Below are 63,026 nucleotides of genomic sequence, written 5' to 3' on the forward strand. Positions count from 1 at the left end.
CCAGAAGACGCCGCGTCTCCTTGCCTCAGTACCAGGGGGTGCTTGAGTCCTGCCTCTGCATAACCAGGGCATCCTACCCACTGGTTAAATAAAAACGATGGACCGCCGCCCCGGGGCAGTGCAGAGCTCGGCCCCCTACAGGTGGGCCCTGCTTGCAGCTTGTAGATGGCAGGGAACTTTCTAGTTCACACGTGGTGGGCTTGAAACTCTGAGGTTTGGGGCTCAGCCTGGGTACCTGGGCAGTGCCCGGTGGGCCCTCACAGTCCATAGCATCCAAGGGCACATGAGCCACGTGAGGGGTAGAGCCCCTGGGGCCTCCCCTGACCAGCACCTCTCAGCCTGCAGACTCCAGGCGCCCGGATCTTACCTGCGACGCTCCACCCTCAAGAGCCTGAGCCTAGTGGGAGATGGCCACACCCGCTGAGATGGGCACTTCCCCACAGCCGTGCCCAGGGACTATGGGCCCCTGCAGGTGAATGAGACCCAGGGAGTTTGGTTTTCCTGGAGGGCAGGGACCAGATTCCGGGGGGCTGTGCAGGTGTTTCCCGGCCGGGCAGGCTCTGGGGGAGGCATCGGACCATGAGGCACGCACTCCCAGCTTCTTCCCTCCTGCCGGGGAGGCTACGCTGTGGTCTGCTCTTGCCATGCCCATCAGATGACTTCCACCCAAAATCGCCACACCTGTTACCGGCCGCCACAACTTTCAAGAACAGAAAGGGAAATCTACACGTGTCAGTTGTGCTCAGTCTGACACCAGCAGGTGAAGTGCGCGCCCCAAGACGGGGCCCGCGCAGCCCCCGAGCCCGGGATTCGGCATTTCTGCAGCCGCCGCTGGGCCCGGCACCCTCGTCTAGAGACCACAGCGCTATGCTCGGACCTTCGTTCCAGACACACTGTTATCCTGCGGCATTTTTGCGTGAAGCAGAGGCCGCAAAGCCTCACAGACAGGAAATCGTCTTGACGCGGCCGCGGCGTGGCCAGTCACACCCCACACTGACGGAGATGAAGCGGTGACTCGGAGGGTCACGTCCTGTCACACCTGCGTGATGCGTCCGTCAGCCCAGAGGCGGGGATGCAAATTCGAGGCGGCCACCGTCCGCTCCCCTCGGAGGCGCTCCCTGGGCCCCCCGGGGCAGACTGATCACTCAGCCTGACGCGAGTAAGTCGTAGGTTAGATTCCACACATACTCCCAGGAAACCCGACTGCGCCTACTTCGGTTTCCGGGCGGCATCCATCACCTGTGACGGGACACGGGATGTGCGCAAGCTGTTTGCGCACGAGCCGGTGAGATCCCGGCGGACGCGGGCGGGAGGAGGCTGCCCTGGGGACCGGGCAGGGGGGCGGCCCAGGGAGGGTGCGCGGAGATCCCGTCCGGGCTGGCCGGCCTATCCCCTCCACCTGGTGCCCACCCCCCGGCCAGGACCCGCTCCGGGAGTGCCTGCCCGCGGTCCACGCGCGGGAAGGCGGGCGTTTGGTGGCTCTCGTCACAATTCGTTTTAATTATGTGCGTCATAAAAGGCCACCTGTGGATGAGGCAACGCTGCTGTAAGAGGCTCAAGGTTGCAGCAGGGAATGCTTCATCACCGAAGTGTGTTTTCCCCGAGGAGTTCTGCGACCATTTGATTTAATTTTTAATTTTTACACTTTAATCAAAAATAGATCAAATGGTGGTGGTCTCTCCGGGGAAACATACTTCAGATAGGAAGCCGGCCACGCTCCTCTTAAATATGTAAAGCTGCCATCTCTGCGTGAGTCACGGGTGGCCCCCGCTGCCAGCCGCCCCTGCTGGGGGCCCGGCGCGTTTCTGGAGGCGCGAGGCCGGCAGGCAGCTCCACGGGCTCCAGCCCCTCGTGAGCTCTGAACGACGGACCCCGCGTGCATTTCACACAGGTGACCGCACCGCACGGGGCCCAGGTCTCCCCACATGGCAGGCCCATCCCCCGGGGGGTCCCCTTACCTCTGCAGGGTGGGGAGGGGGGCAGTGTGGGGTGCGGCTCAGGTGTGTGCATCTGTACGTCCGTGCACAGTTGCTTCTAACGCTCTGCTCCGTAACAGCCAGCAGGGTAACCGCTGGGTCACAAGGAAAGGCACATGCATCCTCATCCAGGTGCCTGCGCAGAAGACGGCCCCCCGGCTCGTCACCGCGGGACTCGGAGTCCGCCCCGGCTCCTGCTGAGGTCCAGGTGGGCTCTGAAAGGTGGGCTCCTTTGTGACCCCAGGTGGCGTGCCTTGTGCCTTCTGCAGCAGCTTCTCTGGCTTGGTGTTCCCATCTGTGAAGTGGGGACGAGGCCGGGCTGTGCCCCTGGTGCAGTCGTGGGGACCGGGAGTCCGTCGAAAAAACATGTCGGAAAAATCCTGGCTGCACAGAAGTGCCCGCTGTTATTTTGTCCACGTCATACTGTTGCACGGGGACGAGAGGCAATCTGCTGTCTCATCATCCAGAGAGGTCTGAGGGTCTGAAGCATGAGGCTCTGGGCGCGTGGTGGGGAAGTAGCCAGGGATGGAGACCCGGGGCCTCCAGGAGCCCTGCCCCTGCAGAGACAGCACCCGCAGCTCTGCCAGCTGCCCTCTATGCCCAGGACTCTGATCTCCCCTCAACGAGCAACCCAGGCATCCAGGCGCCCCCATTACAAAGCCAGCAGATCCCACAAAGTTGGGGGAGGGGCTAGGGGAGGAGAGGGAGAGCCATCCACTTTCTCTGACTCCTGTCCCTACCTCGGCTGAGATGGCTGACACCTCGGCCACATCCATGTGGCTCCTGGAGGCACGCCTTCACACATTTATAGTACAACCGTTGCCTTGGCCTCTGGTGCCCCGAGTGGGGGATGTTCCCCACCTCCCATCAATGACGTTTACATAAAGACCCACTGGAAGGATTCTTTCTGATCTGGCTCCAGGGAAATAATACAATTTCTCTCCAAGAAAAAGTGTGCTGCTTCCTTTCTCCAGGCCAAGGGGATATACATCAGTCTGTCCTCGTTGTTGCCTTAGAAGCTCAGAGAAGTGTGTGCTCAAATCTGGCGGCCGGCTTTTTGGTCTCGCCGCCTCTCCTCCAGCAGAACATAATTTGTTTCTCCTCCACTCCTGGCTCATCACTGACATGCTCTGCAGGGAGCTGCCCAGTTCCCTCTCCGTGCTGTGGGACAGTGGAGCTAGGGAAGGGCTGCAACGGCCATGTCCCCTCCCCGGAGCCACCCACTGAGGCCGAGGGTGGAGGATGAGCCCATGGGCGCCTTACCCACCAGCCAGGGGCCAGTGGGGCAGGTGGGCAGAGACCCAGCTGGCGGGGGCTCCCTTTCCTCCCCACTCTGTCTTTTCTTCGCTGCTTTCTTCCTTCCCATGTGCAGAGCACACCCTCCGGGGCAGGGCTGTGACTCCCTGAGCATGGTGTGCGACACTGTGGGCAGGTCCTGATCTCCCAAGTGGGGGCCAGGGGACCCTGCCCAGGGATCTGCTATTCCCCAGCTCCTGGGAGGTGCTCAGGCACCCTGTGGTCGAGGCAGGCGGCTCCCTGCAGAGGCAGCCAGGCTCACGCTGTCATCAAGGACGGTTTCTGACTCCGCAGTCATCCTTCGTGGCTTGGTGCTTGTGCTGCCAGAGTGACAAGTCTTTCTCAGGTAACACGCGGTAAGTGCCTCTTTCAGTTCTGGGAGGGAGGGCCTCCCCCTGGCTGGGCTGAGTCTGGGGTTTAGACCTTGAGGACTTCCCTAAAGTAACACAGAGAATCTGAAAGTCGTAAGAAACGTTTAAAATGTTAAATGAAAAATTCAAGATACTCAGTTGTGTGCTGCTCAGGACCAAAGCTGAGAAACAGAGAAACACATTAGAAACAGACTATCATCGGTGATAAAATCGGGGGCGGGAGGGGGAGGGGCTTCAAATGTCATGGGAGGTGTTCTGTGGTCTCTCAGCATGCACGTGTGTCTTTCACAGAGGAGAGGGGTCATCAGGACATGGGAGACACGGCTCAGGGCAGGTTCAGAAACAGGGAGCAGGTGGTGGACTCTGACCTGGGAGCGACACAAGCTGGGGGCATAGGTCCAAGGAGCCAGAAGGGTCCCTCAGACCCTCACACGCCTCGCAGAGCTGTCTTGGCCGAGCACACCGCAGGCCTCACGGTGTGGGGGCCTCACGGTGGCCAGAGCTCCTGAAGCTCTCAAGGGTTATTAAAATCAGTTCAAAGTGACCCTGTGGGTGCCAGGGTGCCCTGCGCAGCTCTGGGCACCACTGAGCAAAGCCCATCCCTGCCTCCTGCTCAAGTCCAGCACAGACCTCGCTTGGCTACACCATTCAGTTTTATGAGCCACACTTTCTCATCTCCAAAATGGATGGCGGCACCTTTCTCAGGGCCATGGTTGGGGGGGGGGGACAATCAACGGAGCTACGGGTGTGTGGGATGGAGTCCTGGCCCGCCAAGGCCGGCCTCCCCCAGGGTGTCCGGGAGAAAGACGTGCGTAGACAAGGGCCTGATTCCATGGGAGCTCGAGTGTGCTCTAGCACCTGCAGGTGAGGGAGAGGGGGTCTGTGGACCCCACACAGGTCAGTCGTTGGCTCGGAGCTGCCCATGGGAGGCAGGAGCACCAGCCAAAGCCCCCAACATTCGGTGCCTCCACAGGATAGTCAGTGGAAGGAGACAACGCCTTGGAGGAAGCGACCAGGACAAGTCGGATGGAGCCGGGGCTCCAGGCCTGGCCTGGCTGCAAGGAGGCCCCGAGCGAGTGGCCTCAGGTCTGCACTGTCTCATCACAGATACCTCTGCCTATTCCAATATGAGGAGCATTCTTACAAGGATACAGGATTACAGTAGGAGTTTAGACCAGGTCACCTGAGGATCAGAAGGGTCACCACAGCCTCATGGACAAATTAAGCACCGGCAGAGCATTTGAAAATTCCTGCACTAACTTGGAGAAAAAAATACACGTCCTAAGAATGTTTTCCAAACACACCTGTTCGTGCCAGTCCGGTATCGGTGGAGCTCGTTTGCGTCATAAACATTCGCCAGCAAATCCGAACACCGTGTCTGGGGGCAAATCGGATGATCTTACAATTTAAACGAGTTGTATCAATATGTCATTTTCCGTTAAGACCCAAAGGTTCCTGGACTGGTGCACAGCATGACACCAGGTAAATGCTGGTCCGCTGCTGTGGGACTTCTGAAGTCTGCGGAGGCCACAACTGCCGTTCTTGGGGGTTTTCGGGGACAGTGAGTCAGATTTTCTTGGTCTAGCCTCTCTGTCCAGGGTGGTGTTCTCCAGGATAAAAGCCAGGACATGCCGGGGCCTCCTGGGGGCACGTCCACCCTGTCAGGACTTTGCCGTGGGACAAATGGCTCGCTGCAGGAATCTGTGGTCTGGACGGGACAGCAGCCAGCATGGGCATCTCTGAAGCCTCAACTCTGGGCTCACAGGTCCTGAGCGCATCTATCAATTACCCGGATGCCAGCGAAACCACGCTGTAAGTGGAACCACGTGGGGAGACACAGGGTCCTTGCAAGGAGTCTCCCCCTCCTCTGTTGTCATGGTGTTTCCCTAACCTCCCTGGCTGTGGCGGGTAGCAGAACAGCCTCCAGTGGCGGCCATAGAACAGAGGACCCTCCCAGGGGAGCAGCAGCATCTGGACCCAAAGGGAGAGACCGAGAGTGAGCACAACCCTCTCTCCCAAGCGCTCCTGCTGCAACAGGTCAGTGTTTGTTTGTTAATTTTACTGTGGTTAGATACTTACCACGAGATCTAGCCTTTCGGATCTCCAGGTGTGCAATACGGTACAACATCTACAGCGTATTCATCTTGCATAGCTGGAGCTGTACCCCAAGGGCAACAACCCCTCACGTCCAACCACCATTTTATTCTTTGCTTCTATGAGTCTATTTTAGATACCTCACTTAAGCGGAACCGTGCACCATTTGTCCTTCTGTGACTGGCTTGTTCACTCAGCATAGTGTCTTCCAGATTTATCCATGTCGTTGGATAATGCAGGATTTCCTTCTTTTCTAAGGCTGAATAATATTCCACTGTATGTGTATACAGTATTTTCTTTGCCCGTTTATCTGCTGATGTACATTAGGACTGTTCACGTCTCGGCTCTTGCGAATAATATTGCTATGTATGTGGGTGTGCTAAAATCATTTCAAACTCCTGATTTCAACTCTTCTGGGTATATACCCAGAATCGGAGCTGCCAGATCACATAGTAGCTGTATTTTTAATTTTTTGAGAAACTTCCGTACTGTCTTCCACAGGAGCCGCGCCAGTTTGCGTTCCCGCCAACAGTATATAAGGGTTCCAATTTCTCCGCACCTCGCCATCCCTTGTTGTCTCTTGGTTTTTTAGTAACAGCCATCCCAGCAGGTATGAGGTGGTATCTCGCTGTTTTGGTTTCTATTTCCCTGATGACGAGCGATGTTGAGCATCTTTTCATGTACCTGCTGAAGCCATCATACTCCCTGACTTCGAAATATAGTACAAAGTGACAGAAACCAAAAAAGTATGCGCTGCTATAAAGACAGACATATGGACCAGTGGAACTTCAGAATTGAGAGCCAGAAACGAACACATATACAGTCAAGTGATGTTCAACGAGGTGCCAAGATCACACAATGGGGATAGGAGAGTCTCTTCAGCAAATGGTGCTGGGAAAACCGAAAGCCACATACCGAACAATGAAACTGCTTACACCGCACACAGAAATCAACTCCAAGTGGATTGAAAACCTCCCGATAAGACCTGAAGTTCAAACTCCCAGAAGAGAACACAGAGGAAAAGCATCACGACATCGATTCTGGCCGCGATGTGATGTGGTGTGGACCAGACACCGAAAGCAGGGGCAGTAGAAGCAAACATAAACGAGGAGCACCATGTGGAACCAAGAAGCTTCCACACGGCAAAGGATGCCGTCAGCAAGGTGGAAAGGCATCGTGCAGAATGGCAGAAAGTATTTGCAAACCGTCCGTCTCATAAGAGGTTGATTTCAAAAACTATATAAGGAACTCCTGTAACTCAACAGCACAAAAGCTAATAACTCCATTTAAAAACGGGCCAAGGACCAGAAGAGACACGTCTCCAAAGGAGACGCACAAATGGCCATAAGTCCTTTTTCATGATCGACAACTTTCAGGGACTAGAAAAGACACTGATGACCCCAGAGGTGAGTTTCTTGTGCTAATTCGAATTAATTATTAAGGGGCCTGTCAAGAATGTTTTTAAAAATTAAGAGATTTAGATTGTCACTGAACTGGGTTTCTTGAAACAGGAGTAATGGGCCTCACCATGAGAACGACCAAAAAGATCACTTTAGTTGATGTATACGTTTATGTTGATGGCTACATCTTTTCTTGTAATTTTATTCTTTTTCTTTTTAAGTTTATTCATTTTGAGAGAACGCGCACAAGCAGAGGGGAGGGGCAGAGAGAGAGTTGAGACACAGAATCTGAAGCAGGCTCCATGCTGTCAGCACAGAGTCCGGCACGGGGCTCGAACCCATGAACCCTGAGATCATGACCTGAGCCAAGGTCAAGGGTCATATGGTCAACTGACCGAGCCACCCAGGAGCCCCAATTTTATTCCTTTTCACAGAGGTCATAACTAAACCTGATTTAAGTTTTTATTTGTGTAATTATTTTCATGTAAGCAAATTTAGATGCCAGTAAACAACTTGTCTGTTGTTGTCTGCCCTGAACTTCAGCTAAAAAGTCACTGCATTTTATAAATGTACAATTACCCCTTACTGGCCTGAGCAAGACGTTCCGCGTGCTTGGGCTCCTGTCCCCGAACGAAGGCTGCTCCCCGCGCCCCCAAAGCTCCCCTCTCTCTCCTGTCTACCGGGATGAAGGAAGCGGGGGCGTGGAGAACCACACACATGCAGTTCGCACGCAGGAGCGTTTATCGCGGACACACTGGGCGCGGCACCTGAGCTGGCTCACACCTGTGGCACTGGCTCTGGGAGGAGATGTAGACCCTGGAGTGCAGGGCCCGGAAGGGATGGGCGGGCAGAACCCTTGGCCGAGTCCACGAGAGCGGGAAGCGCAAACCCACCCTCTGCATCCGGCCCCAGCAGTCACCACAGAGGGACCCAGTCACCTGTCCCCGGCCCCCCACCCGCCCTGGTCATGCGCACGCGGCCTCCACCAGCCCAGCTCAGCCGTCCAGCTGCTCAGAAACGGCCGGTACATCAAGCCGACCCGCCATCCGGTCCGGGCTCCACTGGACATCGAGCTGTTTGCCCACGGGGGACTGGGAACTAAGGAGCTCGGCCTCGGAACGGATCCCGGCGCTCACCTAGAGGGTGTCACTGCTGAGGTCTCGAGCCAGACGGTTACTTACATTCGACATCAGTGGCGGGGCCTGGTGGCAGGGGGCGGGTCTAAGACGAAACATTAGGCGTCCGAGAAGACGCCTTCCTAGCAGAAATGTACACGGAGCTCAGCGCTCCGAGTGGACTTTCCATTTTGTCTTCATTTGACCGGCTGTGCCCCGTGCCGTTCCCGCGTGTCACGGAGGGAAGGGCCAACCTGACCCACGCCGCTGCTGCCTGTGACCCTCCCCTGCGGCACGATACAGCACACCCCTGTGTGACGGGCGTCACTGGGTCACTGCCACTGCCCCTGCCATCCAGCCAGCCTCCCCCAGTAACCCCTGCAGGACGTCGCAGTACGGCCAGGAGGAGTGGTGCCCGTCCAAACCCCCGTCAGGGCTGTGTGCCCCCAAATGTGGGGATCAAAGAGTCATCCCCAGTTCTCTCTACCGATAGGACTGAGGATGAGGGCTTGTCCAGTCCCCAGGTCACCCCAGGGTCCTCAGCGGCTGGAGGAGGAAAAGGAAGTAGGAAGTGAGTGACTGGGGTTTGGAGCACCACAGCTGATGACTCATGGGAGAGAAGAAATGCCTCCATTTGTCACAGAGAAGGAAAAGACTGAGTCATCCTAAGTCTTGACTGGATTTGTTTTATTGTGGTGAAATACACAACACATAAATTGGACTGTTTTAAGTGTGCATTTCAGCCACACGAAGCATGTTCACCCTGCTGGGCATGCATCACCTCCATCCATCTCCAGGACCGTTTTCTCTTCTCCAGCAGAAATTGTGTCCCCGCTAAGCAACTCCCCGCCTGTCCCTCCGCACCCTACGAGGTTTGCGCCAGACGGCCCTGTCTTCCTGCCAGGCTGCTGAAGTGATCATGTAAGGTGGCTGGCTGGCAATCCTCCCCACGTATGCATACGTACTGGTAAGGAACCGACGGGCCAGGCGTTTCCCAAGGTGCTAAAGTGCACGCAGAAATCACGAGTCCTGGTCATGAGCTGGCAGCAGGTCCCGGGATGAGGTCTGGAATCGCGTTCTCCACGCGGCCTGCCACCGGGGGGGGAGCGGCCTTCACCACGGTTTCGAAGTCAAAGGCAGAGAGAGTGAGGCTTTTCAGCTCTGTCGCTGACATCCTGGGACCCGGGGCATTGGGCTCCAAGGCCCCATGCGTGTGTACGCAATCACGGTCACAAGTGCCAGGCCCCGTGCAAAGCACCTAATAGGTCATGCCATCGCTCACTGCCCACCGCGAGTTAGGAGGTGGGCGCTGTTGTTGTCCCCATTTTCCAGATGAGGAGGCTGAGGCACAGGGTCAGAGTCGGAAGCAGCAGGGGAACCCCAGGCAGGTGCCTACCCCAGGCCCTGAGACGCACCAGACCCCACTACTTCCGGTAGTGGGCTTGCGGGCTGCGTAGTCCGGCGAAGTATACTATTCAACTTATTCCAGAACACTGGAGAGACTTTCCACATAGCACAGAGGAGCCGTCTGCCTCAAAGTTCCCATGTCACAACCTAAATGACTCAGGTATGCCCAGATTCCCGAACGTGGTGGGCGGCATTTCCTGGGAGCTACGGAAATGCAGAACGCAGGGACCCTCCCCAGACCTGGTGTCTGCATCTGGACCAGACCGCCCCACCCCTGGGATCCACGTGCAGCCTGAGGAGCTGGGGTCTGGAGGGGCCCGGTTTGGACCGCAGTCTGGCCGTGGGTGACTGACTGGGCCTTGCTCAGCCGCTGTCCTTATTAGTACAGTGAGGGTACTCGTTTCCCCAAAGGGTTTTGGATTATTAAAAATGATCACTCAGTACACTGTTTCTTTCCCATTGCACTTGGGGAAAAAAAACGGCACTATTCAGTTTTAAACAGCCAGTTTCCAGGAAACGATCTGGTAAGACAGTTATAATGAGAAAACTTAATGGGAAAAAAAAAAGATACCCAGGGTTGAGTTTAAAGTACAAGACCTGTGCTAACAAAACAAAAACCAAGAACAGGGAGAAAAGGAAGCACGTACACACACACGAGTGTTGATCGTGGCACAATGCCGTGTCTCTGAGCGGAAGTCTCAATACTGGAAAGTGGCTGCTTATCCCGCAATTAATAGCAAATTCAGCGGAAATCCAACTGATGTCTCATGTGGCTTTTATTTGTGAAGTCTGACCAAATGATTCTGAAGTCGATCTAGACGAATAAGCACACAAGAACAGTCAGCAGCATTCCGACAAATGACAGGCGATGACGGAGAAGTAGCCCGTGCCCAGGAGAACGGGACCCAGGCCTGGGCCCTGGCTTTGTCACCTTTCTGCACGTGTTATGTCTCAGTAACAAAAGTCACACGCACACACGCACCCCCCCCCCCCCCGAAGCACACGATGCCACAGCCAGCAGATGAGAAAGATCAAAGAACAAGAGAAAGCACACAAGCAACCCCACACATAGTAGAAATGGAATTTATAGTCAGTGGAGGCAAATGTGGTTAGAATAAATGGTTAATGTCAGGGAAGAAATCAAGGTAGACATATCACCCTTTGCGCAACCCCCCCCCCCCAATTTTTAGCTACAGCAAAGTTTTAAATGTTACAATGACAGGAGAGTTACGCAAAGCTGTAGACGCATGATTTGCATATCAATTCAGATAATGTACAGAATTTGGGAGAAATGAAGGCCTCACTTGAATGACTCTCAGGCTAGAAACCAGAGAAAAAGAGGCTGACAGATATGACCATTAAGTCTTCCATGTAGCAAATGGTACCATAAGCATCAGTGAAAAGAAACTGAAAAATTATAAAGTGGGAAAAGTATTTGTAATATATGAGAGAAAAACAGGCCTACTAGCCTTAGCATATGAAGAATTCTTAAAAATAAATAAGACACGGGTCCCAGTAGAAATATGGGCAAAGATGGAAAGTTCACAGTAAGCGGCACATGGCCACTAAATGGAAAGCAGGACAAAGACCAGAAAGGCAAGGATCAAAAAAGAAATTCTGGGGGGTGCCTGAGTGGCTCAGTCGGTTAAGCGTCTGACTTTGGCTCAGGTCATGATCTTGCAGTTTGTGGGTTTGAGCCCTGAGTCGGGCTCTGTGCTGACAGCTCAGAGCCTGGATTAAGCTTCAGATTCTGTGTCTCCTTCTCTCTCTCTCGCTCTCTATCCCTCCCCCACTCATATCTGATCAAGCCTGGGGATCATCTACCAACTTGCAGGAGATACAGAGGTCAGAGGAGCAAGTAAAAACATGATTCACAATTAGCAAAATCTCAACACAAGCCCTACAAACAAACCAGCTTCTTGAAAATACAGTCCAAGGGGGAACAAAGGAAGGGAGACCCTCGATCAGAAAAGACAGAACTCATCAACCGGCCGGACATGTGGACCTTATTTGGATCCCAACTCAGACAAGCTGTAAAAAAAACAGACAAAATAAAAACAAACGTTTATGAAATTGATAAAGCATGCAGAAATGTAACCAGAGACTAGAGATTTCATAATCTGTTTGAGGAGGAACCATCATAGTGTGGCTCTGCTTTTTAAACATCCCTGGGAAGGCTGTACGGAAACTATTACAGGTGAATGGATACCTGGGACCTGCTTCCAGTCAGTGCGTGGGGAAGGGGCGGGCAGGCAGAGCAGGCTGGGGGCTGACCTCTGCTGGGCATGGAGGGCTGAGGATGTCCCTTGTACTGTTTCTTCTGCCGACTTCTGGGTGTGTGCATAATGTCCTGAGTTCAAAAACAGAGTAGGCTCTGCCCAGTATCGGTCAAAGAGAAGGAAGTAGGCTCTTGGGACGAACCTGCTAGAGGGCAGAAAACCAGAATGTACCCTCTGACTCACCGATTCAACTTATAGAATGTTCTCTTATGAACATAAATGGGAAACCTTATAAAAATGTGTGAGAATGGTTATCTGGCAATTTTCGTAATAGCAAGTAGATAAATGAGTAAATGAATAAATGAATGAACTTACACAGGCAGTACAGAGGGACCGGACAAAGGCACTGTGGCATTATCCACCCAATGGGACATTGTGCAGACATTTAAGGACATGACCCAGTACACATTTATTGACATGAAAAGACGGACGTGACGTTAACATCAAAGGACGCGTCTGTGGGAGTGTATGCTTATGGAGCAAAGGTTTTACAAGGATGGTCATAGAAATGCTAACATCAGTCATGGTATGGGAATGATGGGATTCTGGGAGACTTTTATATTTGTATTTCATTTTATCTATAACATTGGTTTTCTTCTGTAGTAAGTATGGAATTGATGTATAATTTTAAATGTTTTAGAAAGAAATTTATAATTAAACCATATTTTAAAAGGAGGCAAGACATTTCAAATGATGCTACTCTCTTTGTTAACCATTTCCCTTGCTTTTGAATTTTCTGAAAGTTGTATAATCTGTTGGTTTAGAAGCCACTATAAACTTATTTTGTGAGACGATAAGAGGTATTTTTGTCCCCACACAAAATATAAACAATGACAGTGATTAAGGGATACACTGACAATGTATCTAATGGGAATGCACATACATACAGGCCCAGCCTGCTTCCTCGGGATGTAAGGGAACCTCCGCCCGCCCCCACCGCCACCCCGACAGGAAAACAAAGACGAAGCAGTCTACAGGGATAGCCACGTTTCATGCTCGTCACGGGGTGTCAAAACCAGCTTTAGTGGGATCTGTGCGGGTTTTGCCTATTAGCTAATGTGCTTCAGTACCTGCAGTGCTGACTTGACGGGGGGGCAGCCAGCGGGGGCTGGCCAGGGGGTGGTGACCAGGCAGGGAGCCACCAGCGGGGGCTGGCCGGGGGGGGGGGGGTGGCCAGCCTGGCTGGCCAGGCCGCCAGAGGGGGCTGGCGGGGGGGGGGTTGGCCGCGGTGGGGTGCAGGCGGCACCGGGAGCTCTTCCAGCAGGCCGAGCGGCCGTGCCCCGGGCTCGTCAAGCCACACATCCTGGCCCAGACTTCATTTTGCAAACATTAAAAAGACCTCCCCACACTTACCTACAGGCTTTAAAAACAACCTGTCCCAACAAAACGGGCACATCGTGCCCGAGCTGTCCCGACGACGGCCTGTGCCTTCCAGGATGGAGTACCCTGTTACCTTCATGAGGACGTGTTCCTGCAGGGACGGGGACGCGGCCCCCACGCAGCACACGGTTAGCCGTGAAGGGAAGCCCGCGTCCGGCAGGCCGACAGCGGCCACCTGGGTGAGTGGTTTCTGGGCTCCTGTCTTCGCTGCCCACCTTGTACGATGAACACGCATTACTTCTGTAGTCATGCAGCGGCCAATAAGAAGCAAAGCCTTACTTGGACACTTCACAAGCTGCAGGGCCCCAAACGAGGGGACTGGGCAGGGGCAGGGGCCCGCTCAGAGCCGAGGGAGAGGACAGAGGCCAGGTTGGAGTGTGGTGGCCGGTCGGGGGAGGCTGGGCTAGGGCGGGTCCGGGGATGGGGACCAAGATGGCTCTGGAAGCCTGGGACCCCACAGCGTTCTACTCTGGAACGTGAATGGGGAGGATGCACTGAAACCACCCCTCCCAAGCACCCTGCCGACAGGCTTTTCCGCGGTGAGCACTCCCTCCGCCGTCTCAGATCTACAGGGACTCGTGACAAAACTGCCGGTCGGCATCACCCCGGCCTCTGTCATTCGCACTGCCACTCTGCGCTCTTGTGCCCTTCTGCTTTTCCAGAGGAGAGGGCCTCTCTGGGGTTGGAGGGCTGTGCAGTGGGGCACAAGGAAGGACACCGTGAGGTCACCACGGCCGTCTGTGCACGCCCGTGCTTCATGTTCCCGCCACCCCCCACAGAGGGACGGGGAGGACGAGGCTCCAGGACGCTGCTGACTGGCTCATGAGGCCAGACGCCATGGGGGACGGGGAACCTGCACCCAGTGTGTCTGGCTCTGAACGGAGCTGCTTTCCACCAGGCAGGAGGATGCCCAGGGCTTAGCGTCCACAGAAAAAGCTTTCGGTTCACGTCAAGAGCTGGGGTGATGTGTGGGTGACGGGTAATTACCAAAACAACGAGTAACTAAGTGGCCACCTCCTGTCCCTGTGAATCTGGGGGAAGGTCAAGCTCACCCACCAGAAATGTGAACCAAAGGACTCCAGAACTCCCACTGTTTCCCTGGGAGCTCAGATGCGTCTCACTCTGAAGAGAGGAGTGTGAGGAAGGTCCTCAGAAGCATGTATTCTAAGGCCACAAATCTCAGCCTCACGGCTCTCAGCCCTGGCTGTCTGGTGAGGACGGCGGTCTCGTCTCAGGCCAGGTATGTGCCCTGACCCAGGGCTGAATGACTGGTGACCTCCAAGCCGCCGGGGGCAGAACAGTCCGATCTCTTCCCCGTGACACAGCGGTGTGCCTGAGATTCTGGGTAAGCCACGTCACCACGGGTACTGGCCTCGTCTCCTCCCAACGCCCAGTCTTCTGCCCTTCTGTGCAACACCAAGTCCCTCCACAACCACACACGGGACTGCGGACCGGCTCTTTCGAATGTCAGTGCTGGGGCGGGCACCGGCACAGAACACGGCCGGGGGGTGACCGATGAAAACGGAGGGTGCAGGGACGCCGTGCTGCTCGGGCTTTGGGAGGGCAAAGAGCCAGAGTCGCCCTATAACCCAGTAGTTTCGAGAGGACCTTGCCTACTAAGTACGAGGACGTGTCAGGAAGCCCTCAGACCCAGGGAAAATGACGCCAGTCTGCACACCCTGACGATGCATAGAAAACCCGAGAGAAGTAAGAAATTTCACTTTAATATAAAGGAAGCCCTGTGCCTGACAACTTCGGTTGGGGAATTACATGGAACAGATTGGATACCAGCATTTAGTAAAATCCAGGTTAAGATTATAGAGTATTTTAAATATAAAAATAAGTCTTTTAGTTAAAAAAGAGCACAAGCAGCCCTGGACACACCCACAAAACAACTGGAAAGCCTGACGGAAGAGCCCGGATGAAGCTCCATGAGCCACTGGGCCCTCAAACCTCATAGGGAATCTGACACTGGATCTTTTTTTAACTTTGACATGATGCAAACGATGCATCTGAAAGGAGGCTGTGGCAGGTAACAACGGTCGGAAGGCTCCTCTGAGGGGACGGGGTCCTCCTGGCTCTGGCGTGGTGGACACGGGGGTCACCCGAGCGAGAGGACACGGGCGGCAGCGTGAACAGGTGGGCGCCCACGTCCGTCCAGGACACGACCCTCGCCGGCACGTGGATGGCTGGAACCCAGACCGGAGCCTTCCTGCTTGCACCTTCTAATAGTTCTCCGTGTGGCTAAGATGTCCCTACGATGACACAAAAGTACACCGTGGGAAGTAATTTGCTGCGGTTGTCTGTCCACTGACACAAAGCACTGCGTTTAGAACGACAGGGCGCACACTTGTACGAATGTTTTATCTCTGAGGTGAATCTACATTTACAGAGTATCCAGAACATATGATAAAACATATTTAGAGCACTTCCTACGGTGCCTGTTACATAGAATGTTCTCAAATAAACATTTTTCTTCTTTCCTACATGCTATGAAGGAAAACAAAGAGACTGAAAATATAACTTACATATTCATAAAATAGAATTATTTTTTTATGTTTATTTATTTGAGAGAGAGCAATAGAGTGCGAGCAGGGGAGGGGCAGAGAGAGAGGGAGACAGAGGATTCACAGCAGGCTCCACACTGTCAGCAGCACAGAGCCCGACGCGGGGCTCGAGCTCCTATACTGTGAGATCATGACCTGAGCCGAAGTCAAGAGTTGGACGCTCAACTGACTGAGCCAACCAGGCATCCCGTGAAATAGAATTTTTTCAAACAACGTTGACTAAATACTGAATAGGAACCCAACACAGAGAAGCTGTAGTGGTTCCCGTCAGGGGACGTAACCCCAGTTGGTAACAGTCCAGGGCTTCTGCCCATCCCACCTGAGGCTTCCTCGCCTTTGCCCACAGAGATAACTGGGAAGGACCAGATGGCTAGGGGCAGACAGGTGGCCCGACACTGTGCCACCGTGAAGTGAGAGGTCTTGTCCAGAGTCTAGAAACCTTCGTCCCAGTTGGTCACTGTCCCAGCAGAGAGCAGTGTGGATCCGTGGCCCAATGACAGCAGCTGGCAGGGGAGCCCTGCTCTCCAAGACCACATCACGATGCCAGTGGCTCCCTGGGCTTGTGGAGGCTGGGAAGGGTGGGCTGGGCCGGGCAGTGGAGGGGACAAAGCGGTCTGGTCCACGATGGTGTCCATCTCCTCGAAGGTAGGTATTGCCCTGAGCCACAGGGACCCAACACGAAAGACCTGGGACTGGCCCACGGCGGGGGAAGCAGCGCCCAGGCTTGTGAGCATGTTTCACAAGGATGGATCATGCCGGCAGATTGGAATAAGATGCTCTGGAGATCTCAGACTCTACCCAAGGAGCAGTCAGCAAAGGCTTTACACAGGACAGGTATTTTAGTGGACCAAGAAGGCAGAATGCAATCTTACAAGGTGAGAGGGCTCACTGGCAATGAGAACAGATCAGAATGTTCCAGAATCAGGAGTGCCTGGGTGGCACAGCTGGTTAAGCATCTGACTTCAGCTCAGATCATGATCTCGCAGTCCATGAGTTCAAGCCCTCGTCAGGCTCTGTGCTGACGGCTCAGAGCCTGGAGCCTGCTTCGGATTCTGTGTCTCCCTCTTTCTCTGCCCCTCCCCTGCTCGTGCTCGCGCTCTCTCTCTCTCTCTCAAAACTAAACATTAAAAAAAAAAAATTAAAAATAAAAAAAATAAAAAAGAATGTCCCAGAACCAGGGAAGTCATCTGTGATGACTGAAGCCAGGGTTCACAGCACACACAGGCAGGGACAGGGGATCTATCTGGAATGCCATGCTGTGCCCAGATTATGAAATTTATAGGTGTTGAATTTATTCAACAGGCCTCTGTTTCCCAAAATAGCCTCTGCCTGCATGTGTAACAAGCATCCCTTTATAAAAAGACTTTAAACAAGAGTCTTTACTGTGGTTCTTGGGCTCTTTAATCACCTACTACCCATCAACTCTCCAAAAGGTGGGGAAAGGACATAGCACTTCCCCAACTTCTCTGGCCAGGAAGCTCTTGTCCTGAGCCCCTCAGCAGCAGGAGCCTGGGCGAGGAAGCACTGCCCCAGGCACAGGAAGTGGCAGAGATGGGATCACACAGAGCTTGGGAAGCTCACTCTGAGATGCTCTGGGAGAGGGAGTGCAGTGGACAGGGCCAGGAGGCAAGACTCCAGGCAAGATGGGGCCTCTCTTGAGGGAGGGACATCCCGGGGGGAGGGGACTAGATCAGGCTCTTTAATTCTTCTTCTTCATCATCATCATCATCATCATCATCATCATCATATCATCATTACTGCTGCCAATAGCACCACCACCATGTGGCCCAAATACCAAAATTTTTTTAAAAAAATGTTTTGCTGAGAGGTCTCCCTTCAGCCCCCAGCTGCCCCCTTTCCACTGGATGGGGTTATCTGAAGATGTGTTGGAGGCAGAATGGACAAGACTCAGGACAATGAGACAGACGGAGCCACGTCAATATGAAGGCCGAGTCCAGAATCTTAAATTTTTTTTTAACGTTTATTTATTTTTGAGACAGAGAGAGACAGAGCATGAACGGGGGAGGGGCAGAGAGAGAGGGAGACACAGAATCGGAAGCACGCTCCAGGCTCTGAGCCATCAGCCCAGAGCCCGACGCGGGGCTCGAACTCATGGACTGCGACATCGTGACTTGAGCTGAAGTCGGATGCCCAACCTGACTGAGCCACCCAGGCGCCCAACCGAGTCCAGAATCTTAAACACAGAAACTGCTCCTTTAAGCCTTTCGCCAATGCTCGGAGTTCCTGCCTCGTTCCATTCCCTCTCCTCAATTCGTTCCACTTGGTCAATGTCCCTCTTGGAGCATTGAGCCACAGGTACACCCAAAAAGGAGCCTGTCCTATCACCAATCTAGAAGCAAGGTCCTAGTCCTCTGACTCTGCAACACCCTGTGGCTGACAGGGGAGATCTGGGCACTGAGTCTCCAACATGACAGGCAGGAAGAGGGTGTTGTGCCTTACCTGTGAGTCTCATGCTGACTGACCACACCTTATGGCCTGACTGGGCTTAAAAAGTAATAAGAAACAGGGGGAATATACCACTTTTGATAAAATACAACTCCAATGTATTTCCACCAAAAGAGAGATGTTTTAGAAGAGAGCTTTTATTCATTTCTAATATTGGGAGGGCCTCAGACCCAAAGATGTCCAGACTTGAACACAGCAGAATAACACTGTCAAAACTCAAATCCTCCTGAAGGCAGAGAGGGAGAGGGACCCTCCAGAAAGTTAACAGCTGACTTCTCATCAGAAATACAGAAGTCAGAAGGCAGTGACAGTGTGTATTCAAAGTGCTAAAAGACCGTCAATCAAGAATTCTATATCCAGCCAAACTATCCTCCAGAAATGAATGGGCTATGTAAATATCTCTGGATAAACAGAGAAAGTCTGTTGCAGCTAGACCTACCCTACAAGAAATACTGAAGGGCATCCTTCAGGCTGAATTTAAAGGATATTGGACAGTAAGTCAAATCCAGACTTTAGGAAGCCTAAATCGTTTCTTAAAGCGCTAACTTGCCTTTTAATGCACTTCACCGTCTCCTCAGAGTGGAACAGATTTTACTCTTTAAAAAGTTCTTGTTCTGTCCTTCTAGTCGTCCAAGGGCTTGCTGATTCTCACATCCAGAAGAAATAATACGAGTGTGATTTGTTTCCTAATTATTACTGCTAAGAGTTTCTCTCTCTCTCCCTCCATCCAAGCTCCTTAACAGTGTACCCACCACCTTGGGCCTCATGTTCCAGAGGAACCCCCCCAGCCCATCCTGGCTGTACCTCTCCATGGGGTAAGGAATCCACGGGGCCAACGGGATGTTCCCACCCCTGCTGCTCTGCTTCCAGAGCCTATTTCCTGGGCCTGGGTCTGCCTTTTCTGCAGGTACATTCTGCTGAGGACAGACCACAGCACTATCACACTACAGCACCCTTGTTTGCTGGAGAGGGGTATGGTGAGGTGGGAGGGGATGAGGGTGGACCCTGGACGTGCCCTTCCAGTGTGCCCCGGGCCCTGTGTCGTGCAGGACAGAGCCTGCACTGAGCAGCAGGGAGGGGCACGCCCAGGAGTGAGCTCTCCCTCATCCCACCAGGTCCCAGCACGAACTGCTGAGAAATTCAGGAATGCTGTATTTGAACTTTCCACCTCCTTACGAAATTAAAGTGTCAGTATGAGTCTGAGTCGTTGAGGACAGCGAGGCCAACGTCAAGTCAAAGAAGCCCCAATTCCTGAAATCACGTTCTGCCTCTGCTCCAGCTTTTCCAGAGCTCTCAGGCACTGGAACGCGCCCCGGCCTACCCAGTGAAGACCCTTGCAGGGGGCGGGAGTGGGCAATAGGAACAGAGCTCAGCACTCAGCAGTACTCAGTAGTACTCAGCAGTACTCAGCAACAGCTTCTAATGATCAACTCAGAACAGTAATGAGCAAACGGTTTATAATCCTCCCCACCGATTGTCTGTGACAGGATCAAGTTTGGGAAGCAGTGCACTTAGACCAGGGGGAAAGGACATGTGGGCAGAACTGAAGTCGGGGTGGCATCCCACAACCTCCTCCCCCTTCCGAGGCTGAGTCAGGGGCTCCTGCTGGGGAAAAGAAGATGGAGACTGAACAGGCAGAGGCTGCTCCACCTGCCAGAGCGAGGAGACTCATGGTACTCACGTCCATGGGGAACGGGGCTGAGGGGAACACAGAGGAACATTGCTGAGCTCGAAACAGACTGTATTTTACAAATAGGGAATATGGAGGGGGGCGCCTGGGTGGCTTGGGTGGCTAGGTGTCCGACTTCAGCTCAGGTCATGATCTCACTGTTTCTGAGTTCAAGCCCCTGTCGGGCTCTGTGCTGACAGCTCGGAGCCTGGAGCTGCTTTTGATTCTGTGTCTCCCTCTCTCTCTGCCCCTCCTCTGCTCACACTCTGTCTCTCTCGCTCTCAAAAATAATAAAATAAACATTAAAAAAAATAGGGAATGTGGAGGAAGGTACATTCTAGGAAAAGCCTTGAGTTTAAAGCTAAAAACAAAACTGTACACACAGCTTTCGTGGACTTCAAAAGCAGGCACCAAGGACAGACTCTCCAAAATCGGGCTATCATCATAAAATTGTTTTCTCTCAAGCTCACGGGCATGGGCTCTAGGGAAGGGGCATCTGGCACCTCGAGGTGATGCTGCGATCTCAAGCAGGCTGCCTTGTGAGGAGTCTGAGGACTTTAAAGAATCCACTTACCCGCTGCTGCTGCTGCTGCTGTTGCTGTCTTTTGAAATTTTTGTTTCCATTTCACCTTTTGATCCCTTTCACCCATTTCTCCAACTCCCTACCCTGGGCATCCACCAGCCTGTTCTCAGTATCTATTAGCCGCTTTTGTTTTTAAATAAAAGATCCGACGCGGTAGTGGGACTACACGGTATGTCTCTTTCTGACTTACCCCACTCAGCGTAACACCCCCGAGGTTTATCCTCGTTGTTGCAAATGGCAGAAGTTCATTCTTTTTTATGGCTGGGTAACATTCCATGGAGTGTGTCTATAGTTTCTCTATCCATTCATCTATCCTGTTTGAGTGTTCATCTTCTATCCAACAAGCGCGATGAATATCAGTTTTAGCACTTTATCTGTGACTTCTCTTGGATCTCCTATGTGGGTAATTGTATCATCTGAAATAAAAACTTATCTTTTCCTTTCCAATTGTTACACCATTGCTTCTTTTCTCCCATCTCACGTTGTCCAAAATGGAAGCATTACCCCTCCCTGGGTAGTCAGGGAGCGAGCGACAGCAGCAAACTTGTGTTTCCCTCTTCGTCAACGGAAATGCTTCCACCCAGTGTGACGAACCCTAAACCTTCCCAGGATAAACACTTCTAGTTCTGGTTTGCTGAGTTCTTCCCATCAGTGGGATCTGGAGCCTGCTTTTATTTAGATTTGGATGATCGTTGGTTTCTCTCCTCTGATCAATGCAGGTTTTCTAATGTTAACTCATGCTTCTGTTACTTCAAGTAGGACTTTTTTAACCTAAGAAGCCATCTGCGATGGTAGCTTTTTGCTAACTTTCCCAATTTGTTTCACTGTTACTGGTCTGTTTACATTGTCTCTTCTGCCATCCCCGCTGCGCTGGCCATCCTAGCCTCGTGCTTAGTACAGCCAGCCCACATGTCCACAAAGGACCTGTCCTCTGAGCATGTCAAAGACACTATTCCAAAGTCTCCCGGTGTCTGTTTTCACCAACGAGAGGTCTGTGGCCAAAGCATGACCCCTCCCTGCCTCCTAAGCAGCTCCATGAGAGATGTGCTGACAGGTCATGCGCAAGGCCTACCCACCATGATTTCAGGAACACAAGAAAGGTATAGACACAAACAAACCCACCCTCACGAAGCACCACATGGCTTGGGAGACAGGGCATGACAGACACAACTTGAACACCCTGTACATCCTGAGCCCTCACTCCCTAAGGAGAAACGAACTCGTCATCCTGAACCTGAAGTTTCTCATTCTCAGGAATGTCTTCTTTCAGTTAATACCAATGTTTTACAAGTTTAAAATTGTATCTAAATGGCATCATTCTATACACATCCTTCTGTAGTTTCCTTAAGTTCATCCATTTTTACTGTGATACTTTGTCAAATTCATACACCCAAACTCACCTACCCACTGTCCCACAGGACAGTTGGGTTTCTGGCTGTTTGCTCAGCAAACAATGCAACTACAATTACCTTGTGTGCATTCCTCCCAGGGAAGAATCTTCTGGGTCACAGGGAATGCCCACCACCCTCCCTAGCAGGGATCTGCTCTCCCTTTCACTGTGTCAATGTGCAAGGCCTCGAATGAGGTGGGCAGAGCCTTTCACCCCACACCCCGCCCTCACTTGTCGTCGGCTTCTAATGAGTGACTCGGAACAACTTTCCTGATCAGTCTCCTACCCATCATCTCGACAGGGATCAAGTTTGGGAAACCTTCCCATCTAAGCCAGGGGAAAGGGTAAGGAGGTAGGACCGAAGTCAGGTGAGGAGGACTAGCGGAATGGACGTCCCATTCCCTTCACACTTCTGAGGTTTGCTATTATTGTTGTTATTATCTGCCAATTTGATGCTTAAATTTGATACCCTTAATTACTAGCAAGGCTTAACATCTGTTTATGTTTTACTGGCTAATTGGGTTTCCACTTCTCTCAATTACCAATTCATACACTTTGTCCATTTATCTGCGACTCTCTGTTTGGTATGTCACAAATGTCTTCCCTGCTTTATGGGATCTTCTTCAACAGTGTGGAGGGATTTTGGCATGCGACGTAGCTTATGTTCATAGCCAAATATGCCAATCCTTCCCCAGTGAGTTTGTTAGATTGTACAATTCTGTGCGGACATTTAGGGTCTTTAACCTTCCCCCCACCTCCCAGGATTGATTTCTGTGAGGCAGAGATCTGCTCTTACCTTTCCTCATGTAGATGGCCACGTATGTTAGCACACTTGAGAGACCTTGTCCTTCCCGCCTGACTTGCCGTTGAGTCTCTACACTGTTGTCAGTTGCCGTATATGCAAGTTTAACGCTCTCCCTTTTATCTCACTGGTCTATTTCTCTATCCCTGGGCCAGCACCGTCTTAACCCTTATCACTCTGTAATGGATCTTGACATCTGACAGGTGACCTTTGTCACCTTGTTCTTTTGCTTCAAGACTGTCTGGCTACACAGGTCTTTCCTTTAATTCTGGAAAATTCTCAGCTACTATCTTTCCAAAAGCCATGAATCTTTTCAAGTCGGGTCATTTCATTATTTTTTCCTCCTCTTCTCTAAACTCCTTCCTTCTGGATTTCCTGATGGGGTTTCCATTCTTTCCTCAGACTCTGCATCACACCTTCTATACTTTCTGTCTCTTTATAAGCTCGTGAGGTGCTTTGGATGACCTCTCCAGACAAAGCTAGTTCACGGATTCTGTCTTTAACGACATCTAACTTCAGTGGCCAAGTCACTCACTTTTAGGTTAGTTCTTTCAACCTTCCAATTCTCGTTTCACACTATACTCATCTTTGATTATGGCTCTATTTCCTCTTTAATCATTTTTAAATTTAAAACAATCAGCCTTACGGCAAATTTCAAGTTCTTTTCTATTTCAGAGTCTTGGGGGTTTGTATTCTCGTTATAATTCCTGATGTGTCCCCAACGCCCCCCTCACCCCAGCCATAGATCTACGGGCGTCATTTGTATTGTTCTGACAACTGCTCTGGCATCCTCAGTGCAGACTGTCTGACCTCTGCAGCCTGTGTGCTCTGGATGGTGGAGGTGTGCCCGCAGGACGATTCTGCATTTGCCACCATCCAGGGCCTTAATGGACTTCGAGAGTCTGTATCTATTTCTATGTTCATGCTTTGCTTTTGGTTCTTGTACCACTGAGAAAGAGAACCAGCCTGGGGCCCAGACACCCGTGTATGGCCTGGTGTTTTAATTTCTAGTCCCCTTAAGGGACAAGTAGATCTTCCAGGCTCGGAACTTTAGGCAAGGGTCCAGGTTCTAGCTCCCACACCTCCACTGGCCAAAGTCACATCTATCTGCCTCTGGACATCAGAATTCTGGTCCCCCAGCCTCCCCACCCCCCGGTCCCGCCGGCCTACTCTAGGACCAAACTCAACAAAGGTGGGGACTTAGTAACTGCCACCAGGGATGTGTCTGTATCTATTGTTCTGCTTTTGTTTTCTCTCTCTTCACTTATTACACATTAACTATGCATTTCATGCTTTTATCTGTACCAGAAGGTGGATACATTTGCATCAGCGCACCTAACATGCCCCTAGCAAGTCTAAATTACATCTTTCTTAAAGTGTTTTCAATCCATTCACCATCTCCTCACGGTTTAACTTATTTTATTTGCAAGAAAGAAATGTTTGTTTGGTTTTTCTAGTTATCTGAAGGCTCTGATCTCAATAACATAGTTAAAAAAAACAAAACAATTTTCCTGGTTGCTGTATTCTAGAGAAAACATTTACTGTCAGAAGCTAAATCTGAAGATTTGGTGAGAAGTCTATCCAAACTCATCTGTTCTGGGATTCACACTTGGCTGTGCTGACACAGCCAAACTCTCTTCTCAGCCAGCGTGTTCATCCAGTTTGAATAATTCAGCGCTGTGTCTGAGCCCAGACGCTCTCCTGGCATCTGGGAGTTATGTCCACAAGGACACCTCTCTGTGTCTCACTCACTCACTCACTGCAGCACCTCTCAGCAGGTGAGAGCTGATCTCTGCGGCCATGTGCGGGGTTGGGGGGCTGGTGAGGCTGGCACGCAGGCTGTAAACACAAAGACCAGCCAAGAGGAGCGGGTGGAGGGGCGGGCTGCGGTGACCGCCGGAGCCCGCCTGCCCGCCCACCGTGGTGGACCCCGTTCTCCTCAAGCATGAATGCACGAGGTTCAACAAACTCTGGCATCCTTGGCCAAGCTGGGGAAATGCACAAGCATGATTTGATTCTCACGGGATAATCGATGAAATTTCCCTTGAACCCACCTGATTGTGTTTTCCTCTCTCAGGACATAAGAATGAAGGAATGACCAGAAGCAGCTAGTGCTGAAATGGGGCACAAAGAGCAAACAGCTGCTCATCGATCTTCCTTCGGCTGCCTCAGAACACCACGTTTTCATCCTGGCCTCGTCCCCGCTAGACACCTGGACCGCTAAGCCCAGCCACAGCCATCCTCCTGCTGTGACGCAGGCCAGGAGAAAGGCAGGCTCTCTGCACCCTGGGCCCTGGGTTGGTTCCTGTCTCAGCCCAGTATTTAGAGATGCCACAGATGTAGGAAGCACTTACCAATCAGACAGGTGGGTAAATAACACAAAACAAATATTTTAAAGGTCACGCATTTGGAGATAAAAAGTACAAAGAAAACAAGAATATCCATTCAGAATCAGAGTAACCATACTTGGGCTGCTGCAGCCGGGGGGCTGGACAACAGGCTGGACCACACACCCCATGCCCCGCCCGCCTCTCCTTCTCCGCCCTTTCCCTGCACTGTCAGTCAAGGGACTTCAGTGTCAGCGTGGGAACAGCACAGAGGCTTATTAGGTCTACTTCCCTTAGTACCTGCCCTCATCACTAATGAACAGGCTGTTATCTAAAATCAACTTGTTGGGGTGTGTGTGTTGGGGGGCGGGATCCATAAAACCAAAACATCGTGGTTTGCACATCAGCTTTTATGTGGCAATTCAGCACCAGTTTAGGTAATAAAACCCAGCTCACCCCAGATAACAGAACAAACACCACCAGTGATGAGCAATATTAAAGGGCCTGACTCTTTTGATTTAATGCCCGGGCTCACCACATCGCCCAGGCAGCTCCGGGCTGGGGCAGGCTCTGCCCGTGCTACAAAACGCCACGCTTGCTGAACCACACCCTGAGGCCTGAGGGTGGGCAACAGAGACCCAGAGGCCTATGTTTAAAACTGCAATCTTTTTTTTTTTTTTTTTTTGTCGTCCAAGAGGACTGGTCTACTCTTCAGGCAATTAAGTAGGATACAGTTCGGAAACGAATGCAGGTATTTCACACAGGGAATTTAATATGGCTTCAACCGCTCACGGAAGAGCAGAGAGGCCCCGCAGGGGAGGTCAAGGCAAGCCCACGCCCCCACGCAGACAGCCGCAGGCCCCGGCACGGAACACAAGCGGAAGCAAAATGACCACAGAGCCCAGAAGCCCGTGCCGCCTGGCAGGAGCTGGGGGCAAGCGGGCTAACTCTGCAGGAGCTGGCATCTTAGAGGGAGGGGCTGAGAGGCTGCCTTGGGGGTGAGGTGGGGGGAGAGAGGTGCCCTGGCTTCCACCCCACCCTTCCTCACACTCCAGGGTCCAGGGTCAGAAACCAGAAGCCAAGGAGTCTGGAAGCACAGTCTCCACAACACAGAGCAGAGCAAAGGTGGGGCACAGAGCTGAGAAAAACCGGGCAGGCGACCATCATGCAGACCCAATACAATCTGAAGGTGGCCCTGCCCCTGCAGGGCTCATGCACTGGGGAGCTAGGGTGACGGGGACCAGATGCCACTTGGAAAACTGGTGCCAGGACACAGCACCTCAACGAACAAGGGAGATCTGCTTTTCCTACAATTTCCTGCCTTATGGTGCCCCCACCCCCCACACCACGTACCTTCATTTGACTGCCCTACAGACCTTTCACGGCCCTATTGGGTTTCATGGAACGGATTAGAATTTGCAAAGGATGGCACGGTTTCCATGGTCCACTCGGCCACCGTGGGCCCTGCACCCAGCGGGCTAAGCTGACCCGAGAAAGGAGGCGTCGTGGCCAGGCTGTGGCCCAGTCCTGGAACCGCCCACGAAGGAGAGGTCATCAGCGATGGTGGCCACTGGCACTGCCTCCAGGTTCGCAGCCCTGGACGGGGCTGCAGAGAGGGGGCACCCCGGCCTGGGGAAGGGTGGACTCCCCAAAGGACGGAACGCCACGCCACACCGCAAGGACAGGGGCCACTTTCACTGCAGCCGTCGGTCACCCGAGCAGGACAAAGCAGGGCTAAGAGAAGGTGCCTCCAAGGAACAGCACGCACGACAGCAGAGACCCCGCGGCAAGGCCCAAGTGGCGATCGCTGCAAGGGGAGCCAGAACAGACCGCACAGGGAGGAGACCACGCGCCAGCCTGAGTGACAAGGCGGATGGAGGAGGGCAACCGAGAAGTGCCCGCATACGCGAGAAGCCAAGACCCTGCATTCATGAGAAATGATTCGTGCTAAAAACCAAGAGCTCAGGAGTAGAATGACAGCAGAAACTCAGGCTCCGAGCCGCAGCAGCTGCCTGAGGACTCAGGGCAGGACCGGCCGATCAGCTGAGGTCCCGCCAAGTCAGAACCACACCAGGAAACGAGGCACAAAGGAGGTTGGGGGAGGGAGCGGGGAGCACCAAAGAAGGGGAGTTTCCCTTTAGGGCCCCACAGACTCCCCGGTGCACCCTGTGCTTCTCTGTGACCCAAGGTCACCACCCTGGCTCCACTACGGGAACAGTGGTACAGAAGGGGCACACTTGTGTGCACGGGCACACGTCTGTGGATGGAGTCGTGTGTCTAATGAAGTCTTCTGCAAGTCGGACTTGCTGTCTGTTGGTGATTTCCTGGTAAGCACTGCTCCCTGGGATCTCACATTTCTAAAAATACTATTTGCTTTTTATTTAACACTGAACCTTTTGATGTTCCAGAATACAAAAATAGCGTCTTATTATTTTAAAAGCTTAGGAGAGAAACTAGCCGTATTATTAGAAAAAGAAGATATACGCAGCTATAGTCTGTTCAAATATCAAGAGGTGTGACTTTTCAAATTCACATTTCAATCTTTATTTACATAAGACTTTTAGAAACAGTGGGTGTAAATATTAAATCACCCAAGCCTGGGTAAAGTTTTATTGAGAATGACTACTGATAAAGGGAAACTGATTTTTTAAAGTCGGTTTCTGAAATTTAGATGAAAAGAATATCGAGCACTAACGAAAAAAGGATCTATTTACATATCAATATAGGTTCTCTGCTCACAGATTCATTTCCTATGAAACATAACAGAGGCAAGCCTGGGGAGTTACAAAGGAAGGAAAAATCCTAATCAAATAGATACTGTTGTTCAAACAGAATATTAGCTAAAATGATCCAATCAGCTGTTTGAGCCAAATTTTTTTTCTTTAAGCCATTCATGCCAGAACACAACCTCTTGGAGCAGTAAGAATCCATACTACGTCCCAAGTATTTGCCCAACAGAGGGGGGGATTTGAGAGATACATTCCATGGAAATGGGACGAGGACAAGGAAGGTCACCATCTAGTCACCAGCACTGACACAATTTACTCACAATGGGGCCGTGTCTCTCCAGGTAAACATCACGTATTTGTATCCAGCGCAGGTGCAGCTGTTGTACGAACCAACCTAAAGTACAGTAAGTTCCGACCACTGGATCTCTGACTCCGCCCTTGTTCAAGGACTACACCAGGGAATGAAGCACAACGCGCAGGAATTCTCCTGACGAAAAGACCACAAAAAGTCGAAAAGCAGGGCGCCTGGATGGCTCAGGCGGTTGAGCGTCCAACTTCAGCTCAGGTCACGAACTCACAGTCGTGAGTTCGAGCCCCGCCCCCCCCCACCCCAGTGGGCTCTATGCTGACAGCTCAGAGCCTAGAGCCTGCTTAGGATTCTGTGTCTCCCTCTCTCTCTCTGCCCCTCCCCTGCTCATGCTCTCTTTCTCTCAAAAATAAACATTAAAAAAAAAAATCGAAAAGCACACCTTTACAAAGCAAGTCAAACACTAAGCTTGGTTTCTATTCCTCCAATGACTTCAGGTGACCAGAGGTTCACACGGGCGATAGCCGACACTTAGGTCTTCACTAAAAACAAAACCATTGCTTCTCACTGTAAAATACAGTAGCCTGCAATATATCCACTGAAAATCTTATAATTTATTGACTCAATCTTTTGCTTATCAGAAACAGAGCAATACATTTCTCTAAAAATCTGTAGGGAGAAATCTAAGAAATACTCACATACACACAGATACACACACACACACACACACTCTCTCTCTCTCTCTCTCTCTCTCTCTCTCTCTCTCCTGGTTTCTATGTGTCAATTAAACGTAATTCCATTTTATTGTGATAATTACAATTCTAAATTTAAAATTAAAAAACCCCAAGAATTACAGAGGTTATCAAAAGGCATATTAACTTGTTCTTAGAGTAAGTCCAAAATGAATAACAAAGGTATGATGCTAGTGTCCAACCTTACGATATCCTGCCCGATACAGGAGATGGGGAATGTGACTCTGGCTATGTTAGGCCTCCTTTACTTTGATTTAATGGTGGGAATACTGCATTTCTGCCTCTGAAATCTGTGGTTTCTGTAAAGTTTACGGAAACACGAAAGAAAGCTTAAGCAGGGAAAAGAGAAAACAATGTCCATCCCTATTCGGATAATTAAATGAGGTCAGGGCTTTCCTCCAAGACGTCCTCAAATGATCTCTATTAAATGTATCCAGTGGCCTGTTCCCTTCCCTGAACTCTGTGTTAAGAAAAAATTTTAAGTGTATTTTCATTTCTGTCTCCAAGCTGAAGCTGGAAACAAATCAGTTTGCACCCCAGCAGAATGCCAAGAAATGCTTAAATCAATCTGCACCTTTTTATTTACATCCCTCATTCCTTAGAAATGTAATTGCCGTTTTTATTAACTTTGTTTTATGGATCTAATATTTAAGAACAAGTCTGTCTTTTATGTCACAGCGAGAAGGTTAATGCACTTACAGATTCCCCCGCAATACATCTCGGGCAAGGCTGGGCCGAGTTCCTTCCACCGTTGTGAGGAATCTATTTAACAAATCACAGCCGCAGATGTATCAGAACAGTGATTATTTACACTTTTTATTAAAATATTTAAATGGGTCACAGCTGGATTGGTGGGAATGGAACCTACCCCCACGCGTGGCCACCGCTGGCCGCTGTCAGGGAGCCCCTCGCCACTCCAGGACATGGGGGCGCTCACCTTCACCGGGGGGCAGCCTCGCTCCTGCCCAGCCGCCTCGAGTCTCCTGCACACCCGCTTCTGAAATACACCAAATGTCACTTCAGAGAGCCTCCTAGAGCACACGACGCTAACTGGATTTGCTTTCGGAAAATGTCAGCTGCAAATACAGACCCTGCGGAGCCCGGCAAGTTTACAGGGCGTTCGGGGGGTGACTTTAAACGTCGTCTTTCAGGAACCCATTCCATCAGTTACATTTAACCTCATTACTTGTAGCACTGTTTGGTGTTTACTTAGCTTTATAGATTTAAAGTAGCCATCTGCAACAATTTTGGGCGAAACTCTTATAATAAACTATTGTGACTGGTTTACTGATATTGAAAATATACAAAACCTATCAATTTTGTTCCAGAAACTAGTTACGTGCTTCAACACATTTTGCCTGGTTTCGAGTTACAAACTTTCTTCATACGAGATGAATAATTCACAGGTGAGTAATTCTTTATGGTCTTGCTGACACTGAGGAGCAAATTAATCGTACTTATTTTCAAGTTGCACACATGCTCTGTAACTGATAAGCTTTGGGAAAGTCAGCACTTGGCTTCTGCTTCCCCAGGAACTGAAGAAGGCCAACCGCGAAAGCAATCCTCCGACACTAAAGGAAAAATGCATTCACTCTCAAGATCCCAAGACTGAGCCTTCTGAAGGGCCACCCTGTTTTCAGTGATGCCCAGCTGACAAGCGACAGGACCCCTGCGTGTGGCGGTGAAGCCCGACCTCGGCCCGGGGCCGGCATCCGGCCCCGCTGCTGGACCAGCTCCCACCCGCTCAGCGGACCCGCGCTCACGCTGCGGCCCCCTCAGCCGCCTGGCCTCTGGCAAACCATCACCAAGGTGCGTACCACGTTTGTATCGTCTGTGCTAATACCTGTCTGTACTTTCTAATTTGACTTTATTTTTTTACTCAGTGGATTTACTCAGGATAGAAACCTTCTATCATGGATTTAGAGTGCTAGTTTTACTGACCTTTAACATGCCTTACAGACTAAATGGAAATTGGAGATTAAACTGGAAAATGTTGAACTCCAAGTCCCTTAACCCACTGAGAAGACTTTCTCGGGGTAAGTGCTCGACCTCCAGGTGGCCAAAGACAAGGCTGGCTACGAGCCATGGCTTCCCTACGGCTCCCCTAACCAAACTACGAGTCTACACAAGACCACACTGTGGGACAATGTGAAGACAGAGAACGTGAACGACGGAAAACAGGGTGAGAGACAGAAAAGCCAGCAGGTGCCAGTGCGGGGCGCCTCGTGCTCCCAGCTCACACATGGCACCTGCCGACGTGAGCTCTGGTGAGCAGGGGCACAAGGAAGAAGCATAGGACACAGAACGGCACCAGCAAAGGGGTGAGAAAGTCCAGTACAAACACAAAAGAGCTACAAAGTGCCTGAGCAGAGAGCCTGGGTCAGGGAAGGGGCTGAAGGTGCACACATGTGGCAGAAGGGGACAGACACCATTTACAGGGGCATCGGCAAAACTCCGAGCTTCTGGGGAAGAAAACAGGAAAAAGGCAGGGAGAACCACCCTTTGGCAACTGAGTGTAAAGCTAAAAAGAAAGAGGGAGAGTGTAGGGTCTTATGAGCAAAAAGGAAATACGAGATTCAACCTGCCCATCCTCAACAAAACCAACCAACCAGCCAGCCAACAGCGGCCATGGCACCTGCACTTGGGCCAAATTAACCGCAGAGGCTGCCGTCAGACTAGAAATCTTTTAAAAACACTCAATACCATAAAGAGTTACTCCTGAAAACCACCATGAGTCAAAAGAAAATTGGAATTTACACCCTAAAATCATAAACATATTCAAACATTTGAGGACAGGAAAGACTACCCTGAATCAGAAATATAAAATTAAAAACAGAAAAGGACCAAAACAGGGAGAAAGTGACATGAGCAGATGCATCAGATAATGGAAGGAAAACAAAATTATCTCAGGAATGAGGAGTGGGGGCGCCTGGGTGGCTCAGTAGGTTTAAGCGCCCAACTCCTGATCTCAGCTCAAATCGTGATCTCACGGTTCGTGGGACCGAGCCCCATGTGAGGCTCTGCGCTGAAGCATGGACCCTGCTTGGGATTCTGTCTCTCCCTCTCTCTCTGCCCCACCCCTGCTCTCTTTCTCTTTCTCTCACTCTCAAAACAAATATCAAAAAATTAAAAACAAAGAAAGAAATGAGGAATAAACTACAGAGCATCCAAGGAGAATAACTCCAAATGAAAAGTAACAAAGGCACCGAGGAAAGACAGGACACGAGGAGGACAGACGTGGCAGGGAGAGAACACGAAGCAGTGGCACCCGTGAGTCGGGCTTCCCAAAAGAGGAAAACAAAACAGAACCGCAAAGCCAGGATTTAACATGTAAGAACATTTCCAGCATAGAAAAAGGCCTGAATCTTCAAACGAAAGTTCTCACAGGGTACCTGGGAAAAATGACCCAGGATAATCAACTCTGAGACGTGTCCTCATGAAGCTATGGGGTCTCAAAGGTAAGGACAAAGTCCTCGAGGCCCACGGGCCCAGATTAATGAAGACGCAAAGGAAGTTGACTGGCACGGGCCTTACCAGGGACTTGGACGACAGTACCCCCAATTGGCCCTTCTGAAGGTCAGCTTTATCTGATCTAGTGATGACTGGGGGCTCCAGCAAAGGATTTATGAGGCACATTCAAAAATACGTAAGTGCGTATTTTAGACCAAAATAAAGGTGTAGTTAAGCTGAAAGGCAGATGTGCAAAAATTACATAGTGACAAAGCAGAAATAATTCAACTGAAAAATGTGAGGTGAAGGAAGAGGTAAAGGGCAAACACTCTGATTAATGGACAGGTCAGTGCTGTGTAAGCAACAGGTGTATTAAAGAATACGAGAAAGAAACAGGAAAGTGAGATGATAAAGAGTTTAATTACACAGGCTACTAAGGACGTAAAAATAGGTTCAAATACCCCCCTATTAAAAGAAAACAGTTTTTAACTGGGCTCACAGAACAAGCCCCACCTGCATGCTGCGTACAAGACACACACCTAAAATAAAGTCATTCAGAAAAGCCAAAAATTAAAAGGATGGACAAAGGTAAATAAAACAAAAAGAAAGAAGGAGACCGAGTAGGATTCAAGTCCCAAAGCATTAAACACAAGAGGATGCACTTAATGTTCAACGCCACAGTCTGCAACAAAGACACAATGCTCATGAAATCTGTGCACCAAATAATACAACCACCACTTCTATGAAGCAGACACAACAGGATATGCAAGGAGATGCAGGTAGGAACGTACTCATAGTGGGAGATTCAGTACACCATCTCCGTACAAGACAGAGCAAGTGCACAAGAGTAAGTAAGGAGACAGATCTCATCAACACCATCAACCAAGGCAGATCTTGTGCATACGCAGGAACCGCACACCCTGATAACCAAGAATGTACATCTTCTCAAAAAACTATAGCACGTTCACCACAAGTGATGGTGTATTTAGGTCACAAAGAAAACATCAACAATTTCCATAATGTAGAAACACTGCAGACAACACCTTCTGATCACAATGCAATGTAAGTATACATCATTAACAACAACAACAAAACAGAAAGGCACTTCCACTTGGATATTTAAAAATCCTATTATTGACTCTTAGGTGAAACTAAAAGAATAGAATTTTGAAAAAGTAATTACACAGAAAACACTACGTATCTGAGCCTAGGGAATGCATTTAAAGCAATAGTCCGAGAAAAATTCATTATATGAATATTTTTATCAATAAAAGTGAAAAAACAAAATTAATAAACCAACAAATCTCAGCTCATAAAAACTATAAAAATAACAACAGAGTAACCCAAAAGAAAATGCATGGAGAGAAACAATGGAGGGAAAAACTGATTAATGAGGTGGAGTTTTCCATTAAAACACTAGAGCTAAACAATAACTCTTGAGTCTTGTGTGTGTGTGTGTGTGTGGCGGGGGGGTGGTAAGTGACAAAACACACAATCCACCAGCTAAGTTGCTCAAGAAAAAAGGGGAGAAAGCACAAATACAGAGAATAAGAAATGACACAGGGAAAGTGACGAGGAAACAAGAAATTTTAAAAATCCCAAGAGACGGCTTTGCAGACAGACGGCTTTGCAGACAGACGTCTGTGCAAACAGACGTGAAAACGTAGCTGAGAAGGACAAGTTCCTAAGGACACTCGGATGACCAAGGCTGGCCCCACTGCAGCCGGAACGCGGGACAGATGACCGCAGGGAAGAAAAAGAGCCACTTCCTGGGCAGGCAGGCACCCCACAAGAAGCAGCGGACAGACAGCTTCAGGGGTTCAAGCAGACCTTCATCGCCGGACGGTTCCAACGCTCCATGTAAACTGCCCAGAGCACTGACAAGGTCGGAAAAAAAGCTCCCAAGTTCTTTAATGAAGCAAGTGTCACACTGACATACCAGGTAAAGAGCAATAAAGACAATCACAGGCCAGTACCCCTCAGGAATATCAATGCAGAAATATTAAATAAAACATTAACAAACAGAATCTAACACCAGACCACACACCGTGACCAAGTAGGATTTTTTTCCAGAAATGAAAGTTGGGTTCAATATTAAGAAATCCAGTAGCATTCACTGTACTAATAAACCTAAGGAAAAAACATATGGCTATCTATACAGATGCTAAAAAAAACCCTTTGCCAAAATTTAAAACCCATCTATAAAAATCACAGAAAATAGAAATTGAGTTTTATATATATATATATATATATATATATATATATATATATGTTTTTTAATCACTTATTTGTGTGTGTGTGAGAGAGAGAGAGAGAGAGAGAGAGAGAGAGAGAATCTAAAGCAGGCTCCAGGCTCCGAGCTGTCAGCACAGAGCCCAACGCGGGGCTCGAACTCACAAACCGTGAGATCATGACCTGAGAGTTATATTCTTAACAGGATAAATATACATACACTATTCCTAATGCCAGTATCTTACTTAATGGGAAAAGGCTGGTGGCATTTCCACAAAAACGGAGGCAAGGATGCCCGATCTCCATTTGTGCTCACCAGTGCCCTACCCTAGAGGTATTATGTTACCCTGTACAGTTACAAAAGACACATCAAGCAGAGGCATAAGAATGGGTAAGGAAGTAAAACGATCTCTATTTGCAGACGATAGCATAATGTATATCTGGAACCCCCCAGAGAATCAATGATAAAACTAACCCAAGCAATAAAACCATCCCTTGAATATTAGGATACAAAGTTAACCTACAAAAACTGCCTTCAAATATAATAAACTATTAGAGAAAAGTCCATTCTAAGTAATTACAACAAAGAGGGTCAAACGTTTTAAAGTTTAATAAGAATTGTACAGAGCCTATACGAGGAAAACTCAAAACATTCTTGAAAGACACAAAAGTAGATATGAACAAATGAAAAGGCACCTTCTATTCTAGGTTAGGATGACTTAACATTTGAAAGATGACAGTTAATTGATAAATGCAATGTAATGCCAGTAAAAACACCAACAGATTATTGTATGGACTTACAAAGTTGATACCAAAGGTCACATGGAAAAACAAACATGCATGAATAGGCAGGAAAACCCTGAGGAACATACCAGACTCTATGGATTGGACTTAAAGCGGTAATCAGAGAAACATTCATTACATTAATATTTCTATCAATAAAAATGAAAAAATAAAATTAAGCCACTGGATAGTAAACCGTACCATGAAGACTCTATAATTAAACTGGGTTGTACTGGTGATAGACAAATAGGCAAATGGGACTGAATAAAAAGTCCAGAAATAAGGGGCCCCTGGGTGGCTCAGTCGGTTAAGCTCCACCTTCGGCTCAGGTCACGATCTCGCGGCTCATGGGTTCAAGCCCTGCGCTGGACTCTGTGCTGACAGCTCAGATCCTGGAGCCTGCTTCGGATTCTGTGTCTCCCTCTCGCTCTGCCCCTCCCCCACGGATACCACTTGGCATCTGTCAGACCGGCAGAACTTCCAAGTGTGACCCAGACTCTGCTGGAAGGTTGTGGGAAACAGGCACCTATCTCCTGCGCTGCAAATTCTGCGGGAAACTTGGTGATACGGAAGGAGAGCTACAAACAGACTTTCTAACCCAGAAATTACACCTGTAGGAATCTACCCACCAGGCACAGCTACAACAATGTGAAAAAAAGGCTGCGCACGGTTACTCACCATAGCACTGGCTGAACCGCAAGCTACTGGAAACCGCTAACTAAGCACAGAGCTAACTAAGCAGGACAGCTGCTGCGGGAGCAGGGCGTGCCCAAGCAGGGCAGCTCTTAGGCCACCTTAAAAACCAGGGCAAGACCTCTGTGCCCTGGCTTGCAGCGATTTCCTGGATATACTGTGAAGTGACAAAGTGCAAAAGAAGATCTGCAATATGCTACCCTTGGGGTGCCTGGTGGCTCAGTCAGTTAAGCGTCCAACCTTGGCTCAGGTCATGATCTTGCAGTCTGTGGGTTCAAGCCTCACATCGGGCTCTGCGCTGAGAGCTCAGAGCCTGGGGCCTGTTTTGGATTCTGTGTCTCCCTCTCGCTCTGCCCCTCCCCTGCTCATGCTCTGTCTCTCAAAAATAAGTCAACGTGGAGGGAGGGGAGGGTGGGTGATGGGTATTGAGGAGGGCACCTTTTGGGATGAGCACTGGGTGTTGTATGGAAACCAATTTGACAATAAATTTCATATATTGAAAAAAAATAAGTCAATGTTAAAAAAAATTACAAATCCATACATCCATCCGTACATACAGAAGCAATCTACCCTTCATGTAAGAAAGAAGAGGTATAAGAAAACACACCTGTCTGCTCGTCCGTACAAAAGAAATACAGGGAGGCTGTACCAGAAACTAAGGAGACTGGATGCCCACAGGGAGTGGATGGGAAAAGGTAAAAAGGAGGGATGGCAGGTGTAAGTGGGAGCAGACACTTCTCCACGCATGTTCTCGGAAGCTCTAGTCTTAGAACCACAGGGACACTTCACTTACCCCAAAATACCAAATTTAAAACAACTAGGGGGGCGCCTGGGTGGCTCAGTCGGTTAAGCGTCTGACTTAGGCTCAGGTCGTGATCTCGCGGTTTGCGAGTTCGAGCCCCGCGTTGGGCTCTGTGCTGACAGCTCGGAGCCTGGAGCCTGCTTTGGATTCTGTGTCTCCCTCTCTCTCTGCCCCTCCCCTGCTCATACTCTCTCTCTGTCTCTCAAAATAAATAAATGTTAAAAAAAATTAAAAAAAAATCAACCAGGACGTCAGAGAGAGAAGACCCAAATGAAACACAAATAATAACAAATGAAACTATTTTACAAACAAATAACGTAGCCACTACAGAACTATCCTCAGTAACTCTGGCAGATACTATTTAGGCTAGAAACTCTTAAGTCTAAGGGAAAAAAAAAAAACCGTAAGGAAACCATCAGCAAAACTAAAAGGCAACTGACAGATGGGAGAAGATATTTGCAAACGACATATCAGATACAGGGTTAGTATATAAAATCTAGAAAGAACTTATCAAACTCAACACCCAAAAAATAAATAATGCAGTGAAGAAATGGGCAAAAGACATGAATAGACACTTCTCCAAGGAAGACAGCCAGATGGCCAACCGACACATGAAAACATGCTCAACATCACTCATCATCAGGGAAACACAAATCAAAACCACAGTGAGATACCACCTCACACCTGTCAGAATGGCTAACGTTAACAACTCAGGCAACAACAGATGTTGGCGAGGACGCGGAAAAAGAGGACCTCTTTTTGCATTGTTGGTGGCAATGCAAGCTGGTGCAGCCACTCTGGAAAACAGTATGGAGGTTTCTCAAAAAACTAAAAATAGAACTACCCTACGACCCAGCAACTGCACTACTAGGTATTTATCCAAGGGATACAGGTGTGCTGTTTCAAAGGGACACATGCACCCCAATGTTTATAGCAGCACCATCCACAATAGCCAAAGTACGGAAAGAGCCCAGATGTCCATCGATGGATGAATGGATAAAGAAGACGCGGCATATATATACAGCAGGGTATTACTCGGCGATCAAAAGGAATGAAATCTTGCCATTTGCAACTATGTGGATGGAACTAGATACTGTGCTAAGCAAAATTAGAGAAAAACAAATATATGACTTCACTCATATGAGGGCTTTAAGATAAAAAACAGGTGAACATAAGGGAAGGGAAGCAAAAATAATATAAAAACAGGGAGGGGGACAAAGCATAAGAGACTTATAAATATGGAGAACAAACAGAGGGTTACTGGAGGGAGTGTGGGAGGGGGAATGGGCTAAATGGGTAAGGGGCACTAAGGAATCCACTCCTGAAATCATTGTGCTATATGCGAATTAATTTGGATGTAAATTTAAAAATATATAATTAAGTATTATGTTGAAGAAAAAAAAACCCGTATGCAAATACTGACTGCAGTTAGCAAATCCGCTTCTTACATGGTTAGCAATTTTGAAACTATTTTATTGGCATCCTAGGGTTGAATAAATAAGTAAACATATTGTAAATAATGAGAGCAAGGTTTCTCTGTTGCAGAAATAAGTTACATTTAAAGAAAGGGAAGGGCTCCTGGGTGGCTCAGTTGGTTGAGCATCTGACTCCTGGTTTTGGCTCAGGTCATGATCTCACCGCCTGTGAGATCGAGCCCCGTGTAAGGCTGGTGGTGCAGAGCCTGCTTGGGATTCCCTCTCTCTGTCCCTTCACTACAGGTTCTCGTTCTCAAAATAATAAACAAACATTAAAAAAACAAAAACAAATAAAGAAAGGGAGAGGCTACGAAAGCACCTGGTGGTGCTGGATTAGACCCGGATGTGCTGTTTTTACATCCAGACAGAGACACAGAAGCACATACAGATGTGTGTAATGCACATACTACGAAGTGTAAACGATACAAATACCTACACACTAGTGCACACACACGCGCGCGCACGCACACACACGCACACACACCAATGCCTACATGTTCTAGTTGCGTCTGCTGCCGACGGTGGCATCCTAGGAGCGGCGAGACCGCACCGAACAGGTGGGTGCTGCTTTCTAACTACCATTCTCCAGGAATGGTAGGAATTATTAAAGGAATCGAGACTCCAATGGGGAGGGACTGGGTCAGGCATACAACAGGGAAAGCATAAAAAGAGCCTGAGGCATTCTGTGCCCCCCAAAATAAGGAAGTTTTTAAAAAAGGATGAGGACACATCAGAAAGACAAAAACACGCCATCTTGAAGGAGTTCCCAACGGCCACAGTTGGAACAACTGGATTGAAATCCAGAGAAAAAAGTAAATTCCTGTGAGTCTGACTGCGACATAAACAACTGAACAAAGAACTCAGGGAGAAGAGATAGTGTTCCCATTTCCAGATGACTCCTACTTAACTATGTGAAAGGAACAAGGAAAACACAAAGTCACCACGAAGTCAACGCCACAGTGAAAGTTACTTCCAGCGAGATTGACCAATAGATGCTAAAATCTATGGGTAGAAGTTGAAGGAGAACCAGGATACTGGCACCGTCTCCAGGCCCCTCCTCCGAGGATCTTATTAATCACAAAGAGAAAGACAGTGGCTTTACAGTGGATGAAATCACCTTCACCGAGTGACAAGATCAACATCAGCAGTAATGACTGACATCGTGAAGCCCTGACACGACGCACTGGGGTGTGATGTCACCCCTGCGGTCTTTGTGCCCAAAGTGCATGGCCTTCATCTACTCATAGAAGCCATGGGACAACCCAAACTGAGTGATACTCTACAAAATAACTGACCCCTCCTCATTAAAAGTGTCAAGGTCATGAGCGACTGAGGAAGTGCCACAGACTGGAAGAGACCACAGAAGCACAACAACTCGGTGCAGTGTGGACACTGGATTCAATCAGGGTCAGAGAAGCCTGTTAGTGTGAGAACTGGGGAGGCGGGAGTAAGGTCTAGTCTAGTTAACACGCTGAACTGGTGCTAACTTCACGCTCAGCTCACAGTACTATGATCACATAAGCTGTTTAGCCGAAGGCTATACCTGAATTCTCTATACGATGTTTTTTGCAACCTTCCTGTAAATCTGTAACTATTTTGAAGGTTTTAAAAATGAAAACAAACCCAACCATCTCTTATACCCCTGGTGGTATGTGCACCACACTTCTAGAAACACTGAGTTAAGCCAAACTGCTTTCCCATAATCTCAACCCACTGATTCTAATTTTTCCCTCTTGAGCAACATAAAATAAATATTCCCTCATGCATGAGATGCACATCCTTCCAGATGCTTGCAAATCCTGCTCAGGTACTTTTGAGGCTTCCTCTCTCCCGCCCACTATTCCTGCTGCCTTTCACTAGCCCACACCTGAGATGTTTTCCGGACTTTTCCTATCCCAGACACCTTGCTCCAGAGTTTCTAAACCATCAGCACCCCTCTTAAACCATAACGAACACTTGCAAAGCCAAGTGGCCCCCACGGTGGATAGCAGAACGGCCACCTTCTAGGACTTGGCCAGTGTGTCTGATGCCTAGCTGAACAGGCAGCGGCCACATGGCCTGGCAGGTCCAAGGGAGGCGGGCATCCTCCACTGTCCCTGAGTCTTCTCCACATGAAACAGCCCGATGCTGAGTGTTCCCCTTCGCGGCGAAGGGCTCCCCTCGGCGCCTTCGTTAAGTTTAATTTGACATCCGTGTTGCTTCCTAGTCTAGCAGAGGACATCCAATCCTCCTCCCGAAGGATCCTGCAGTAATCCTACTTATTATCTTCATAACGTTTGCAAAAACGGGGCCTTCTGTGCCTCTGTCCAAGTCAGACGAAAGTACCACAAAAGATCAAGGACTAGATCTCTGGTTATTCTTCAGGACATGCTCGATCTTTGCACCCATAAAAAGAAGTATGATGGTAAAACTGGTTTACTGCCAACTTCCCACAATCTGGGTTAAAGGGAAAAAGTGGAAAGGGTAAATGCGCCCCGTGTCATTTTGTATACAGGCTTCAACTCGCCCCCATCGGTAACAGTATCATTTCCCTGCTCCTTTCTGAATAACATCACACTTGCCAAAGGGGAAAGCCAAGGGGCACGGACAGGGGACTACGAGTAAGAACCCACACTTTCTGGATGAAATCTAAAACACCGGGGAAGCACATTCGAAACCATTTCTGTGTGGGGTCAAATAACATTTGGCACATTAAGGTCAGCAGACTTGTGATCATGCGTGGTGACAAGCTGACATTCTTTAAGTGGCTCAGATGGTTGGGGAATTGGGCCCCCACACCCGGTGGCAGGCAAAAGGGGGACTCATGCTGGTACCTAGGTGGTCGGTAAGAGCTGGGCTCCCCTCGGGGACGTGCAGGTTACCTGCTTGGGAGCCCCCGGCCAGCTGAGTGGATTAAATTATTCATGTGTTCTGCTATTTACTGTGGATTATTGAGAGCTGACTGCATATGCTATTGACCTGTACACTTACTTGACAAATTGTCCAGCTATTATGGATGGGCCTGGACCAAAGGAAAATGAAGGCTGCAGAGGCATTTAACTCCGGGATGCTTGTGCTACACGGCTCCCTTTTACTCCCTCGTAGAGAGGATATGTCAGCCTTCATAAAGGCAGATGAAGATTTACCACCCAGCTAAGACACTTGCACTGTATAAACAAAACTAAAATCCCGAGTGTACACAAAGACCCCGTTACTAAACAGTAACTGAGTATCAGTCGAACGGCAGCCTCACCAGAGAAGAGTTCACACAGGAACACGGCTGGCTAAGAGGAGACACTTAGAAGACGCAGGAATTAAAATACAAAACGTGTCTCGGGTTACCCAATGACGGAACAAAGAAACCTGGCCGGTCTGGCAAAGACAAGCTGCGGTCCGCAGACTGCATGATCCCACCTGTGCTGTCACCGACCTGTCCCTTTATTGGGAGTGGTGGCGCCCAGCCTGCCGAGGGGGGCGCAGGGCAGGGACGCCGTTCCAGGCTCTGCGGAAGCCGGGCTGGGGATGTTCCCACGACGCCCCCGCGGACACGCTGGTGAGCCGGTGAACGGGGAATCCCGGCACACGGGGCACGGCCACCCGCCGAACCCGGACACGCGGCCAGCGCTGGACCCCGGCTCCTCCGCTCCACACACCACAGGGATGCAGAGAAGCAAAAAGATGCCGACTTCCTGGGCCGTCTGAACAGAAACGCACCATGTCTTCTCCTCAATCAGCACAGCAAGAAAACGGCACAGTCTTCAAACATTAAACACCATGAATTGAGCATAGTTAATAAATACACCAATATGCGAATCGAGCATATAAAGTGTATGCTTTGTGTATGTAAAGTGGACTACCAGTGCAGATCGTTGCAACTCAGGATGCGATTGATGGTTAAGTCTCTACACACACGCCCACACCCCTCATCTTTCATTCGGAAGGTACTGTGGGGACTCTTAGTGACGAACGGCCTTTTTCCTGAAGATCGTTTGTATTTGAAAAGTGTCATGCCAGCTGACGGAGACCTAGTTACCAGAAGCAGTCTGCTGAGCAAGGCTGTTCAGCTCAGTAAGGAAAGTTGACTCCTGCTGGAGGAGCGGAGGTGGATGGCCACCAGCCCCGAATACAGGACCGTGAGTGCTGGCAGCGAGATCCACAAGGCCCCGCAGACCGTCATTTAGAAAGAAAACACCACTTCCATCACACGCAGATCCTGCTTCCGTGACACCGCCACTTGGAAAATGACCCTGCCGCCTCGGGAGGTTTGCTTTCTACGGGACGGTGCCACGTGACACGGAGTCAACCACGGACACCAGAAGCCAGGATTCCTGCTCTCCACCCCGTGCCGCCAGGACATGCTGAAACTTTAACCACAGGGACCTCACATGCTGGTGCTGTGCCCTCCTCGGCTGTGACCGCTGTCTGGACGACCCCTCGGCTTACCACGCGTGGGCTTCCCGGGCTGCACGCCCGACCAGGTCTGGGGAAAGAGGGAGGCCGAGGGGACACGCGGCCCGAGGCAGCAGAGGCAGGACTGACAACTTCTAGTAGAGGAAGACGACAGAGCAAGAAAAAAACCGCACGTCCGCTTCCGGTTAGAGGAAAAACCACGGATGGGCACACTGGACTCACCAAGGACCCACTGCAGGTGTGCAAGATTATGAAGCCCACCACAGACCCAGGTTACACCCCGGGTGACCATTAGGGATCTCGAGGAAAGCAGGCACACGGACTGAGCTACCCTGGCCGGGCCTGATAAACGTCGCTTGCCACGATCCCAAGTACAGTTCGGGGGTGTTTCCACATTTGTCACTTCACAACAGGATCGTTCGACCCTCACGACAGCCATATGACAGGAGGAATGTTTTTTCTACTTTGCAGATGAGAAACATGAGGCCCCAAACCCTCAACCAACTTGTCTGAGGTCTGGGGATCTGCAATGATACAGCTGGGCCTTCAGGGAGTTTTCAGTCTAACTAGTCAGACAAGACTGAAAAATACAGCCAAAGGTGCACTAAAAACCAAACAGTGTGTGAAAAAGATGTCAAAACTTAACATAACTGTCATAAAAACATACAATTATCAGGCCTCCTGGGTGGCTCAGTCGGTTGAGCGTCCGACTTCGGCTCAGGTCCTGATCTCATAGTTTGTGGGATCAAGTCCCCGCACTGGGTTCTGTGCTGACAGTGTGGGAGCCTGCTTGGGATTCTCTCCCTCTCTCTTCCCCTCCACTGCCCACTCTCTCTCTCTCTCTCTCAAAATAAATAAACTTTAAAAAAACTTTTAAAAAAGCTACAATAATGAAGACGGTGTGGTACTGGCATAGGGATAAACATCTAGAACAGAACCGAGAATCCAGAAACAGACCCTGACATTTAGGGTGCCAAGACAATTCAGTAGGGAAAGCACGGTCTTCATAACAAATGGTGCTGGCATGACTCAACGTCCACACGCAAAAGGAGGAACTTTGGGCCCTGTCTATACACCATACACAAACATTAACGTAACATGGGTCAGAGATCTAAATGTAAGAGCTGAAAGCATAACATTTGTGGAGGGGAACATAGGACAAGATCTCTAGACATGACACCAAATGCATGATCCATAAAGAAACAAATTGATAAACTGGACTTCATCGATATCCAAAACCTTGGGGCTTTAAAACGCACCATCAAAAAAATAAAAAGACAAGCCACATTCTTAGAGAAAACGTTTATACATCATGTATACGTTAAAAGATATGTGTCCAAATGATATAAAGAAGTCTTTCAATGGAACAGGGCAAATAACATAATTTTTTAAGTGGGCAAAGAATCTGAATAGTGATTTCTCCAACAAAGATACACAAAAGGCCAACAAACACATGAAAAAATATTTAACATCACTTGTCATTATTTTTTTTAATCTTTATTTTATTTTTGAGAGACAGAGAGAGAGAGAGAGAGAGAGCACGAGCAGGGGAGGCGCAGAGAGAGAGAGGGAGACACAGAATCCGAAGCAGGCTCCAGGCTCTGGGCTGCCAGCACAGAGCCCGACGCGGGGCTCGAACCCACGAACCACAAGATCCTGACCTAAGCTGAAACCCGAAGGAGGCCAAGGCTGAACGCTTAACCCACCGAGCCACCCAGGTGCCCCAACATCATGTGTCATTAAAAAATGCCAATCAGAACCACAATGGGATGCCAGTTCCCACCTACTAGGATGGCTGTAATCACAGAGAGACAGTAACAGGTGTTGGGAGCGTGTGGCGACACCGGAACCTTCACTCGCTGTTGGTGGGAACGTGGGGGCAGCTGCTCTGGAAAAGAGTTTGGCAATTCCTCAAAATGTGAAGCGTCGTCAGGTTACCGTATGACCTAGCAATTCCACAATTAAGTATCCACCCAAGAGAAATGAAACCATTACGTCCATGCAAACACTTGTACGTGAACGTTCATAGCAGCATTACTTGCAGAATCCCAGGAGTACAAACCCAAATGCCATCAGCTGAGTAACAGATAAACAAAACATGGTGTGTCCACACAATGTAGTACTTACCAACAGAAAGGCATTAGATACTGGTATCTGCTTCAACAGGGCTGAACCCCCAAAACATTAACAGGCCAAGTGAAAGAAGCTAGTCACAAAAGACCAAATATCCTGATTCCGTTTGGAAGAAATGTCCAGAAGAGACAAACTGATGGAGACAGACAGTCAATCAGCAGTTGCTAAGGGCTAGGGGAGGGTGATAGTGAGTGACTGCCTACAGGAACCAGCTTTCTTTTAGGGGTCATGAAAATGTTCTTTATGTAGATTATGGAGACATTTACACAGCTCTGTAAATATATTAAAACTACTGCCCTGTGTACTTCAAAAGAGTGAACTTTATGGTATGTAAATTACAAACAAGGCCATTTTTAAATATGAGCAAAAGATTTGAATAATTCACCAAAAAAGATACGAGTGATAAACAAGGACATGAAAAGATGTTCAACAGCAAGTCACTAGGGAAATGCAGATTAATACCACAGCGAGATGGCTAACTTCAGACCTACCAGGAGGACTCTAACCAGGAGCGTGGACAAACTGGAACCCTCTGTAGGTTGCCAGTGGGGGTGCAAACCGTGCCACTACTTTGGACGACAGCCTGGCAGTTTCTCGGGAAGGCAAACACACACTTGCCGTACGAAGTAGTAGTTCAGTCCTAGGTGTCTAAGAGAAATGTAAACGTGTGTACATACGACGATCTGCATGTGAGTTTCCCAAATTTCCAGCATTATCTGTGATTGCCGAAAAGGAAGAACAACACAACGTCCACCAACAGGTGACTGGATAAACAAAGTGTGGTGTATTCATACAATGGAGTATTACTTAGCAATAAAAAGAGCAAGCTACAGATACCTGCTTCATCATGGATGAGCCTGGAAAACATCACACTAAGTAAAAGAAGCCAGCTGCACACACACAAACAGCAACAACAACAACAACAACAACAACAAAAACCATATGATTCTGGTTATACAAAAATTTCAGAAAAGGTAAATCTGGAAAAACAAAAAGTAGATTAGCAATTGCCTGGAGCTGGGAGGGACGGACTTACCGCAAAATGGGGACACACGAGGTACCAGAAGCGACCCAACACTGGGGTGACGGCTGCACAATTCATTAGCCAAAAAAATCGCTTCATTGTGCACTTGAAAAAACACCTAAACAACACTGTTCTGCTCATAAATGCAAGAAAGAAATTGAAAAGACAGGAAGCGCAGTCACGACCTTGAGGATGATGATGGAGCACACCATTAGGGCTTTACCAGCCGAATTAAAATTTTCCCTAAATAAATACTCTGAAAGCACCAAGGATTTTATGCATTAGTGTAATCCTCCCTCCGTTCCTTTGCACACACAACCCTCAACACGCCGATCAGCCAGAAAGTATTTGCTGAACGCCTACAATACGCCTCACTCGGCTCCGGGCATCTGACACTTGAAGATGCTGAAGCCACGTCACGGTCCCCCGGCGTGGCCACTGAGCCCAACAGACCCCTGAGAGACCCCCAGCCAAGACTGACCGTTACCCCGTTTTGACCTTGCTGTGTCATCTATCAGGAAATGTGCAAACAACTAGACGTGACCGGGCTCCGTGCAGGTGGCAGAGTCAAGGTGGCATCAGAGTTACAACCAAAGAGGAACTGTTACTGGCAAACTTCTCCTCCCCCGGATGGGAACGTGGCAGAATACGTTTAAACTGAGTAGAACAGACAGTGAAAGCAGCTCAACAGATGAGCTCAACCTTGAAATAAAAAATGACCGAGAGAATGGAATAACCTGTTTCTTGAGGCATGGGCTGCAATCATTTTGATGGAAAGGGTGAGCACAGAAAGTCAGAGTGAAGGGTTTGGTCTGGGGTCGGCCCCACCGCTGGTGCTCACCAGGTTCTCACAGTTGGGATCTCGCTCAGCAGACGAGCTACAAAATCCACACCCTTCTGGGTGAAACACGCAAATTTAACTCTGAATTTTCTCTTTAGAAGGCAGACCCCCCGTAGGATTACTCAACTGGAGTTAAAGCCATAAACGTGTTTAAGTGGTTCTGCCGACAAAGACACCCAGCTTTACTGGATCATTTTTCAAGTGTCAGCAAAGGTAGGTCTAAAGTTCTCCACAGCACAGAGTGGACAGAAAACATCCTCAGCCCTTGATTTTAGAGGCAGCTCTTCATAATACCAAGAACTGGTGAAAATGGTAGATTGGAACTCTGTAATTTACTTTCATCTAAATTTCCACAGCTGCATCAAAAACATTCCAGGTTAAAACTCCAAATTACCACCTGTTTTGAAAAGTTCAAGCTTGCTCATCCGTGGACTGAAGGCAAGACCCGTGTGCAGGTATAAAGGAAGGGAAAACCATGTCTGCCAATGTAACGTGCACAGCCCGCTGTCCAACCTGCAGGGAACAGCACAGCTCAACAAAGTCACACGCTGGGCTGGCAAACTAAATTCTGTGGAGAAAACATTCGCGTTGTTACCGGTTTTAGTTCGCCGTGGCATTCCTGCTGCCGTGTACAACCCACACACACTTAACACAGTTGAAATCAAATAGGACAGAAAGCATTTATAATTACAACCTTAAACTTGAGTCCCTCAAACTTAACCACATTGGGTTAAGTTTCAACCTTTTTAAAAATTTTAAATCAATAATCCAACGAGCTCTTCAGGTGAAGATGGGGCAACGGGGCCCAGACTCACCTTCCTGCATGAAACATCCAAAAAGGGACAAAATAAATGAAACAACAGATTTCTAGACACTGACCAACGAGTTAAAAAGAAGAGTGACCCCCCCCCCCCAAGATACAGAACACAAATGGGCTGGGCCCTACCTCTGCCCTACCTCACTGCCTGGAGGGTTCCCAGGCTACGGCACAGGGAGGGAAACCTGAGGCAGAGCCTGGGGGCCTCCCTGAGTTGAGAACACAATGCTGTGAGAGGTTCACAGGATAGAGCATTCTTGACAGAAGATAGCAACACAGAGAGAAATATGAAGATCTGCATGTACTCAGTAGAGTACTGGTCAGCATACAAATGTCAGGAAATTATCCAAGAGCAGGGAAAGAACCATCTGAAAGAATAACAGTGCTTGGTGCTCAGACAGAGCTGGGAATATGGCCTGACCCTACCATACCAAAGCAAATCGTGACACTGACAAAGAGAAAATTAAAAGTAGCCAGAGACAAAAGATACATTACATACTGAGGAACAAAGTCAGCCTGATGGCAGATTTCTTACTGGAAACAATCCAAGCAAGAAGACAGCACAGCAACATCTTTAATAACTGAGAGAAAAAACAGTCAACAGAATTCCATACGCAGTAGAAATATTTTTTAAAAATAAGGGTGAAATAAAGACTTTCTCAGACACACAAAAGTTCGAAACACATACCACCAATCAGCCTTTCCTAAAGAAATGTTAAAGGAATTCCTTCAGGCAGAAAAGAAAGGATACCGAATGGAAATACGCATCTACACAAAAGAATGAATTGCACGGGGAAATGGTTAACTGTGGGCAGATATGTTTTTTGTTCGTTACTGAACCCTCTTTAAAAAATGATTGATTGTTTACAGATATAGTAATAACACAGTACCAGATTTACAACACGTGTCAAAGTAAAATGTAGGACAATGAAAGCACAAAAGTTGAGAGGAACAATGAAATCGTACTATTGTACGTTTCTTATATATAAAGTGTTATAATATCACCTGAAGATAGACTATATTTTAAACATGTACATTCTAAATCATAAAGCAAATAACAAAATACAGCGAATGAGCCAACAAAAGAAATAACATGAAATCATAAAAGTATGCCACTAAACTAGAAAGGGAAAAACAGCATAGCAAAGAGGACAAATAGAAAACAAAAATCAAGAAGCTAGGTTTTAATCTAACTATACCAACAATTACATTAAATGTAAACAGACCAAATATTCCAATGAAAAGGCAGAGACTGAATTAAAGAGAAAAAATACTCACTATAGGCTGCATATAAGAAACTCCCTTTATTTTTAAGTTTATTTATTTATTTTGGGAGAGCACGTGCATGAGTGTGCAAGCTGGGGAGGAACAAAGAGAGAGGAAGAGAGAGAATCCCAAGCAGGATCCATGCTGTCAGTGCAGACCCTGACGTAAGGTTGGAACTCATGGACCGTGAGATCTTGACCTGAGCCAAAATCAAGAGCCAGACTCTCAACCAAGTGAGCCACCCAGGAGCCCCAAGAAACTCACTTTAAATGTAAAGATACAGATATAGAGGAGAATATTACAAGGGATACAAGAGGTAATTTGCTAATGTTAAAGGAGTTCATTCATCAAAAAGATATACAATTCATAAATGCATTTGCACCTAATAAGAGAACTTCCAAATACATAAAAGAAAACTAGAAGAAATGCAAGGAAAAAGACAAACATACAATTATATTCACAGGTTTCAATACTTTTTCACAAAAACAGATAGAACATGAAGAAAATCATTAAGAAAATAGAAGATTTAAACCAAACTAACAACCAACATGACTTATTAGACACTTGTAGAACACTCAACAACTGCACAATATACCTTTTCCAAGATGGACCATATCTTGAATCAAAAAAAATTGTTTCACATGGAAAACAGTATGAAGGCTCCTAAAAACAATTAAAAATAGAGCTACCAAAAAAATTGCAATCAGGCTCTCAAAGAGATATCAACACTCCCATGTTCACTGCAGCACATATTCACAGTAGCAAAGATGTAGAAACAACCTAAATGTCCACTGACAGGTGAACAAAGAAAATATGGTATGTAAATGCAATGGAACTCTGTTCAACCTTAAAGAGAGGAAGGAATGTTATACGACAACATAAATGGAAATTAAGGATCTTGGGCCAAATGCAGTAAGCCAGACACAGAAGGACACATAATGCATGATTCCACTTACATGAGGTATCTAGAAGAGTCAAATTCATAAAATTAAAGGGTGGGGGGGAGATGCTAGTTACCAAGCCTAGTGGGAAAGGGAAAATGGAGAATTATTCATCAATAGGTATCAAGTTTTGGTTAAGCAAAACAAATTCTAGAGATCTGATGTATAACACTGTACCTACAGCCAATACTGATGTATTGTACACTTAAGACTTGTTAAGAGGCTAAACCTCATATTAAGTGTTCTTATCACAGCAAAAATTAAAAATTAAATTTTAGAAAAAGGAAAATAAATAAGTCTAAGTAAACTAAAAGGATTCTAGTCATGCACGGTATGTTCCCTGAGCACAGTGAAATTAAATTAGAAATTCTTTGAAAAATTCTTAAATTAGAATTTGTTAAGAATAGAATACACAAGTGAGATCTTACCACAGATTAAAAAAAAGAGTTAAAAAAAGAATCAGAGATGAAGAATGCCATAAACGAGATTGGAAACAGGCTTGATGCAACGAACAGCAGCCTGGAAGAAGCAAAGGAACAAATCAATGACCTAGATGACAAAATAATAGTAAGTAATAAATCTGAACAAAAGAGAGAAAGTAGAATTATGCAACAAAAGAATAGACTTAGGGACCTCAGCGATTCCATTAAACATAATAGCATTTGTATCATAGAAGTCCCAGAAGAAGAGACAGAAAAGAAGTAGAAAATTTATTTTAAGAAAATAATAGCTGAAAACTTCCCTAATTTGGGGAAGGAAACAGATATTCACATCCAGGAAGCACAGAGAACTCCTGTCAAAATCAACGAAAGGAGGCAACACCAAGACACATTGTAAGTAAATTTGCAAAATACCGTGATAAAAATTTTTTAAAGCAGCAAGACAAATAAGTCCTTAACTTACAAAGGAAAACCCATACGGTCAGCTGGAGATTTCTCAACAGAAACCTAAAAAGCCAGAAGGGAGTGACATGAGATATTCAAAGTGCTCAATGGGAAACATATGCAGCCATGAATACTCTATCCCGCAAGGCTTATCATTCAGAATATTGAGAGAGATAAAGAGTTTTCCAGACAAAAACTAAAGAAGTTCATGATCACCAAACCAGCCCTGCAAGAAATATTAAAGGGGACTCTGAGTGCAAAGGAGAGACCAAAAGTGACAAAGAGAAGAAAAGATCAGACAAATCTCCAGATAACAATGACAAAATAAGCAATAAGATGGCACTCAATACATATCTATCAATAACTACTTTGAATGTAAATGGACTAAATGCTCCAATCAAAAGACATCAGGTATCAGAATGGATGATAAGTAAAAAAAAAAGACCCACCTACATGATGCCTACAAGAGACTCATTTTAGACCTAAAGACACCTGCAATTTGAAAGTGAGGGGGTGGAGAACCATTTATCATGCTAATGGACATCAAAAGAAAGCCAGAGTAGCAACACTTATAGCAGACAAACTAGACTTTAAAACAAAGACTGTAACGAGACAGAGCAGGGCACTGTATCGTAATAAAGGGGATAATCCAACAAGAAGATATAACAATTGTAAATATTTATGCACCCAAACATGAAAGCACCCAAATATATAAAACAACTAATAACAAACATAAAGGAACAGATAATAATATAATAATAGTAGGGGACTTCAACACCCCACGTACATCAAAGGACAGATCATCGAAACAAAAACATGAAGGAAACAATGGCTAGACCAGATGGACTTAACAGATACATTCAGAACGTTCCATCCTAAAACAGCAGAATGCACATGGGACATTCTTCAGAACAGATCACATATTAGGTCACAAATCAGGCCTCAACAAATATAAAAAGACTGAAATTATACCATGTATCTTCTCTGACCACAATGCTGTGAACTAGAAGTCAACCACAAGAAAAAATCTGGAAAGACCACAAATACATGGAGGTTAAACAACATGCTACCAAGCAATGAGTGGGTCAACCAGGAAATCAAAGAAGAAATTTTAAAAATACATGGAAACAAATGAAAGTGAAAACACAAAGGTCTAAAAGCTTTGGGATGCAGCAAAAGCCGTCCTAAGGGCAAGTATAGAGCAATACAGGCCTACCTCAAGAAAAAAGAAAAATCTGGGGTGCCTGGGTGGCTCAGTCAGTTGAATGTCTGACTTTGGCTCAGGTCACGATCTCATAGTTCGTGAATTCAATCCTCACTTCAGACTCTCTGCTGTCAGCATGGAACCTGCTTGGGATTCTCGGTCTCCCTCTCTCTCTGCCCTATCCCCCGTTCACTCTCTCTCAAAAATAAACAAACATTAAAAAAGAAAAGTGGGGGGGGGGCGCCTGGGTGGCTCAGTCGGTTAAGCGTCCGACTTCAGCTCAGGTCATGATCTCACAGTCCGTGAACTCAAGCCCCACTCGGGCTCTGTGCTGACAGCTCGGAACCTGGAGTCTGCTTCCGATTCTGTGTCTCCCTCTCTCTCTGCCCCTCCCCTGCTCATGCTCTGTCTCTCTGTCTCAAAAATAAATAAAAACATTAAAAAAAAAAAAAAAGAAAAGAGGGAAGCAAGAAAAATCTCATATAAACAACCGAACCTTAGAAAAGAGCTAGGAAAAGAACAAAAGAAGCCTAAAGCTAGCAGAAGGAAGGAAATAATAAAGATTAGGAAAAAAACATTAGAAAGCAATAGCAAAGATCTCTAGAAAACCCCCAAATATTGGGAAACTAACACATTTCTACGTAACAAATGCATCAAAGAAGAAATCAAACTGAAAATTATAAAGTACATTGAACTAAAAAAAAATGAAAACAAAACATATCAAAATTTGCACTAAAGAAGTACTTGGGGGAAATGTTTAACATTAAATGCCTATGCAAGAAAAAATAAAAGGTCTCCACTCTATGACCTCAGCATCCACCTTAAATAACTAGAAACAAAAGAACAATTTAACCCAATGTAAAAAGAGGAAAGGAAATAATAAAGATCTCAGTGAAAAGTAATGCCACAGTAAATAGTAACAATAGAGAAAAACCAATGAAACTTAGATATCCCATGTTCATACATCAGACACTATGCAGAGTGCAGTCAAGATGGCAACATTCCTCAAATTAACCCACAGATTCAATACAATTCCTATCAAAATTCCAGCCGGCTTCTTTGTAGGAACTGACAAGCTGATCCTAAAATTCACATGGACCTTCCAGGGACCCAAAATTGCTGAGACAGCGTTGAAAACGAAGGTTGAAGGACCCACACTTGCAGGTTTCAATAGTTACTATAAACTACAGTCATCAAGACAGTGTGGTACCAACCTAGGATAGACAAACAGATCAAAGGAACCAAATTGAGAATCTAGGGAAAAACCCTCACATTTACAGTGAACTGATTTTCAACAAAGGTGCCATGGTAATTAAATGGAGAGAAAGAATAGTCTTTTCAACAAAAGGTGATTGGATACGTTAATACCCACATGCAAAAGAATGAGGTTAGAACCTTACCACATACTACAAGCAAAAATTAATGCAAAATGGAACATAGATCTAAATGTAAGAGCTAAAATTATGAGAGAGGTGGGTGGGGAGCAGGGGGAATTCTGCTCTGCAAATCACATTTCTGGTAAGGGACTCATACTTGGATTATATAAAAACTATTACAACTCACCAAGCAAAAGACAACCTAATTTTAAAAATGGGCAAAGGACCTCATCAACACCCTTCCAAAGAAAATATACAAATGGGTGAGAAGTACATAAAGATGCCCAACACTATCAGATATCAGGACAATGCAAGTCAAAACCACAGAGATGGCACTTCCCATCCACTTGGGATGGCTACAGTTAAAAAGACAAATAGCAAGTGTTGGAAAGATGTGGAGAAACCAGAACTCTCGAACAATGCTGCTGGGAATGTAAAATAGCATAGCGACTTTGGAAAACAATCTAGCAGTTCCTCCAATGGTTAAAGATGGTTACCACAGGGGCGCCTGGGTGGCTCAGTCAGTTACGCGTCCGACTTCAGCTCAGGTCACAATCTCACAGTTCATGGGTTCGAGCCCCACATTGTGCTCTGTGTTGACAGCTTGGAGCCTGGAGTCTGCTTCGTATTGTGTGTCTCCCTCTCACTTCAGATTCTGTGTCTCCTTCTCTCTCTGCCCCTCTCCCGCTTTCTCTCTCTTTCTCTGTCTCTCTCTCAAGAATGAATAAACATTAAAAAATTTTTTAATTAAAAAAAAAAGTTACCACATGACCCAGAAATCCCACAACTAGGTTTATGCCCAAGAGAAAGGAAAATATATGTCCTTACAAAAACTTGCACTTGGATGCTCATAAAAACATTATTTACAAAAGCCAAAAAGTCAAACTGTACACTTAAATATGTGCCATTGTTATAGTCCAATAATAGTATTTAAACCAAATCTAACAGTACATTTAAAAAAATCATTCAGGGGCGCCTGGGTGGCTCAGTCGGTTAAGCGTCCGACTTTGGCTCAGGTCATGATCTCGTGGTCCGTGGGTTCGAGCCCCGCGTCGGGCTCTGTGCTGACAGCCCAGAGCCTAGAGCCTGTTTCAGATTCTGTGTCTCCCTCTTTCTCTGACCCTCCCCTGTTCATGCTCTCTCTCTGTCTCAAAAATAAATAAATGTTAAAAAAAATTAAAAAAAAAAATCATTCATCTCAATCAAGTGAGATTTACTCTGGGGATCTAGGGTGGTTCAATATTCATAAATCAATCAATATGATTTATCACATTAACAAGAGAATGGATAAAAACCATATGATCATCTCAACAGATGAAGAAAAAGCACTTGACAAAGTACAACATCCATTCATGACAAAACTCTCAACAAAGTAGGTTTAAAGGGAACATACCTCAACATAATAAAGGCCACAAATGAAAAGCCCACAGCTAACATCATCCTCAGTGGTGAAAAACTAAGTTTTTCCTCTGAGATCAGGAATAAGACAGGAATGTCCGCTCTCGCCAATTTTACTCAACAGTGTGTTGGAAGTCCTAGCCACAGTGATCAGACAACAAAAAGAAATAAAAGGCATCCAAACCGTTAAGGAAGAAGTAAAATTTCAACAACTTGCAGATGACATGACACTATATACAGAAAACCCTAAAGACTCCACCAAAAAACTACTAGAACTGACAAACAAATTCAGAAAAATCTCAGGATACAAAACTAATAAAATCTGCTGCACTTCTACACTAACAATGAAGTAGCAGAGAGAGAAATTATGAAAACAACCCAATGTATTTTTTTAATGTTTATTTTTGAGAGAACAAGCCCAAGTGGGGGAGGGGCCAAGAGAGAGAGGGACAGAGCACCCGAAGCAGGCTCTGTGCGGCCAGCAGCAAGCCGGATATGGGGCTCCAACTCACCAACCATGAGATTACACCTGAGCTGAAGCTGGAGGCTTGACCAACTGAGCAATCCAGGCGCCCCAGAAAACAATCCCATATATAATTGGACCAAAAATAACAAAATATTTAGGGATAAATTTAAGCAAAGAGGTGAAAGACCTGTATTCTGAGAACCATGAAACATTGATGAAAGAAATTAAAGAGGACACAAATAAATGTAAAGATATTCCAAGCTCATGGACCAGAAGAACCAGTATCATTAAAACGTCTGTACTACCCAGAGCAATCTACAAATTTAATGCAATCCTGGCCAAAATGCCAACAACACTTTCACAGAACTAGAAACAAATAATATTAAAATTTGGATGGAACCACAAAAGACCCCTATGAGCCAAAACAATCTTGAGAAAGAACAAAGCTGGAGGTATCACAATCCCTGACTTCAAGATATTCTACAAAGCGGTAGTAATCAAAACAGCATGGTACTGGCACCAAAACAGATACATAGGTCAATGGAACAGGATAAAGAGCCCAGAAACAAAACCAGTTATATGGTCAATCAATCTATGAGCAAGGAGGCAAGAATATGCAATGCGAAAAGAGAGCCTTTTCCACAAAAGGTTGGGAAAACCAGTAGCTACATGCAGAACAATGAAACTGGACCCCTTACTTACACCATACACAAAAATAAACTCAAAATGGATTAAAGACCTAAATCTTTAAGATTCAGGTCTTGAGACCTGAAGCCGTAAAAATCCTAGAAGAAAACACCGGCAGTAATTTCTTCTGACATCGGCCATAGCAACATTTTTCTCGATAGGTCTCCAAAACAAAAATAACCTATTGGGACTGCATCAAAAGTAAAAGCTTTACATAGCAAACTACCAATAAAAACAAAAAGGCAACCTATTGAATGGAATGGGAGAAGATATTGGCAAATGATACATAAGGGGTTAATATCATGGCTGAAGGCATGGGCTAAATAGGTAAGGGGGATTAGGGAGGACACTTGTTGGGATGAGCACTGAGTGTTATAGGTAGGGGATGAATCACTGGAAATCTACTTCTGAAGTCATTATAGCACTATATGCTAACTAACTTGGATGTAAATGAATAAATAAGTAAAAAGAAAAAAAGGGATTAATATCCAAAATACATAAAGAACTCATACAACTCAACACCAAAACACCCAAATAATCCGATGAAAATGGGAAGGACACGAATAGACATTTTTCCAAAGAGGACATTCAGATGGCCAACAGACACATGAAAAGATGCTTAATATCATTAATCACCAGAATGGTGAAACTAAAAAACACAAGAAATAACAGGCGATGGTGAGGATGTGGAGAAAAAGAAACTCATGCACTGTTAGTGGGAATGCAAACTGGTGCAGCCACTGTGAAAAACAGTATAGAGGTTACTCAAAAAAATTAATATAGAATTAGTATATGATCCAGTAATTCCACAACTGGCTATTTACCCCAAGAAAAACACTAATTCAAAAAGATATTTGCACTCTGTGTTTATTGCAGCATTATCTACAATAGCCAAACTATGGAAGCAGCCCAAGTGTCCATCAACAGATGAATGGATAAAGATGTGGTATATACATACAGCAGAATATTACTCAGCCATAAAGAAGAATGAGGTCTTGCCATTTGCCACACAGATGCATTTAGAGGTTATTACACTAAGTGAAATAGGTCAGTCAGAAAAAGACAAATAACATATGCTTTCATGCAGAAGTGGAATTTAAGAAATAGAACAAACAAAAACAAACAAAAAAAGACTCAAATACAGAGAACACCAGTGATTGCCACAAGGGAGGTGGGCAGGTGGGGGGATGGGTGAATTCAAGGGGATCAAGAGTACAGTAATCATGAGGAGCACGGAATAATGTATACAACTGTGGAATTATTACAGTGCATCCCTGAAACGATCACTGTATGTACAGCATTCTTCAATTTTACTTTCTTAATTTATTTTTTTTAATGTTTATTTTCGAGACACAAAGAGTGCGAGTGAGGGAGGGGCAGAGAGAGAGAGAGAGAGAGAGAGAGAGAGAGAGAGGGAGACACAGAAGCTGAAGCAGGCTCCAGGCTCTGAGCTGTCAGCACACAGCACAGAGCCCGACACGGGGCTCGAACCCACAAACCATGAGATCATGACCTGAGCCGAAATCGGACACTTAACCGACTGAGCCACCCAGGCGCCCCTATACTTCAATTTTAAAAAATACATATCAACAAAGAAATATAAAGGTAAAAATTTTTAAAGAAAAAAACTAGTGATAAAAAAACGGTCAATAGCCAATTAATTATTGCATCCTGATACGTTATTTCTACAGGTCACTGATAAAGAATGAAAATACATTAGCGGAAATGGTCACTAATCCCAGGATAAGCTGGAAAGTGGGATCCTGGATCAACCGAGAGGAAACTAGAAAAGATACCAATTGGAGGGTGAGCCCAGACACCTCGGGTGTCGCTTCCCTGCAGAATTTTTACAGAGGTCGTCAGGAAGGAGCACCTTCACGGACAGTAAAGGCTGAGTATGCATGAAGGTGGGCGTTCTGGGCACACCCTCTTCTTCCCGAACATGTAGGGTGGTGAGGGTGCGGGGGGCAGGGGGGCTGAAGCAGCCAAGCGCTGGATGCCTCCAAGTCTCAGGGTCAATCTCACCAGGATTTCACTTCTCTTGCCTTTCTGCAAAGCCCAGAATAGTGCTTGCTGTTCAGCAGGCACTCTAACAGGAATAATGAACCCTACTCATAGTCCATGGCTACACGTGTCACCACACTGGGCAACCTTCCCACAATCAGGACACCCAGGGGGTTACGGGAGGCTCCTGACTGTGGCTCCGCCGGAGAACCCTTGTGGAGCTATTACAGAGATGGGTCCTGGAAGCTGCAGGGGTTTCTACAGCTCCACTGGTGGTTACAACGCACAGGGTGTAGACCCACTAGTCTGTGAACAGAGGTAGGACATGAGTTGCTCTTTCCACGTAACCAAACTCTGAGGAGGCCGGTGGGGGGGGGGGGGGGCGTGTGTGTGAGAGAGAGAGTGAGAGAAAAGAGAATGGAAAACTTGGGACAAGGACTCAATCTGGATTATTGGATCAACGACTGAGGCACAATACAATATGAACAAGAACTTTATCAAATCAAGAGTCCACACACACCATGGCAATAAGACACCCAAGTCACTAATCCTTGGTAACAGGAAGTACTGCAGCCTCCAGCTGGGCACTTAATTTCAGCATCGCAATCTGCAAGATCATTCCAAGTTTCTCCTGTAAGCCTTTCTCGTTCTCTCTGATCAATAATGACCTCCAGTGCCTCGTCCCTGACAGCCTGTGGCATCACACCTTTCATCTTTGTATGGCCAATTTAGGGCTTTGTTGCAAGCCCCACATGGGAGGCTACAGACGTCTTAGGCTGTGACTAAGACGACAGGCTCTGGAGGCAGGCGGTGGGGTCAAAGACCTACGTCCACCACTAGCTGTGTATCCTCAGACCAGCTGATTAACCTCCCTGTGCCTCTGTTTCTTCATTTGTAATATGGGAATAAAAGCAGGTTGCTGTGAGATTCAGACAACCCACCTGCTAAGCGCTCAATGACTAGCACTACCTGTGACAAACGTGCCCAAAGTGGAAAACGCAGTGACAAAACCAGAGCTGGTGTTCTCCTGCAGCTCCACACCAATCTTCTCCCGTAAGAGCACCATTGCCCAGCCAGGTGCTCAAGTCACAGCCCTGGGAGTCATCCTGGGCTCCTCCTCTCCCGTGACCTTCCACGTCCACTCCATCAGCAAGACTAGTCCGTTCTTCCTCCGATACACAGAGCCCTCTGTCTACATTCACTGTCCAAACCTGTAACCTCTCGTAATTTATACGCCCCTTGCCCCCCTCCTTAGCTCTGATCACCATCCCTTTCATTTTCCCCAGAGTTCCCAGAATAGGCTCTTAAAATGTCAGTATGATCATGTCACTCTACATTTACTTCCCACCATACGCAAGGTGAGCAGTGTAGTGATGACCTGGTGTTGACCTCACGTAAAAGGACACCACCAGGGAATGCAGGAAGCAGGTGACGGGAGGAACCTGGGTCCCTGGATGTCTTTGATCTGGGTAGCACCAGCCCCACCCTGTATTTAGGGCCCCCTCGGTCTGCTCACCTCTATACATTATGGACAGCAGGATCAAGCTTCCACCTCCTTGGAACCAATGTGGTTTGAAACCTTCAGTTACAGAAGCTTAATCTGTGCCCTAGTAACACGGTCCCTGGAAGTGGTGTGCTTCTGTGACAGGGTGTTAAGTGACACTGGCTTCGTGGCCAGGCAGTGGTGGGTGAGGAAACACATGCAGGGAAGGAAACTAGGCACTCTCGTTATGCTGTAAAATCATGCGAGAAAACTGTGCCTGCATGAACTCGGGAGACAGATCCCGTGCTTAGTAAGCCTGTGGGTCCAGAAGACACAGAAAACTTCAGGTGCTGGGTATGTTGGCTGCCCGCTGGTGCTTAGCAAGGAACCATGAAATAAAGCAGGCGGGGTGAGACCAGCCAGTTCGCAAGCGGAGGTGGAAGTCACCGGGCGCTGCTCAGGGGCTCTGCCTTAACGTTCCAATCCGACGGTACTTGACTTCCAGTTCCCTAAAAGTCTAAGCAATCCCCTGCCTCCTATCCTGTTCCCCTTCCAGTCTCGTGCAGGCCCGATTACCCACCCGCGGATCTTGATCAGGGCTTTTATCACCAGTCACGTCACCTGACCCTGCTCCCTCGGGTCAAAGTGCTCAATCCAGGTGTGTCTGCTCACCTGGCAGCCCCACCACACCCAGCCCAGCGCCTGCACGCGGAGGCCTGACTCAGGAGCAGCAGCGAGCAGACCGCGGGGCGCCACTTGACCCTCACCCCGAGTCCACCGAGTCTGCCAGGCCGTACAGGGAGCCCGCGCTCCTGAGAGGGACCCAGGGTCCGGGGCCCCGCATCTCCGCGCAGGCGCGGCCGCAGGGAGGCGGAGTGCCTGAGTCGCGGCCCCGCCCCCGGCCCGCCCACCCTGGCAGGAGGGCGCCAGCGGTAGTCCGGCTAGATTTCCTCCCGGGCAGGCCCGCGGGGAGACACGAAGCCCAGTGGGCCCGCCCAGGGGCTCCGCCAACCCGTTCCTAACGCCCAGGCCCCGGGGGGGCTCACCGCGTCCCCCGGAACCTGCAGCTCCTCCGGCCGCCGCCGTCGCCACGGGCCCGGCACCATGGTATCCCTGCGGTCCCAAGCCCGAGTCCACGGGCCTCTCATGACCTACGGACTCCGGCCGGCCGCCCGCCCCAGCCACTGTGTCCACGCCTCTTTGCCCCCCCACGTGCGCCGAGGCCGCCAATGAGAGACGGGGGGCGGGGCGCCGCGAAGACGGCTGGGCCTTGCTTCGCGAGGGCAGCAGGCAGGAGTAGCGGAGACCAGAGTCTTCTGGGCAAAAGGGGACTTCCGCCCAGGGTTGTCATTTCGCACAGAGGGCCAGCCTGTCACTTCTCCAGTCCCTGGATCGACTGTGGGACTCCGAAGACCTTACTCCTTCAGGGTCCTGCCAGGCTTCGACTGCTGGTGGCGGATCGGCAGGGGGAGGTCCCTCCTCCTCGCTCTTGTGATTGGTCATCGAGCGCCATCAGCAACCGTCTTCCTGTGGCTGGTCGGTTGATGGATGGCGCAGCGAGCCAATCCGCGTGGGCGAGCTGCCCTGGAGGGTGCGTCTGGGAGCTGTAGTCCCGGGAAGGGGGCCTCACTTCCGGGCGGGCGTGGCTGGGGGCGGTACGGTGATCGCCCGCCCGGGTGTGGCCCTGAGCGGGGAGCTTCTCTGCGGGCTGTGCAGAGGAGGAACGGGGGCCTGGCGGGCCGCGCCGGCTGCCCTCTGCGCTCGCACCCTAGGGGAGCTGGCAGCCCCCGTAAAGCCCGAGGCGCCCAGCCCCGTACTTTGATTAAGTAACACGTGTCCGAGCCGGGCCTCTGCCGGGTATCTGCTAGCGGTGGGCAGGGCCGGAGCTCTGCGCAGTGGCAGTAAAGTAGGTCTGCGAGGGCGGGGCTCCGGGACGGAGTTTCCCATCTGTGGTAAGCGGATGGATGGGCGGGGGCTGCGTTCTTTCCAGCTATTGTTGCGGTCGTTTCCCGCCGAAGTGTGAGCTTCCCGGAGCCGCTGCAACCTTACTGCCACCATGAGGGGCGGCTGGCGGAAAACCTGGTGAAAAGTGCGACAGCACCTAGGCCGAAACGCCCTGAGTTCCGCACCAATCCACAACTACATGCCTGCCAGCCTCCAGGCTTTTTGTTGCATTTCAATTATTTGAGGGCTGAGTTTACCATTCTGCTGCAGGCAAAGGCATCTTTTTTGTTGCAAAGCCTGGTTCTTACCCGTTAAGGTGAAATGCGTGACTCCTCCACTCCGTTGGGCGTCTGGCTGCATGATCTTCAGCAAGCTAGGTAGCTAATCTATATCAGTTTTGTTATTTATGAAAGATAATGATGAATCAGGGCATTATGAAGATTAAGTGAGGTGTATACATATAATGTACTTAGAACAACGACTGACACAAACTACTCAATAAATGGTATATTACTATTACTAGTCTTCCTATACTAACACCTGCTCCTAGTTGACAATCCTGTATCAAAACCCTGGACTTAACAATTGTGAGCGAAAGTTAACAATACTGTATATTTGAAAGTTGTTAAGAGACTCCACGTTGAAAGTTCTCACCATAAAAAAAATAAACTGTGTAAGGTGATAAATGTGCTAACTGATCTTACTATGGTAATCATTTTGCAATGTAAATATGTCAAATCATTCCAGTTGTATGATGTCCTAGGCCAGTTATATCTCAATAAAGTTGGGGGTGGGACCTTGGGGCTGGCTGTGTTTTGGAACTCAAAATCTTTAGGATTTTTTTGTTTTTGAAGCGCTATATATATGTGTGTGTATATATATATATATGTATATATATATATATTACGTATCTAGTATGAAACGCCTTCAGTAGGGCCTGGGACAACACCCTATGATCAGACACAATATTTATGTGGCAAAATGTGTGAATGTTCAGAAATATTCACCTTAAGTGGGATATATAACTGCTTTAAATAGTCTCATATCCGTTCAAATGTGTTTGCTCGAAACTTAGGAAGAACTGATTTTCAGAACTGTTGCATTTCAGAGTTGAAAATAAGGTGCTATCAAGAACCTGTACTACTACCCCTACTTTAGAAACTTTGTGTTCTTTTGGCCTTGCAGTTTACCTTAAATGATGTGCTGTGTGGTCCAGTGTCAGTATCACTGGCCTTTGGCCTTGGGGCTGCTCTTTCAGGCACTTGAACCAATCATCGAGTAATGGGGGAGCGCTTAGCCCACAGGCTGGTGACAGGTATTCTCCTTGACCAAACTCTACCCAGGCTCCCCTGAACTCTTCTCAACTAGTCCCTGACTCTGGGGTTTCCATGTTAGTCTCTGCATTGTCCAGGTTTAGCAAGAGTCTCCCACCCTTGCTCTCTGATCAGCCTCAGTGTCTGATGGGGTTCCTCATTCCCCACATTCCCCCAGGTGATGTCTGATCACCCCGGCCTGCCTTCAGCAAGAATCCTGTTGGGTTGATTCAGAAAGAATTGTCCCTCACCCCAGATGTTTCCTTCTAGGATTTTTCACCCACTGACCTCCCCCTACCCGCATCACACTCCTAGGCTATGAGTTCCCACTCTTCTTTGTGTTGGGAGTTAATCCCACTCTTCCTCTTCTACTGCAAAACCCTGTTATAATAGTCTCTATATCTGTCACAATGGACCCCCTGAATAAAGTCTGCCTTACCACTCATGTCAAGTGTCATGCATTTTTTTTCTTTAACACTATGTAGAGCGATAGGTATATTTAATACATTGC

General features: G+C 48.0%; 1 protein-coding gene across 2 annotated transcripts; it reads right to left on the minus strand.

Annotated features, from left to right (window-relative positions):
• Positions 1 to 15,022: 15,022 nt before the first annotated feature.
• On the minus strand, positions 15,023 to 60,729 carry CD2H10orf143 (chromosome D2 C10orf143 homolog). Of its 2 annotated transcripts, none has more exons than XM_027063417.2 (4): positions 60,305 to 60,719; positions 29,779 to 29,907; positions 29,610 to 29,672; positions 15,023 to 15,573 (listed from the first exon to the last, which is right to left on the minus strand). In XM_027063417.2, exons 1-4 carry the CDS (start codon positions 60,404 to 60,406, stop codon positions 15,544 to 15,546), a joined length of 324 nt encoding a protein of 107 aa, XP_026919218.1. In that variant the 5' UTR covers positions 60,407 to 60,719; the 3' UTR covers positions 15,023 to 15,543. The 2 variants fall into 2 exon arrangements, with proteins under 2 accessions (XP_026919218.1, XP_053063964.1); XM_053207989.1 differs by lacking the exon at positions 15,023 to 15,573 and adding an exon at positions 28,172 to 28,338 and having other exon boundaries at positions 60,305 to 60,729.
• Positions 60,730 to 63,026: the final 2,297 nt, after the last annotated feature.

Source organism: Acinonyx jubatus, chromosome D2, assembly GCF_027475565.1.
Source record: "Acinonyx jubatus isolate Ajub_Pintada_27869175 chromosome D2, VMU_Ajub_asm_v1.0, whole genome shotgun sequence".
NCBI classification, from domain to species: Eukaryota; Metazoa; Chordata; class Mammalia; order Carnivora; family Felidae; genus Acinonyx; species Acinonyx jubatus.

What these genes read in the sequence shown, in the direction of transcription:
- CD2H10orf143 (XM_053207989.1), bottom strand. Translation starts at nt 60,406, where the DNA reads ATGAGAGGCCCGTGGACTCGGGCTTGGGACCGCAGGGATACCATGGTG. An exon ending in TGCAGGTTCCGGGGGACGCG is followed by an intron (nt 29,908 to 60,304) that starts GTGAGCCCCCCC and finishes GGTGTATTTCAG; the next exon opens with AAGCGGGTGTGCAGGAGACT. An exon ending in GATGTATTGCGGGGGAATCT is followed by an intron (nt 28,339 to 29,609) that starts GTAAGTGCATTA and finishes TCTTTTCGTCAG; the next exon opens with GAGAATTCCTGCGCGTTGTG.